General features: G+C 44.0%; 1 protein-coding gene across 1 annotated transcript; it reads right to left on the reverse strand.

Annotated features, from left to right (window-relative positions):
• Nucleotides 1-22,273: 22,273 nt before the first annotated feature.
• LOC117870603 (bone morphogenetic protein 2) lies at nt 22,274-32,254 on the reverse strand. Its single transcript, XM_034757805.1, has 3 exons — nt 30,994-32,254; nt 29,771-30,111; nt 22,274-26,796 (listed from the first exon to the last, which is right to left on the reverse strand). Exons 2-3 carry the CDS (start codon nt 30,102-30,104, stop codon nt 25,952-25,954), a joined length of 1,179 nt encoding a protein of 392 aa, XP_034613696.1. The 5' UTR covers nt 30,105-30,111; nt 30,994-32,254; the 3' UTR covers nt 22,274-25,951.
• Between the last annotated feature and the right edge of the window lie 39,835 nt (nt 32,255-72,089).

Below are 72,089 nucleotides of genomic sequence, written 5' to 3' on the forward strand. Positions count from 1 at the left end.
TGCACCTGTGTCAGTTTAAATTCACCTGTCTTGAACATGGTTAACCAGAATTGTACACAGCATTCCAGATGAAGTCATACCTTAGTCCAATATTCTGTCTCTGGACATGACCAGCACCAGACGTTGCAGAGAAAGGTTATAGATTTATGTAATCCTGCCTTCTATTTTATAGATTTCTTGGGTTGGAATTGTTAAACAGCTCCTCCAGCAAATTTTAGATGGCCATTATTTGCTGCAGTAACATTCAGGACTGAGGCTAGTAATTTAGGAGTCATCTACCAGGAACAAAGATACAACCTAAATACTTAGGCCAGGAAGGATTATTTAGCCATTATTGTCCTTTAGGAGTTGTCTGAAAAATATGACTAGATTGAGTCAGGTGTAATGAAACAACTAAACTCTGCCTTTGACCTAGGAGTATAGAATGTCAACAGATATTAATGATGGCAATTAATGCTGTATATCCTTGACACCTTACAGGGTTTTTTTCTGTATATGTAAATGATTTATTTAGTTAGAGCTGGTTGGAAAATGGTTTACTTTTTTCCACTGAAAATGTTGATGGAAGCCAAAACAATTATTTTCATCTAATTTTTTTTTTGAAAAACGGAGAACCTAAAAACCAAATATTTTTGGCCAGAACAGCTGAAAGATAATTTCCCCCCCCAGGCCCCACCCACACCAGAACCAGCAGAAAACTGAAAACATTTCTGACAAAAAAAATTAAAAATAAGAAAACCACCCTAGAAATGTTAAAGGAGAATAGACATTTTGTACAGAAAATTTTACATGGTCAAAAATCCAATTTTCAGTCAAAAATGTTCCAATGGCAAATTTTAACCAGCCTTAGATTTACTATTTCTGTCAACACCTCCATTATTTATTATCATCAGCACTGCCAAGATAGTCAGTGTTTAAGTGAAGCGACTTGAGATTTTCAGAAAGTGCTGTGCACCTGCCCTCTGGGGGGGAGGGAGGGGGAAATCTCAGCCCATTGAAACTGGCTCAGGTTAAGCATCCCCATATTGAGACATGCAAAAATCACTAGTCACTTTTGAAAATCTTGGCCAACCAAACCTGAAAGGATGTGGAACATGGGTAGCTTGGGGATCCCAGTAAGGAAATGCAAGCAGCCAGGTTTTGTGAGAAACACTTTCAAACTCAGAGGGGAAGCGTTTGGCTGGTCGTACAGGCAGTCATAGTTGCAAGTGTGAGTTTGGCGGTTTCAAAACCTCACTGGTTTAGTTTTCACCATATTTGGTTGTTGGTTTAGGTTTCTTCCAACAACTGCAGTCACCTGGTGTGACCCAGCCACTGCAAGATTCCCAACAATTTAGAAATGAACATTTCCCTTCAATGTCCCTGGAAGTCTGAGAGATTGCTTTGGTTACCTGCTGTCTTTTTCCCTTCCCCCTGTTCATTCTTCCTTTCTTTGCTATGTATGTTAATTTGGGGGGGGGGGGAAATCATAGCCTAGGGCAACACACCTGACTGCTTCCCACCCCAAGGTCATTTACCATTAAATGCATGGGTACATTCATTCTTCTGCTTTTATAGTTCCATAATGAGCTTGAACTGCAATTAACAAAACGATCATGTTCACTTTAACATGATACACCTGTGAAATAACACCAGGATCTGAAGCAATGTTTAAGGTGCACGCACCTCCCCCCCCCCATATTTCATCACAAACTGGATACCCTAGCATGAGTTTGAATTTTAATTGATTCAAATGCCTGTATGTGGGTATTTAAGTTCCCATCGGTTAAAGATTTCCTCGTGTCACTTTATCAGCATTGGCATAACATTTTTTGTAAGTAAGAACCCAAAACATTCTACATGTCTTCTATTGTGGTCATTTGCCATTCTGAAGGTAATGGATTTTTATTGTACGGTAGGATAGAAGTTAGCACTATATAGTCTCTTTTCCATATGAAGCTTTTTAAGTCCCCTGTTAGAAATCATTCATGTTTGAAACTTAAGAGGAAAAAAAAAATACCTGCCAGAGACAACACAGGAGGCAACTAATCCATTTCTTCAGATATTGGCTATATTGTTTTAATGAATAATTAGCTCTTTAATCTGCATAATGCAGCTAATTTTCTATATTTGTAGCCAAATATAACAGAGAGAAACGCAAAACACATGGCCAGATAATTAAGTGGAGAGCAAAAACAATTTAGTATGATATTAAGTACACAAGGACTCCGCTAAACTATCATTCTTCCTTAATTGCTTTTCTGATTGTCCCAATAGATGAGATTTCCTCTTAAAGGAGGTTTGTTCCATTGTCATTAAGTGCACGTACCTCTTGATAATGGGTACGTATTTATGGTGGAACAGCCTCACCCTGAATTCATCGGCAGGGCGACTAGTTTCATAAGCACAATTAGGATCTCAGTTAGAGCATTTGTTCTATAAGTGCAATAACAACTTGCAAGTCGCTTTGTAAAGGGTCTATTCAGACTAGAACTGCCAGCCTGACTGCACCACCTGTGGAGGAGGAACTGGGAGTATCCTCAGCTCTGCAGAAGTGGGTAATTCCCAGACCTGAAGTGCTTGCATAGAACTAATTTGGGGCTTTGTGATGAGATGCGTTGACCCATTTCAGGAGCTGGCAAGGAAAGGGTTAACGTTCACCTTCTAAAGGATGGAAAGACCAAAAGGTATAGAGCCTACATGCAATGACTGTCAAAATAGCAGGCAGGGGCACTGGAATGGATGGGGGCGGGAACTTTTCACTGGCCGAAAGGGCAAGCGACAAATGGGGGGGAAGAGGGAGTGAAGAGAAGTGAACAGGGAGCAGGGCCTCAGAGAAAGGGGTGGCAGGCGGGGCCATAGTTTGGGTGCCTGTAGGCCCTGCCCCCATTTTCAGGGTGCTTCCGTCACTCCTGGTAGCAGGGCTCACCCAGTTGTGGGTGAATGAAGAAATCTCCCAGCACATGATGGGCCTGATCCAAAACCCACTGAAGTCAGTGGGAGTCTTTCCATCAACTCCAATAGGCTTTGGAACAGATGCTATGAAAGTGTGCTCTGTGGAGGTGGAGCTTAAGAACATTAAGATATACTGTATATACTCGTTCATAAGCCGAATATTTTTGGTAAAAAAGTGATGCATCAAAGAGCAGGGGTCGGCTTATAAACGGGTCTACACCAAAATTTGATGATTTTAAACTCTATGGAATCATTGAATATCTAATACATTGTCCTTTTGTTTACCTGGAGAGTCTGCAGTCATGGAGCCCCTCAGCTCCCTGTGGCCGCAGTTCGCTGTTCCCAGCCAATGGGAGCTACGGGAAATGGCACGCCACTTCCCGCAGCTCCTATTGGCTGGGAACGGCGAACCACAGCCATTAGGAGCTGAGGGGCTCCGTGCCTGTGAACGCTCCACGTAAACAAAACGTCCAGGCCCATTAGCGGCTTACCCTAATGGGCCGGGAGCCAAAGTTTGCCAACCCCTGAAATATAGGGGCGGCTTATGAAAGGGTCATACAGTTTTTGCTATTTTTAACCTATCCACCTTGGGGGGTCGGCTTATAAACGAACAGGCTAATGAACGAGTATATACAGTAAATCTTCAAAGGTGTCACTTTTCAGTGGACAGCTGTTGATGCACAAAGCCCTTTTTGGGTTGTTGATTTAGAAAACAGGTAGCAGGGAGCCTTTTAGAACTCAGGCCAAATCCCCAGTTTCACTGCTTTCACCACATTGAAAGTCATGGCGTAACTGAGGGGAGAACTGGACCTTCAGTTTATGTCTGAAACGGTGGGAAGTTGCTCGAAGTGGGCTGTTGCAATATGGAAAGTGCTAGAGGACACTCGCAGGCAGCATATTGTTTCCTGGGTGGAAATGTTTGGAAACGACGCCTCCTGGGGAAGCGTCTCAGAAGACAGGAGGCTGAAGAAGCCATGTTGGAAGCAGCCATAACAAAGCTGGAGTTTATTAATTCACCCCACGTCTGACGTGAGATCTTATAGGGCAGAAGACGTCCCATAAAACACGATGGCAGTGGTAATAGAACCCTAGACAGCAGGAGAGAGCTGCACTGCAGAGATAAGGATACTTCTATCAGTACACAGTTTGTTTTACAAGACAATAACAGAAAATGGAGGGGCTGAAGTCTCCAGGCACATGAAACCTGCAGGCTAAGTGTGGAAGAGCTGGAAAGAGGAATTTAACCTCTAGTAGATATCGCTATGGTGGAGAAAGGAGATGCTGTGAAAATAAAACGGTTTTGGTACCCGACTGGAGAAAGGGGGAGCCTCTGTGCATAGAAGATAAGTGAGCCTCTGTGCATAGAAATTCCCCAAGCTCAATGCATCTTAGCAAATGGCCTGTTTTGATATTCACTGTAACCCCAGGAAGAATGAACTGGTGGAAAGATACAGTTTCTTTACTTGGGATCAAACAGCTGGGGAGAGTATAGCTCAGCAGAGCACCAACTTAAAAGCGCTAGCAGCCAGCTGCAATTTTGGAAATATTGAAGATAGGAGACTGGATAGCGTGTGGGATGTGAGATTTGCAAAGCCAAGAGTGGTTGCCGAGGGAAGCTGACTTCACTTTGGAGAAAAGCTTGGAGATATGTTTGGACAGCTCTGCAGGCCTGCAGAGGCCTAGACGTCTGGAAGGGAAGTCAGTGGAAACGGTCCATGCAATACATAAGAGAAATCAAAACCAGGTACAACATCAGTAGATGGCAACAATGCGGACACATGCAATTACTGTGGGAGAAGACATAAGATAGAAAGAGAAATGCCTGACTTATGGGGGAAAATGCCATATCTGTGACAAATTTAATCATTTTGCAGCCAAGTGTTTGTCCAGAAGGAAGAAAAACAAATCCAAGGTACACAGAGTAACCAAAGAGAGCAACAGTGAGTATGAGGACATTATGTGGGTGACTGAATAGTGGTAAACACAGCGCAAGAAGGCCCTAGTAAGCCCCAGAAACTGTTATATGCAGCCATGTTACTTGGGAAGAAAGTGATGCGATTTCAATTAGATTGTGGCGCAAGTTGTAACATTATCCCGATCAGTTCAGTGAACCCAGACATACGTTGGAAGAGACTAACCTGCTGTTAACAATGTAGAAGCTTACCGCTTTAACGACGCTGGGGGAAATGTAAAATTAAATTAAGAAATCCAAGGTATAGAAGAAATACAGACTGGACTTTGTGGTCATAGATGAGACAGCAGTCCCACTTCTGGACAGCAAGACTGCCCCAACCATGAACCAGATAGAAGTACAGTTCCAGAACATAATGAAAGTGGATAGCAAGGTGACTGAAGATACCTTGGATGGTATTACTTGAGATCAGGATATGATACAGAAGGAGTATAGAGATGTGTTCAGGGAGACAGACTGCTAGATGGTGTTTATAAAATAGAGATTGACACCCGTGTGAAGCCAGTTAAATTGCCAAAAAGAAAAAGCATTCATTGAATTACTACAGCCATTGAAAGATGAACTGCAGAGCCTACAGAATTGTGGAATTATACAGCCTATAGAGAAGATCACAGACTGGATAAGCAATCTTGCAGAGGTAAGAAAGCCATTCTGAAAACTGAAAATATGCATAGACTCAAAACTTTTAAATAAAGCTTTGAAATGGAACCATTTCCCTGTGCCTACAATTGAGGACATATTACCAGATTGGTCTAAAGCGAGACTCATTACAGTGTGTGATGTAAAACATGGATTCTGGCACAATCGAACTGGAGGAAGAATCCAGTTACTTGACAACCTTTGCAACTCCATATTGGAGATACCAATGGACCGTAAGGATGCCAGTGGGAATCAATCTGGCACCAGAAGTATTCCAGACCAGATTGACCCTGACGGGAATCTGGACAATAGCAGACTATGCACTGATGAGGGAGAGAATGATGACCCAGAACAAGCACAACAAGATCATGACTATAATTTTTACAGAGATGCAGAGAAAAGAATATTAAATTGCCCTTAGACAAGCTCAGGTTGAGAGTAACTGAGTACTATACATTGGACATTTGGTGACCTTCAAAGGGCTGAAAGTAGACTCAGAGAAAGTGAAGGCAATTAGGCAAAAGCCAAGACTCAGTGATATTAAAGGAGTCCAAAGATTTCTGTGATCGGTCAATTATTTAGAAAAGTTTTGCAGCCAACTGTCTGAGAGCTGCGAGATCCTAAGACAGCTGACAAGTCGAGACACCTTATGAGACTGAACAGACCAACACGTGCAAACATTCTGGAAAGGAAAAGAGATGATTGGGAAGTCTCCCATTTCAAAATATTACAATGCAGAGGAACCCCTGACCATCTGAGTCAACTACCATGCTGTAAAGGGGACAACCTGTTGCGATTGCAAGCCGAGCATTGTCCATGACAGAGAAGGTCTATGCTCAAATTGAAATAGAGTTGTTAGAAATACTTTTTGGAATGAAGAATGAGAGAAGGCACAAAGTTCATTAGTCACATATGGGAATTGCAGGTTGCTTAAGCAGGCACTTTCAGTCAGCTTACTGTTTCCTGGCGGGGAAGGGGGAAGAGTGTTTGGAGGCAATACCTCCGGGGAATGACCTGAGAAGCCATGAGGCTGAAGAAGCCATGTTGTAAGCAGCCACAATAAAGCTGGAGTTAGTTAATTAATCTTGTTGTCATTGTGAGATCTTATATGTCAGAAGACTCAGAACAACTAAGTATAAAACACTGGCTATGTCAGTCAGTTGGACTTGAGAAGAGGCAAGTCCTAATCCCTCTCTGTACCAAGATGCACTTGTCCTAGGAGAAGGCTGTTGTGATTGACCAGGGATAGTTTTGTAACTCTGCCTAATAAAAATATCGTATGCAGTGTAGTTGTCACCGTGTTAGTCCCAGGATATTAGAGAGATGAGGCGAATGAGGTAATATCTTTCATTGGCCCAACAGAAGTCACCTTGTTTTTCTAATAGCCAAAATATTGGCATTTGGGAATGAGGTCAGAATACGTTGGGTGCATCTCTTGGTCATCTACCATCTCCCTTTCTATCTATGGTACTTATATGGCTCTTGTTGCCACAGTATCTGAGCACCTATCGCCTCACAACACCCCTATGAGGTAGGGAAGAGCAATTATCCCTGTTTTACTGATGGGGAACACAGAGAGACTATCGGATGTTTAAAAGTATTTAGGTGCCTAAAGATGCAGATAGATGCTTAGTGGGATGTTCAAAAGTACCTAGGTGTCTAACTCCCACTGAAATCATTGGTCTGGGTTTTGTCCCAGTGATACCATAATTTCCACACTCCTGAATTGGTGCTAACACTAGTTCAGTCGTACTGGTTTTAGCAACATTAGCATGGGCAGCGGGTATCATAGGCCGGGGGAGGTTGTACCTCCCCAAACAGCCTGGCGTGGCCCTGCCCACGCTCCACCCCCAGGCTCCCGCCTGCTATTCCCAGTGTTCTGCAGCTGCATTGGCCCAGGCTGGCTGAGGCTGTTGCTGGCCGGCCTACCGCGAGGACCTTGGGCAGCTGGAGCTCGGGCCGCCCGGCTCTGAGGCCACGCCGCCCATTGAACCAGGGCTGGAGGCCCTGTTTAGAAGGGGGTGTAGAAGTCTCGGCCGAGGTTCGGCCCTCAGCGGGGCTGTGGGGTATCCCACCGCCTCGCTCTGGTCCGCCGTCAGTCCTGGTCCAGCGGTAGTGTGGGACAACAAACACATGGTTAGGGGCTCAGGCCCTTAAGCAGGGGCTGGGTCAATGAGCAAGAGGTCCCAGCCTCTCTAGGCCAGGGAAAAGGGGGAGTCTGCCACCCAAGGAGTGGGTGGCAGGGGGGACGCAGACCCTCCCACTCCACTGCGTCCCAGTCCGGGGCCCTAGCAGCGGCGGAAACTCGCTGCTGTCAGTGGGGATCCTGGCCGCAACACACAGACATAGGCTCTGGCAGTGCAGCAGCCAGACTGGGGTCGGCTGCCCCCGGGCTATTTCCACATTCCCCCTCGTACGGTACCTGGGCCGTACTAGTGTCCTCGGTGCTCTCCACCAGCATCGGCTCCTCCGGGTAGGTAGCGAAGGGTATGTTCGGCTCCTCCTCGGGGTAGCTGGAAAGGGGCAGGCTCGGCCAGTCCTCCTCGGGGTAACGGGCGAGGGGTAGGCTTGGCTGGCCTGGTGAGTCAGCAGGCCGGTCGCAGCCTGCTGCTGTCTCCCAAGCGGGAGCTCGGCCACAGATATCTGCTCTCTCCACTGGCTTGTTCTCCACTGAGCTCTGCAGGCGGGCTTTTATACTTCCAGGTAGGCACTGTGACCTCTGAGGAGCGGGCGCCAGACCCGGTGGCTCCGCCCACGTTGGTGTTAGGGGAGGTTCGGCCCTCAGCGGGGCTGTGGGGTATCCCACCACCTCGCTACAGGGGGGCAACTTCATGATTTTTGAACAGTTGGTGGTGGGCAATACTGCTAATGTAGACAGACACTGCAAACCCTAATAGCTGTAGTTCACATGGGTTTCAATGAACTTTTTCTTTGCTTCTGGTGTGGATGAGTTCGCAGCCCTGGTTTCACTTTGAGTTTTGGAGTTGTTAGGGCTGAAACCATGCAGAAGTGCCAAGTTTCACAGTCTTTTTCACATAAAACCATAAATCCCTCCCCAGAACCCAAGGCAAGAAAGTGGAGGAACAGGCATGCTCAGAAAGGTCACAAACTTTGGTAAACCTGGACAGCATTTGGGGTTTGTAACAAGATACGAAGTGAGGCAGGATGGTTTGTGGTTCTTTTACAAAAGTCTTGCCTAGGCCCCAATACAATTAGAGTTAAGCACACATGTAAGTCTTTGCAGGATCAGGGCCCCGGGCAAAAATTTTAAGGTCATTTTGATGGTGTTTGTTTGTTTTTCTACTGAAAGAAGAAATAAATAAAATCTTTTCTGGAAGATTAGGAGGCAAATATTTGTCATTCTAACCCTCTTTTGTAAATAAGTATTTAGACAGGATTCTTTCATATTGTATGTTTGCATAGAGGTTTAAACCACATATTTACCAGGCAGAGGCAAATAAGCAAATTTAGAGGTGTGAAAGTACATGAAAATACTTACATGGCCATTTAATAGAAATCCTTCTGAAATTTCTCTAGGGGAAATAGTTTTATGTACATGTTACGGAACGACCATATGTCAACGTTTAATATCTTGGTTTTGGGGGGAATAAAGATTATTCTAGAGTAATCAGAAAAATCTTATAAAATAATAGTCACTGTCCCAACTTCATTTTAAAACGCCAAGTGGTTTCAGTTTTCACAGATAACATTTGAGTAGAGCTGAAAGCATAGAGAGAGAGAGGCGCTCAGGGATTTGAACATGACACTGTAAAACTTTAGAGGAAAACGATAGTATCGGTGAAGTTCAACATACCTTTCAAAATAAAGAATGTACAAGGGAGACTGAAGAATCTGCTACACAAATCTTTGGTCCCTGGAAACAAATGCGTCAACAAATGAGGAAAGGACTTAGTTCATGTAAAACCTATAATGATATCATCAAAGATTAATTTGGGGCCATATTTGATACCCTTGCTCATGTTAAAAAGCAATTTACTCCATAAAGTAATCCCACTGACTTCAGTGGGATTACTCGTAGAGCAAGTTGCCACTCATCATCAGTAAAGGTGTCAGAGTCTGGTCTTCTGGCCACAAAGTGGTCATGTGATACACCAGTACACGCATTGGCGACAATGGGCCTGATTTTTTTTCCCGCCTAAGTTAAAGACACCATGACTTTAATGGAAGTTCTTTAGCACTGGGGCTAGGGCCTAGATCCTCAGAGGTACTTAGGCTCCAAACTGCTTTTGATTTCAATAGAAGTTAGGAGCCTAAATACTTTTGAGTATCTGGGCCTGTCCTCTTACTGTGTTTGTATAGTGAGGCCCTGTGTGGGCCTCCTAGGTATTATTGTCATATAAACAAGAAGGGTGATATGCAGCATCAGACCCACCAACAGCAGGCAACTGAAATGATCATGCCACCAGCCTCTTATCATCAGTAGATCTCAGAGCACTGTACAAAATAGGTCAGTATCATTATCCCCATTGTACACATGGGGAAACTGTGGCACGGAGCAGGAAAGTGACTTGCCTAAAGTCATCCCAGTCTCTTGAGTTCCTGTCCCGTGCTCTAGCCAATAGGAAACACTGCCTCCAAAACACTTTTCTGACCGAAGTCCTATTAAGAGTAGCAGCCCTGTGTTGAACAGATCTCTGACGACCAGTTTTGGGAGTAAGATTGGCAACATGTAAAAATTGATTATTGATAACTGCTCCCCTTTCCTTCCCGGCTGATACATGACTGAAGAGAGCAACAAAAATGTCAGTTCCGAAGGAGCCTTGAATCTCTGAAGTGAAATAGAGAAAAAACAAACCACTTATTAACGGAATGTTAAGATTGTGAATTAAGCCCACAAAAATCAAGGAACTCAGGAATTAAGGCTCCCTCGGCTCCTCTAACCCTTCCCTTTGCCCATGTGCATTATGGGGCTTTCATTGCATGATCACATAATGCTGGGCAACGGGACATACCGTAAGTTATGTTGAACGGGGTGTATGGCTTGTTATGAAGTCAGGCTGAATAAATGGAAATATTAATAAGTAGTCATTTTGTCTTGTAAAAGTTTAATGTTCACTGTAAAAAAAATGGCAGAACATTATGGAACTTAAATGAAATCTAAATTAAATGAGCTTTTCCCGCTAATAAATATTTTGTTTACAGGGTTTTTGCAATGGTGTTTGTCTCCCTGTGGGCCCAATTGTGTACTGTGAGTAACTATCCAGGCTTATGCCTAGGTGTAAACAAAATGTCTCCTTCAGAAGCCCTGACCAAACTCTTTGGTGTATTGAGGACTGTGCTGGAAGTGCAAACTATCGCTTTTAAGGGGTTTTCTGGCTCTGCTTGCAGGGCAGGGGGCTCTGTAGGGAAGTTTCTGGGAGCAGCAGCCAATCTACAGCCAGCCTAAGCGTAAGGTGGGCTCAGTTGTGCCTCTGTTTTAGGGAGAAACCTGCTTCGTCTTTCTCTGTGTTGGGGTTCTTGTGCACTACACTACAGGGGCGATAGTGGCTATATCAACCTAACCCCGTAGTGTAGACGAAGCCTACAGCAGAAGGGGTTTTTCTATCGCATTAGGCCCACCACCTTTCTAAGCAACAGAATCTGGGTCGACAGAAGCATTCTTCTATTGACCTAGCTGTGTCTACACAGGGGTTTATGCCAGCATAACTGTGGAGCTCAGAATATGAATTTTTCATTCCCTATAGTACCATAACTATATCATAAGATCTGCCATACTGGGTCAGAGCATGGTTCATTTTGCCCAGTATCCAGTCTCTGACAGAGGCCCACACCAGAACTTCAGAGGGAGTGCACAGAACAGAACAATTATGGCGTGATCCACCTCTATCTTCTGGTAGTCAGAAGTTTAGGTTCACCCCATGCATGGGGTTGCATCGTTGACCATCTGACTAATAGCCGTTGATGGACCTATCCTCCAGGAATTTATCTAGTTCTTTTTTTAATTCAATTAGCCTGTTGGCCATCACAGCATCCCATGGCAATGAGTTCCACAGGTTAGTTGTATGTTGTGTAAAACAACTACTTCCTCTGTTTGTATTAAACCCGGTGCCTATTAACTTAATTGGTTTTTGTATTATATGAAAAGGTAAATAACACTCCCCTATTCACTTTTTCCACACCATTTAGGATTTATAGACCTCTTTCATATCCCCCCTTAGTCTCTTTTCTAAGCTAAACAGCCCTAATCTTTTTAAACTCTCCTAGTACAGAAGCCATTCCAAACCCTTGATTATCTTTGTTGCCCTTCTCTTTTCCAGTTCATATTCTTTTTGAGATGAAACAACCAGAAATGGACACAATATTCCAGGTGTCGAGTATCAGGGGGTAGCCATATTAGTCTGTATCCACAAAAAACAACACAGAGTCTGGTGGCACCTTATAGACTAACAAACAGTTTTATTTGGGCATAAGCTTTCGTGGATAAAAAACCTCACTTCTTCAGATGCATCTGAAGAGGTGAGGTTTTTTATCCACGAAAGCTTATGCCCAAATAAATCTGTTAGTCTTTAATATTCCAGGTAAAAAGAACAGGAGTACTTGTGGCACCTTAGAGACTAACAAAGTGGCACACCATAGATTTATATAGTGGCATTATGATATGTTCTGTCTTATTTTCTATCCCTTTCCTATTAGTTGCTAACAGCCTTTTTGACTGCTATTGTGCACCGAGTGGAAGTTTTCAGAGAACAATCCACGGTGACTCCAAGATCTCTTCCTTGAGTGGCAATAGCTAATTTAGACACTGTATATGTCATTGTATATGTATAGTTGGGATTATTTTTTCCCCCCAATATGTATTACTTTGTACTTAACATTGAATTTCATCTACTATTTTGTTGCTCAGTCACCCAGTTTTGTGAGATCCTTTTGTAACTCCTCGCAGTCTGCTTTGGACTTAACTGTCTTGAACCATTTTGTATCATCTGCAGACTTTGCCAATTCACTGTTCCCCCCTTTTTCAGATCACTAATGAATATGTTAAACAGAACAGGTTCCAGTACAGATCCTTAGACCCAGCTGTTCACCTCCCTCCATTGTGAAAACTGACCATTTATTCCTACCCTTTGTTTCCTACCTTTCAAACTGTTGCTGATCAACGAGAGGATCTTCCCTTTTATCCCATGGGGACTTAGTTACCCTAAGACCCTTTGATGTAGGACCTTGTCAAAGACTTTCTGAAAATCCAAGTACATGATATTTATTTATCCCCCTACTTGCTGACTCCCTCAAAGCATTCTCAGATGGGAAGTCAAACCTCACCATTTACAAAAGCCGTGTTGAATCCTCTCCAACGAATCATGTTTACCTATGTGTTTGATAATTCTGTTCTTTACTATAGTTTCTACCAATTTAGCCAGTACTGATGTTAGGCTAACTGGCCTATTATTGTCAGGATCTCCTCTGGAGCCCTTTGTAAAAACTGGTGTTATGTTAACTACCTTCCAGTCATCTGGTACAGAAGCTGATTTAATTGATAGATATGAAATTGCAGAACTAATAACTGTAGTATGTAATGTAACCTGATTCCCTCAGAACTCTTGTGTGAATCTCACCTGGTCCTAATGACTTATTACTGTTTAGATTATCAGTTTGTTCTAAACCCAGTTCTATTGACACATCAATGCAGGACAGCACTTCAGATTTGGCACCACAAAAGAATAGCTTGGATGTGGGTATCTCCCCCACATCCTCTTCAGTGAAGACCGATGCAGAGAATTCATCCTCGTGATCCTTCAGTGTTCTTTTAACACCTTTGTTGTTTAGTAGCCCCACTGCCTAGTTGGAAGGCTTCCTGCTTCTGAAGTACTTTTACAAAAAAAATAGTTTTTGCATTTTTATCAAGTTGCTTCTCACATTCTTCCTTGGCCTGCCTTATATTTTTACATTTTACTTGCCAGAATCTGTGAACCTTCCTATTTTCCTCATTAAACATTACTGTGGTGGGTTTTTTCATATTCTGCCCCCCTACAAGGATGCTAAATTGAATTACATTATGGTCACTATGACGGAGTGGTTCAGCTATAGTTACCTCTTGGATCAGATTCTGGGTCCATTTAGGACTAAATCAAGTTGCCTCTCCCTTTGTGGGTTCCAGGACTAGCGGCTCCAGGAAGCATTCATTTATGGGGTCTAGAAATTTTCTCTCTGCACCATGCTCTGAGGTGATATGTACCCAGTCAATATGAGGATAGTTGAAATCCCCCATTATTATTATGTTTTCTGGTTGTGTAGCCTCTCTAACTCCCCTTAGCATTTCACCATCACTGTCACCACCCTGGTCAGGTGGTCAGTAGTATATTCCTACTGCTATACTCGTTATTCAAGCATGGAATTTCTGTCCAGAGAGACTCTACTACAGTTTGATTAATATTAGATTTTCATCTTATTTGACGCTATGCTTTTGTTTAACATATACGCCACTCCCCCCCAGCACCACCTACTATCATTCCATTATATTTTGTACCCTAGTATTACTACATCCCATTGATTATCCCCATTCCACCAAGTTTTTGCAATGCCTATTATATCAATATCCTCATTTAATGCCAGGCACTCTAGAGCATCTGTTTTAATATTTAGACTTCTAGCATTTGTATGTAAGTACTAGTACATTTTGTCAATATTTAGTTGCTTGCCTTCATGTGTATTGTTTACATGAGACTCTTACATTCAACTGATCCTCACTAGCTCCTAGCTCTACTTCACCAATTTCTTTCCTATCCTCTCTACTAAAATACAAGAGTTCCCCCATCTAATAAATTCACCCCTAAGGGATGTCTCTGCCCAAAACATGTGCTCCTCCACACCAGTCGGCTTTCCCCCAACCCTTACATTAAAAAATCCTCTACACTCTTTTTCATTTTATGTGCCAGAAGTCTGGTTCAACCTCAGTTTTAGGTGTAGACCAGGCCTAAGAAAGAAAGAAATGTTATATTGCAACTTTTCAGCAAGTGTATTTGTTTTTCTTTAACTTCTGTGTGTGTGTGTGTATACATATATACATGCTGTGAACGTAATCTCTATATCCCATGCCTAAAATGTGGCTAGATACATCGTTGGGGCCCAAGCCTACAAGGTGCTGAATACAATCTACTCTCATCAACCTGAGTGAAAGTCATCAGCACCTGTGTCTATGTAGATCTAGCTAGATACTTCTGTGGCCCTTCACAATCATTAATTAATGTATCCTCTTAATGTCCCTTTGAGGTAGGGAAATATTTCCCTCCTGTTTTACAGACTGGGAATTGCGGCACAGGGAAACTAAAGCTGTAATTTTTCAAAGCTTCCCAGTTAATTAAAATGGCTGGGAACCAGGTGTCCAAATTGTTTAGACAGCTTTGAAATCTCAGCCTAATTATCTTGCCAAGGTCACACGGGGAGTCTATGGCTGACCCCACATTCCCAGGCCAGTGGCCTAATCACTGGAAACATCTTTCCTTCCCAACCTAATACTGACCAGACCTTATTCACATCTAAACTAGTTACCAAAGAGTGAAAGCTGTAAGTATTGCCGCCTTGCAGAGCCGAGCCCTTGTGTATCTGGCTCTGGGAAGGCTTCTCCGGCAGGAGTAGAGGCATTTCGCACAGATCACCAGTCCCGGGCACTTCCTATCCTTATGTACAATTGGGTCATATTTCACAGTCACAATGAAGCGCTCTCTAAGCTGCATGGAGCTGAAGCAAATTGGCTAGTGCGCAGTTCCCTAGAAATGCCTTGTGGGTATCCAGGGTAAGTACAGCACCTCCTAGAAAGAGAAATCCATGGCCAAGAGTTTTGAGCACAACTCGCTACTTCAGGTGCTTCAATTCTTGGGGACACAACTTGAGAGGCCTGATTTTCCGAAAGTGCTAAGCCCCCACCCCCTGAATATCAGGCACCGTAAAGGCTCTTACTTGGGGCACTCGGGAAGTGAGGCACCCCAAATCACTAGTTGGTTCTGAAACTCTTGGCTGACATGCCTATGGGATTCAGCCCACAGAGGAACTGTGTAGCAGTCGCCCTCTGGTGTCAGAGGATGGTGCTGTGGGTGTCTTCACCTCAAATACCCTTGTGCAGCCACTTGGGTCCCGCGATTGCCTGTTTCTGTCCACAACTTAGCCCTCTAGCTAAGTCACATCTAGTCCAGATCCTTTCCAGGGTAAGGAAAGGACAACTAGAAGTCCAAACTTCCCAACAAGAAATCCTTTCACCCCTCTCAGGCTACCTCTCAACCCATCTTCTGGGCTATCCTCAGCTGCACCTGACTGGATATTTGTGTTGGAGCTTCTCTGCTTCTTCGTAGGGACTAGTAGAGGTACCCAGACCCACCCTCTGCTCTGGGTTCTGACCTAGAGACCCTGTTTTAAGCAGCTAAGCCTTGCTCCTGCTGCTGCTTTCCTGGGCCACTTCCCACCTCCAAGCCCCTTGTGCTGTTTCCCAGTAACCTGTGGTTAACACAGGCTCTTCTCTGATTCACAGGCTTCTTTCTGAGTCCCCACCTACTCCTCGTTCCTCCCCTGGAATGGTACCCCACAGCATTACCGCACTGGGCCATGCCCCTTTTCCAGAGACTAACTCCATCCCTAAGGCCCTTTTCAAACTACCTTCTCCAGACCCTTCCTAGGCAGAGAGACTCCTTACCTCCACTCTCCTGGATCTCCTTCCTGACTGAGTTCTCCTCTCTTGCACTGGAGTCTGCCCTGGACCTTTCACAGCTGTGCTCACTAATGGTACTTACGCCACCAGATCAGGATCAGCTGGGGGATAACTGCTATGTCCTAGGCCAGGCTGAGCCTGTCTCCCTTAAATCTCAAGGAGATTCCCTGTGCCTCACTAGTTTTATTGCTTACATTCAGTTTGCATAAACAATCATTAAAAATATCTTCTGCCATAACTGTTATGAATGAAATGTTTTCTCTAAACAGAATAATAACTCGCAAGGCTCCTCCTGGGCAGCATATTCAATGAACAACGACCAAAAGTTTTTTGGGGGGAATGACGATTCATATAGCCCATCACTTGGCTGGGAGAAGACCACCTGAGAAAAAGGAAGCTCAGAGCTACTTTAAAGAAGGCCAGATGGAGCAGGGATGAGGTAGCTAAGGAATGGGGCTAGAGTAGGGATAAAGAAGCTCAAAAGGCACAGAACTGCCAATCCACAAAGGTACTTAGGTGCCTAAACCTCAAACTTAGGTTCTTAAGTCTCAAATTCAGGTACTTACATCCCCATTTTAGTCTCCACTGCAATCCACAGAACTCCCGCTGAACCCTGTAGGCACCTAAGCAGTCTCTGAGCGCACCTACTGGATCGGGTCACATCAAAATCTGGCCGCCATCGCCCACCTTAAACCTCTTAGCCAGTGGGTAGATCTCTTACCTGGGAAGCCGGACACCCAGTTTCAATTCCTCGCTCTGCCTGAGGGGAGAAACAGTGTAAACAGGGATCTCTCACCTCTCAGGAGAGTGCACTAGTCACTGGGCTATGGGATATTCTGATGTGGGGCTCCCCTCAGTCTCTGTAGATAAATCATAAAAGGGGGGCAGGGCTGGATCTCCCAGGAGTGGGATTTCCAAGAGGAAACCTGCTCTGTCATGGGGAGGGAGACCAGAGATTGGAAAGTTCTCTTCAAACTAACCTGGAGTCTGGAGTGTGTCTGGCAGAGTTCCTGTGCTCACAGAGAAAGTGGGATTAAAAGCTCTGGTACCAGAGTAACTGGGGAGCTGTGCGGAAGGGGCTTGCATCCTGGAAGAGCAGGAGACGTCTTCAGGGAATGGGCCGGCTCCTGCAGGAAATCCAGACTCATGGGAAAGGACCTGGGAGGGGCCCCTCCACACCTGCCAGGTGGAAGACGTGGCTGGAGACACCTCTTGGATGGTCAGAGGCTTAAGCCTAGGAAGGAAGAGGCTTTAGGAAGGGCCTGGTTTATCTGCTTTATGTTGAACTCTTTCTGTTCAGAAAAATAAACCCATCTCTGAAGAAAGGGATAGAAATTTTAGTGCTTTGAGGAGTTTTATTCATGCACAGGCCAAAGTGTGGGGCCACTGGCTTATAGAGGGACACTCAAGCATGTATTATGCTTCTGTAGAGTTTCCTCTAACAAGACAACTATCTTACAGAGACAGATACAAAAGTTTGTCCAATCGACAGTCAGGAAAATAACCCATTTTCAAAGACAGAAGGCTCAATGGGCACAAACAGTTTCTCATCCCTTTGTGCCAATAGCCAAGTAACTATTGTAGTGGGCGCGAGACAACACCTTATTAACAGGTGTAGAAGTGAGCTGTATAACACTCTGCCCTATTTTCAAAGCTCAACATTTTCATTTCAGTCGGCCTTGAAAAACTGTTTGCCCCTAAACATCGAAACTTAAGAGTTAACACATTAACACTTGCAAGAAATAACCACAGAATATCTGAGGAAAAATATATTAATCTTTTATCCTGTTTTTATATTAAAAGCACCTACCATGTACACCATTGCCAAACCCGAGCATTCAAAAGTTGTGAGATGATTTTTAAGGCTAGGGAAGGTGGGTTGTTTTTTTTTTGTTTTTTTTAAAGTTGCGAGTTCATTTTCTTTATCATCTGCTTTCTGTGCCTATAGGGTGCACTTGGGTCACGTTTTCAAGTTTTCCTCTGCTGCAATCAGGAGGGCTAAAAAGTTCCTTTTAAAAAAACTGAAAGCTGAGATTCTGATGTTATCATTTGACTCCAGGAGCTGGAGCTTTAAGATAATCACCAGTTATTGCAAGACTCATGATACTATTGTGAGAGTTGCCCATGCTTCATATATTGAATATGGTATCAAAAAAATCTACATAGCCATTCCTATGTGATCTGTGTGATGAACAACAAGAAATGTATCAATAAAGGCAGCACCATTTTACCATAGAGGCCTTTGCACTTTCTTATTCCTCATCTAAAGTTATTGGGCCCCAATTATCATTGACTGTAAGATCCCTTTACCCTGCCAGTGCTATAAGGGGCATCTGTAAATTAGGGTCTAGCCCACTATCAGCAGTTTGCGACACTAAACTAACTTGCTGTGGATATCATAATGTCAGATGGAGGATTAGAATTTGTCGTGATGAAGAAAAGAGCAGGAGTGGATGAGTTCTTAAAGGATGATCCTGCTTTTAAGCAACGGGTCTTTTCATGCAAATGAAGGAAGGAGGGAAAAAAATAAGAACAGGAAAATGATATCTGAATTGTCCTTAAACAGAATGGGTTTTTTTAAAATATAAACATCAGCCCCACTGATGGAAACAAGAAATAGTATGTACCCTGTCCCAATTCCTAAAAAGTCAGTGACTCCTTTAGTCTATTAAGTCTCATATGAAATTATCAATAAGTCATGAGAAAAAATGCAAAAGTCAAGGTTATAATGAAATGAAGCATTGTTTCTGGCTGTAAAGAGCCGAAGCATTTTGCTCAGCATGCAGGCTTGGTGCAGCTGTAGTGAGATATTCTCCCCATCCCCCCTTGGCCTTGCAATTAAAGCTTCAATATGCCTGTATGTATATTACTGATGTGGGAAACAGCATCATACCACAGACATTCTATGCTTTTGAAGCCTGTGGTTACACCGTCATTATATCATAGAACACTTGCCCATCACTTGGCTGTAGCGAGTGCCATAAAAATGCTTTTGTGCACGTTCCAAGCTCCTGGAGTTATGGCCATAGCTACTTTAAATATAGATGGGCTTTCTGGCTTCCAAAGCTTTGTTTTAATACGATGGGCCAGATCTTCAACTGGTGATGTCAATGGATCTGTGCTGATTTTCCCCCCCACCAAGGATCCAGCCAAATATTTCAAAGTTCTGTTTACATGTTACTTCCAGAATAATAATTTTAAAAAATCCTGTGCTTTGAGTTAAGTGCTGCTGAAGTTGGATGCTTTCTGGTTTAATGAAAGACATTGAATGAAACAATATCCTGCAGTACAAGAAAGGCCTGACAACCCTCCCTGGCCTTAGAATTACTATTCAAACTGCAGTACAATCTTCAGAGGTTTCTTGGTGATCTCCCAGAAAGACCTTCTTAATTTAATCTCTAATGGGATTAACGGCCTCATTAAACTGTAAATCTGCCATCATCCAGCTGTTGTGGGAAACTGAACTTTTGGAATCTTATCAGTTTACTGCTGTGATCTTTCTACCTGAAGTAGTTTAGAAGCTTTAAGCACTTTCAACTTCAACTCTCTTCCTTGTTCCTTCCCCCCCCCCCCCAAAATCTCAGCCTGCACCTGTTGAAAACTACAAACGTGGGGGGGGGGGCGGGCAAGATTCACAGCTGCTGTAAATCAGCATAACTTCAGTGGAGTTCGGGGAATTATGCCAATTGACCCCAACTTGGGACCGGCCCCAGTACCTCAGCACAACGTCTAGTATAGTTTCTACACCAACGGCTAAGGATGTATTGGAGGGCTACCTCATATGGGATCTGTGGAGTCATAAAGCATACAACCCAGGGCCAGCCCTCCATGCAAGTTGAGGACCAAGCTGATCCACTGCAGGTTTTCTGTCTCTGTAAGTTGTCAGGAGTTCTCTAATCTCTATTCACCAAGGGCAATACAAGTCCCGACAAGTATCACAGCTGAGTGCATTCAGAGCAGTATGTAAATATATATGCAAAAGAGCTTTGGCCCTCAGACTTCTAGCACGTTACAAAGATGGCCCTTGGTCTTACAAAGCCTGTCTCCTTTGACATAGGATGTACAAAACAAAGACTGCAGAACCAGGACCAAGCCTTTTACTTGATATTCTGGGATCCAGGTGACCAGTATAGAAGAGTCATAGACAGCACTACCTGTTTGACTAGATTTCAGCATAGATGAAAACCCAGTGCTTGCTACAGGTAAGGTCGAGGTACAGGTAACAAAAGGTTAACACTGCAAGGGAAGCAAAGATCCAATCTACAATATTTCTCCCATCAACTTTGTCCCCAGATGCACTTGGGACACTAAGTCAAATGTGACAGATGTGTGAGAACCATTAAATTCTATTACATCTCTGGAATTTCTTAGAGAAACAGATGAGTGCTTTAAAGTACAGTCAAGTAAAATTAGGTTCTTAAAGTATGTTAAGCAAAGACCAGGGTATTTCTTTAAAAATAGTAGTTTTTTGTAAAAATCAGCCACAATTCTGACATACTGTGAAACTATGAAGGTTCTGCATTTAGCCCTTTTTGACCCCTGTGTAAACTAAAAAACAAACAAAGTGATTTGTGCCTGTAAGAACCATTTATTGCTTCTTTAAAAATACATCTTTAATACTTTTTGGCTTTTATTGGTATTTCAAGCAGCTTAAGTTGATGGGGAACAAGACTTGCGGTTCTCATGCACTCCTATATTGTAAGAATGCAACAAATCAAGTCTCATAGCAGCAGTCTGCCCTACCGAAAGGGAAAAGGTAGCCTTTATATTTAAAAAAAGGCATATTTCATATACATAATGAGATAAAATAATACTTCAGGCAAGATACGGCATCTTTACAAATGCCTTTTCAGGCTTCAGTTTTTCCTCTGCTTGTTACTACAGAAACCATCTAGCAACCAAAATCTAAGACAGACTCCACCCAAAACAGAGAAAAACAATATAGACAGAGAGTAGGCTTTTTTTTTTTTTTTTTGTTTTTTTTTTTTTGAGGGGTGGGTGGGTGCTAAGGAAAGTCTCTTACTGTGCAAAGGATAGGAGTATTTTGCATGTAGTTGAAACAGCAAAGCTCTGCTTACAGATGGTAGAAAGGAAAGCAGTGAATGAGTAATGAGCAATGAGAAATGCGTAATGCAGGATGAGAATATAATTTCCACACATCGGCTGAAGAAAGGTTTACACTCTTAAGCAATAAAAACAAGCCATTAAGCCAGACCTGCACTGTCAGGAAGTATAAAACAGTTCTTGAAACTCTGCAGTTACTATACAAAAGCTTTTCATAAACTTTGTTTCCTGATCTTCATTAAACATTCCCATCAAGCTGCCATATGGCAATTAGCTGCCTCCCGAAATCAAATTTAAAAAAAAACACACACACAACAATTTAGGAATAGTTGTACAGTAAAATAGTTCAATAATTATTCACTCCTAGTGGTGTGGCAAAGTGGATCGAATGTAAATGCAGTCCAGATGAGCTCCTACTTCATAGTCAAGAATACAATAAGCAAGTAGTTTTCATATCCAAGCCTCATAAAAATTGATTGCATAAAAGTGAAAGTCCACTAGAAGCTTAAGAGGGGTGAAAGCAAATAGTTCTTGGTGTAGGCATAAGCCTAACATACCAGCAATGAAGACCTCGCTGTATAAATAAGGTCATTTACATGGATCTCCCACATATGTTTTTATATGTTGCTGACCTCAGAACCAGACTGAATTCTATGCAAAAATGTTTAGGTTCACTAGGGCAGTGGTTCTCAACCAGGGGTACACGTACCCCTAGGGGTACGCAGAGGTCTTACAGGGGGTACATCAACTTATGCTAGTTTTACAAACAGGCTACACCAAAAGCACTAGCAAAGTCAGTGCCAACTAAAACTTCATACAATAACTTGTTTATAGTGCTCTATACAGTATACACTGACATGTAAGTACAATATTTATATTCCAATTGATTTATTTGATAATTGGATGGTAAAAGTGAGAAAGTCAGCAATTTTTCAGTAATAGTGGCTGTGACACTTTTTTGTATTTTTAGGTCTGATTTTGTAAGCAAGTAGTTTAAGTGAGGTGAAAGTTGTGGGTACTCAAGACAAATCAGACTCCTGAAAGGGGTCTAGTAGTCTGGAAAGGCTGAGAGCCACTGCATTAGGGTGTCCCGTGAAAAGGTCAGGGATACTAGGCAGAGATGCCGATCACTTCATAGTTGGAGAGATGCTTATTTGTAAGTTTCAAATAACAATAACATGCCTGTCTACCAGATTCACCACACATAGATCAGAGGCATGTCAAGTAATATGCTTGCTAATGGAAATTTAAGATTGTGTCTCAAACACTGGCAGATTAGAAAGGGCAAGGGTATGGCTTCTGTATCTTCTGAATTTTCTCTTATGAGAAAAAAAATAAAATAAAAGACAACTGTTTCTTCTTGTAGAAAAAGAATACTCTAAGGACTGTTATAATAGCACACTTTTAGTATTGAGGAGGCTGATTTAGCAATTGTCAATAGACCCAAAACTCCAATGGGACTATCAGAGACTATTTTCCGGAGTTTAGTCGTGGGTCCCAATTAACCTTCAAGACCAAATTCACTACAAATAGACGTACTCTATGCTATTCTTTTAAAGTCCCTGACCACCCCCTTCAACTCAATGACATTTTCAATCTAGAGAAATGGTTTTGGGGGTTACACTTTTTTCAAAAATATAAATATTGTAAGCCCAGTTCTGCAGACACCCCTCACTTGACGCACACAAGAAGCCTCTTTGTGCACGAGTCATTCACAGTTACAGAAGTGTTCCCAGGATCAGGGCCCTAATGGACTTACAGCTACTCATGGGCCTCACCATGTATTTTACTAAGGTACAGTCTTTAGTCAAGCCAAACCAATTGGTTTCCAATTGAAACCAAGCCAATTGGTTTCAGTATGAATTTTGCCTTTATAAAGGAATGCAGTGTCAGGCCCTGAGCCAGCTACAGCTCATGCTTGGACAAGTGCTGTAGCATCAATGTGTACTCATGCCTTAGAGGAGAAGTGAAACAGTCACTATTCTCTAAGCCTCTAAAATTAGTGTTTCATACAATGAGTTAGGAGCTGTGAACTTTAGTCAGGAGACACAAGAATTTAAGATCTAATTCAAAAGCGTAAATAGAAGACAATGGAAGGTTTCCTATTGATTTCAGTGGGTTTTGGATCGGACCCTTCACGCTAATAAAAGTGGTCTAATCCAAGGCATGACCTCTTGAATTTCTCTGCAGTTCAAGATCTGCTTCTGCAGCACGGAGGGGAGAAGGCTCCAGTATCGCTCTGACTGCAAAGACTATGCATTGCAACTGTTCACTACTGAACTCCCAGAGAATCTGTTAACTGCCCCATACTCCTGTGACTTGCAGCCTTCAGGATCCAATGGCCAGCGGCTTGTTCAACAAGTTCGAGTGCAGACCAAAACACGGTGCATATTTTTTTTAAGGGGGCAAGGAACTGAAAGTTAAAATCGGCGATTGTTATAATAGCCTAAGCAGATCTTCACAAAATGCCACGAGCACTTTAGAAACCAAGATGACTGGTCATCCAGCAAAAACATAGGCCACACTCTTGAATCAGCATTACAAATAAACGTTAGATGTTCCAAAACAAACAAAGCTATAGAATGGAAGATCTCTTTATAGAGGTGTTAAAAATCATATTGCTAGAATAAATTATGTATCTATTAAACTTATCCTGCCACAGAAGTTGACTATGAACCTAATAAATATTTTAGGCTCACAAAAAAAGGCAACCAACTGGTAATTACTCTAATTTTTCTCTCCTGTCCCCTCTAATGACGATTGCATTTGCAGCTTTATTTGGGGCAGAGGGAGAGGAATTATTCCTTAACAGGCCTTAAAGATATCGTCTATTTAGAAATCTTTTGACCCACAAGCCCAGTTAGTACATCCATTGTAGCATACTGGTATTTATTAGTAGTTCAAAAACGAACAAAAACAACCCCAAACGTTAAGCAAGTTAGTGACTGGCTGGCATCTGATATTATTTCAGAAGCTGACCTAAAAGGTCCATGGATGGAGAACTGCCCTCTTGGCTTTGAAGTGACACCTTCTGGCAAAGGCTTTGGTTGATTGGATTTAAAAACAAAAAAGCAACTTTCAAAGTTCCTGGAGGATATAATCACAGAATCATTATTCTATGGCCAATTCTACAGCTTTAAAGAGCTAGGAGTTCTGAATGTAAGAATGAACTTACCACCTGTAAGCTAATTTAACTTCATTCTGCACTTGGCTTCAGTCCAATTTACAATACATCAGCAAGAAGCCAATCTCAGGTATTTTTTAAGTCTAATATTTGGCAGGGCTTCCAATGCAACAAGAAACCCAGGCCTCTGTATCCTCTTCCCATCTTCTACAAGTTACTTGCAAATTACTACACCAACAGTCTTGTAAGTGTTCGGTAAGTATGAACTGCAATTAATGCCTTGCTTGCCAACTGCAAATCATGCTTTTGCCCTTTTTATATAATAAAATGAAGAATTTAAGAAGCAAGAAAACCCAGAAAACACAGTTTATCTTTGTGAATGAACCATTTGCTCTTACAGATGGGACTTTGCAGAATGAAATGTCAGAGCTCTATTATTTATTATCTGAAATCGGTTTAACATTTGGTGGGAAAATGCTTTCAAAACACAAGACCCTGGAAAGAAAGACAAAACTACTCCAAGAGTCAGCAAAACCAGCAGTTGAAAGTAGATAGAGCCCACAGATAACAATAGTTTGCTGTACTTAGGGTAAAGTTTGAAGATTAATTCTCTATAGTATTCCACATAAAAGGAGCTCTCATTTGAGGTAAGAAAAAAGTAATTGTATTCCCAACTGTTAGACAAGGGCCACTAGAAATAAAATTGTTGTTCCTTTTTTAGCATATATCACCACACACAAAAAAAAAGAAAAAGAAATCATATTTTATTATTTAATATTTGGCCAGGATAAGGATTTAAATGAGAGGACTAGTAAAGGAGAAGAATGACAAACATTCAACTTTTCTGTAGGTCTAAGAAGAGTTCAGCCTTTTTTCCTTAAGATTTCTATTGGCCCTGCTTGTATTCACTCTGCAAATGAGTTGGGAATAGCAGTATACTAGATCAGTAATGTCTGGTTCTTATCCAAAATGTTCCACCTAACGAGGATGCCAGTTCTCATGGATTGGACAGCCCACCCTGCAGCATTCCTGAGAATTGTACAATATAATAATCTTGAAAGTCAGCAGAGTGGATTATCCACTTTTTTCTGGACTTGAACTTGTGACCTTAACAGTAGCACAGCAGAAAGCAAATGTGCTATGCACTTTGCCATAGTAACCTTCCATGTATTCTTTTCAATTTAAATACACACAATTAAAACAGCTACAATTTTGGAAAATTATGTACAAACCCTATATTTTTTTTCTTTTGATTACATATAAATACAAATTAGCTATTCTTCTAAAAAGTGGTTATAATAGTAAATAAATACAAAATAAGATTCTGACCATTATACTTCATGTGCTGGGATTAAACCCATATAAAATGTACAACTAAAATACATTTAAAATCTTTAAAGGAATAATTCTCTGATTAAAATATTTGTTTTCCCAAACTTTTTGTGGACATAAATATAATTTTCAAAATAGTTGTATTTTTTTCTTTCCATTTCATTACATAAATAAAGTCTTCATTGGGAAATATTAAAGTGTCAGCTTTTTTTGTATTTGTCTAATATAGTTAGCGGCACCCACAACCCTCCACAACCATATCTTGATAGTTCTTTAATACAACTTTTTCGTTCTCGTCAAGGTAGAGCATGGAAATAGCGCTCAGTTCTGTCGGAACACAGCAAGCCTTAGGGATTTTGGAATTCACGGAATTGACCAAAGTCTGAACAATTGCATGATTTGTTGTGTTTAGGTGATCTGCCAATGGAAAAGGGCATTCCCCATGGCAGTAAAAGGCACCATATCCTGGTGGGGCAACAATCCAGTCATTCCACCCCACGTCATTGAAGTCCACATATAAAGGATGTCTTTTGCAACTGGATTTGTGGCGTTTGCGCTGTTTGTGTTTTGCTTGGCGTTTCTCTCTTTTATGGAGAGAGTGTCCCTTGCCATCATGGCCAAAAGTTACTAACAACGGCCGGAGCTGAGACCAGCTATCTTCATCCTGATGCAAAGACCTGCTAATCCTAACGTGCCTCTTCGAAACACTGCTCTCATTGTCCAAGTGAACCACCTCTACTATAAACCCATGATTAGGCTGTCTATGTGCAATCCACCTCATTACAGCTGGTGTTACATCAAAGCTTTCCCATTTACTTGCATTCTGATGCACCAACCTGGTGTCCAAAAGTCTTGCGGCAGGGTCCTTAGAAGTGGCTGTGGCTGGCTTTATAATTTCATAAATATTAATACGGTGATGGTAGCTGCTATTGTTCTCAAAGGTTTCCTGCACCTGCTCCCGAAAAATCTGAAGTTCAGCCGAGGTGAGAAACTCCTCGTTAGGGATGGAAGTTAAATTAAAGAAGAAGCGCCGCGCTGTTTTCCCACTTGCTTCTGGGAGCTCTTCCCAAGCTTCTAAGTTCATCAAAGAGGGAAAACAAAACAATCAGTAACAGACAAGCAATGAAAACGTGAATTACTCTTCTGCTGGAAGCTTTAAGCAGTGTAACACCACATGTGAGATTTGAAGCTTATTAAAAAAATACTGTTTCCCTTGTCTCTGTTTATTTATGCAAGCATGTATAGCATGAAGTTAAGAATACTTCATTCATTGTCAAGCCTTTTGATCTAATTCTGGTAGACTGTGCATTCCAGGTGGTTATAATAACGGGTAAGAAATGTGAAGCATTACTTTGGAATTCAAGGACATTAGCAAGAAAACTTTAGCACTGTAGTTAGTGGAGGTCTAATCAGAATAATTAAAACTGATTGAGGATTTAAGGTAGTTATTGCATTTCTGGTTTTTCCAAAAATATGGCTTTTATGTCAATCCCTTAAACTCCATTCCAAAAATATTACTCCACTATTTAGATTTGTAAATCTTAATATACAGATTTTGAGTCCTAATTGGAGACCAGGAACTCCACATCTGTGATGGTATTTTATGAAGCACACCCTACTATTTTACTCTGAATAGCCATAAAAGGTGGCATTTGTATTGAATTTTTTCTGCTGAAACTCAGGGGGTGGTACTCCGACAAGGAAACAGAGTTCATTCTAAACAATACAAATGAGAAATGGTTTCCTAAAATTTATTCTGTTCTCTCCCCCACCCCCAAATAATAAACATTTTGGGATATTTGAGGAGGGAAATGGATTTTTTTTGTTATTAAAAAAGAGTATGCATGTGACTCAGACCACGTCTGTAGCCTTATAAATTATAAACAAGAGTATTAACAAATAAGCCTTTCCAAAAGGGTTCTTTTTAACTTTGGTGATAAACATGCTAGAAGATAATGATTTCAGCTAATAAGATGAATGAATTACTTGGGTGAGTAATTCTTAATCAAGTGATTAATCCCATTGATTTTAATTTCGATTTCTTGTATGAGTAAGCATTATTCATAAACATTTCTGGATCCAGCCCAAATATATACAGCTGTATTGTATTTGTCTACCTCAAAACATGGACTCGTGTTTTTTCCATCAGTCAACAGGATTTCCAGGTAGCTAGAACTGACCAATGGTTTTAAGGCAAGTGGTGAGATTTTTTTTTTTTTAATTATTATTTGTTGCAGGATTACTTGAATTGCAGATTTTCTGACCTACATACCTATAAAATGTGCTCTTACTTTCCAACTTTTGTATAGTCCCCCCCTCCCTCCCATGTATAGTTTTACATTCAGAAATGTTTTAGCCTGAATGAAGCATACAGTACATTCTTCATAATGAATGGGGGGAAATCCACTTTCACACACAAGCACAAACCACAGTGCAAGGTTAGATTTCACCATTAATCTCCTTCCTCATTATAAGGCTTCCCATCAGACAGTATAACCACTGATCTTAGGCCACTTCCTTTGTATACCAACTTAATTAAATCCTAATAAAATTTCTTTCATCACAGCTCCATGTTATAACATGTGGAGTCTGTATTTTCATTAGCTTTACAGTGAGACTATAGCATACCACCACTGAAGACTAATAGCTAGAAGTTATTTACAAGTTCTGGAAACTTTTTTTTTTTTTTTTGGCAAAGAGCAGATGGGCAACATGCAAGCCACTCACTCTACAAGTCTACCTGTGTCAGATTAGATACCCCAGTTCAGCTATGTTATGTGAGTTTATTAGTCAGTCCATGGACATACAACTGGTAAGCCAATTAACTACAAAATGGACAAATTTAAAAAGGAAGAAACTCGTCCAGGAAGTCAAAATCATCATCTCTGTGTGCATTTAGTAGGCATCAAAGATAGGAGTGTTAGACAGCTGAATATAACAGCTAAATGCAACTAGTTTTTGAAACGGACATGTAAGACTCTAGTTATACAGTACTGATCTAGTTAATTAGATTCAAACTCACAGAACTTGGAAAGCTTTCAACAAATAGATTTATGCGCACACTTAAAGCTGAGAGAGGATGGGTACTAAACGTTTGTTGAACAACTGAATAGCTTTACTTTACGCTATAGACACTCCAGTTCTTGTGAGTACCCATTTTACCTTCTTTTAAAATGCATTCAGCATCTTAATTAAGAGATGACCATGTTACCTGATGGCTCAGGTGCACATGAAGTCCAATGACCAGCTGTGGCAATGCTTTTATCAACCTGTTTTTTGAAGGCTTACCTTAGATCTACACTAAATCTATCCTAGATTCAAACACAAGACAAGAAAGTCATTGTGCAAACAATACAATTGATTGTTGCATTGATCTCTCCCAGGGATTAGAAACCTTCTAAAAAACTAACCCAGATCAACTATAAGCCAAGGAGACTTTTCTGGTATTTAGCTTTTATTTTTGAAGGCTATTTGTAGGAATTCTTAATTTGAACCCAAGCTGTAAAAATAAAACGAAAACTTCACATGGGCTGAAGGGGACAAGGGGGAGACAAGAGGGAGGAAATTTTTAGAATAAATGCCTCAGAACATTACATTGAGAAAGACTGCTTTGACGAAGGCTTTTAGAACAAAACAAAAATCCTGACTACACCGTTCTGGTGAGTTTAAGAAGAGTTATTAGCAGCCAAAACTTAGTCACTATTTGGAAAGATTTCCCCACACACTTTTTTTTTTTTTTTGGTCCAATGCTGATGGCACACACACAAAAACACAAGACCCCCCCCACACACACACTCATTCATATACACAATACTCTTGACAACCGAACACAGGCTTTGAGACCCATAGCAGGTGACCACCTACCAACCACCCCCCCAGTTCACACACACACACACACTCCCCCAAACCGAACCCCGTCTCCTCCCAGGCTCCCACCTCCCCTCGCTCCTGTAGGGGAAGGGGCAGCACCGAGGGCTCCCAAGAACCGCTAGGGGGGAGATCCCGAGGGGGCAGCGCAGACACACACACACACACCCCCGGCCCGTACCTTCGTGGTGGAAGCTCCGGACCGTGTTGGCGCGGCTGGCGGCTCTCTCCAGCGGGTAGCCCGGGGCGGAGTGGCCCAGCTGCTGGCCGGCCTGCAGGCGGTAGAGGTCCAGCATGTAGGGCGGGATGACGGCGTTCTTGCTGGGGCTCGGCCGCCGCTTCAGCCCGAACATGTTGAGCAGACGCAGCTCGAACTCGCTCAGCAGCTCCTGCGGGGCGGCGCGGCCCGAGTCGCTGAAGCGCCGCCGGCCCACCTCCGGGATGAGCCCGGCCGAGCCGCCCAGCAGCACCTGGTACAGCAGCAGCGCTAGCAGGGAGCGGATGGCGGCCACCATGGTCAACCTGCGCGGACAGGGGAGGGACGGGGGGCAAGTCAGGAGGGCCGGCTCGGGGCGCCCACCCCGGCATGACCCTCGCGGCCCCGATCCGGAGCGGGCTGCCCTAGGAGTGGGGGGGGGACCCCACCCCACCCTCCGCCCCCGTGGGCCTGATCCTGCCCATCACCTATTGCTCCCCCTGCAGAGGGAGGGGGAAAGCCACGGCTAGTGGCCGTGGGAACGGATCTGAGCTCGACTGCCCCGTCCACACCGGGTCACGTCCTGCTCTCGGTTACACCTGGAGCAGCTCCACCGCCTCCCGAAGTGACTCCTGATTCCAGGCCTGATCCAAACCCCCGCCATGGACCAGGCCCCTTTGCACAGCAGAGCTGAGCCTGGTCGATGTCGAGATACGGGGCACCTCTGTGCAGGTGGCAGCTATGCGACCACACGGCTATCGACTGTGGGCAGGAACCGGTCTGGCCATCGCCAGGGCTAGGTAGGATCATACTAGGGCCATGGCCAGCTGTTGCCAGAGGTGTTCGTTTGGTGGTTGCGGGGTGCTACAGAAAGATGGGGGGGGTACAAAACAAAGAAGATGGGGGGGTCAAGGGCTGAGCCAGCCTGGACCTGGATGACCAGCCTAGCGGCACCACTAGAAAGAGCCCCCCGCATGGTGCGAACAGCCACCATAAAGTAGCCCCAATGCGGGCTGCACTGAGGCGGAGTGGGGGGAGGCTATACGTGTGGACTGCAGTGTGTTGATCCGCCGTGGGGAGAAGGGGGAGTAGCGGCGCCCGGTCGGAGCCAGGCAGGACAGGTGTGCAAAAGCTAGAGGCTCGCGGGGCCAGCCCAGGTGCCCGGCCGCCGCCTGTCACCCAGCCCGGGCGCCCTCCGCCGCGCTTACCTTTAGGAGCCCGCCGATCGCCTAAGCGGCAGCAGCGGCGCACTGGGGCACGTCCATTGAAACGGGCTCCACATAGAAAGGGTCTGGCCCGGGAAGAGCGAAGGGGGTTCCCGGCCGGTTAGGGGATTTGTATCCGCTACAAGCACCTCCCCAGTGGCGTGCGGGGTTTGCGATGAGGTACCCCCGTGGGTAGGGAAGTGGGGGCGAGATTCCCAGCAGACAGAGCCGGGGAGGGAAGTTATTTTCTCCGGGCAAGTTTCAGCAGCCCGGGGGGAAGCTCTCCGAGCAAGAGGGAAATAGTCCTGCTACGTCCTTAGCCAAAGCCACCGGCTTCCCTCTCCTGGGAGAGGCTGGGCGGCTGCTGGGCTCGTCGCCCTCTTCCTTTGGGCGCCCTAACGCCTCCGCTGCAGCCCATCGCTCCTCCGGGGAGTCATCTCCGGGCAGAGGGCTCCCGCCGCTCCGCGACGGCCCGGGCGCTACCTGCGAGCAGCAGCGGGGTCGTGTCTGCAGGAGGGACTCCGGTGCGTTTCTGCGGCATCCCTGGCTGTCACTCCGCCGCGGCTCCGCTGACAGCGGCGGGGCAAGACGCAGAAGCGCCCCGGAGCGCAGTCCGCCCCTGAAACATACTTGGAGCCAGCGGGTTGAGAAGGAGGAGGCGGCAGAGGGCAAGTCTCAGCCAGGGACGGGGCTCTCCCTTTGCAAAGCAGCGAGCCACAAGCGTTGTTGCTTCCTCTGGGTGTGTGTGTGTGTGTGTGTGTAGAGAGAGAGAGATCTATATGCAATACAGTTAACAGCCTCCTTGGAAAAAATATGCCCTTAGCATCAGCAGCGAGACAAGTCCAGCAGCAGCCAGATGAAGTTTGACTCTATTTTTTCTTCTTCTTCCCTCCGCTCCCTTTGCAAGTCGCCTGGCAGGAGGAAGCAGCGGTAGGGGGACCCCCTCTCTTCGCACGCGCTCCTCCCGCGGCGCACTGGGGGAGGCGGGGGGGTGCCCGGGCCCTTCCCTTCGCTTGCAAATTGATTGAGGTGGTTGGATGCCTCCTTGGCTTTTTGTGGCGCTGCTGATGTCACGACCCCGGGGGCTTGAGGCTCCTCGCCAATCACAAGGCGGGGAGCGAGCGGTTGCCGCGCCGCGCTCGCTGCTTTTAAAGGGGACGCCGCCTCCTCGGACCAGTCCCGGCTCATTCACCTCTTCCCTCCCCGCTGCTGCTGCTGCTTCCCCGGCCTTTCCGGATTGGGGAAGGAGGAGAAGGGTGTGGGGGAAGCGAGGACGAGGCTCGGCTGCCAGATGCAACCCGCAAGCACTTTATTTTAAAACTTCTGGGAGGAAGCGGGGGGTATTTGCAGTAGTCACGCGACCCAGCAGCCCTGGCCCACTCGCCTGCAGCATTATCTCCCTCCAGGTGGTTTGTTTCGGAGGATGGTGATTTAAATACTCCAATAACCTGGTCGCTAAAGTTAAACCAAGATCAAGGATCCGGACATTTAAATTGCTTTTTTTTAGGGGATTTACCTTCCCTGCATTGAAAATAAAATCTATATTGTCTCTCCCTCCATTCACCCCCTTTTTCCTCTCCCATCAATACGTCCCCCCTGTCGCGGTTTGATTGCGGCAGACACTATTGCCGGTTAACGCAGTAAATAAATAAATGCATCGCACGGTGCCATGCCCGCCGGTATCCGATCTAGTCCCACCGATGAGAGACAACGGACGTGCAGCGTGATTTTTGCAAATAAGGCGCCTCCGATGGGAAGCGGATAATTCTGCTCCAATAGGAGTTGGATCAGGCTGTCACCCGGTAGCTGTTAAGTTTCGCATCAAGTTTAATAAATCTAGTCCTAGGGATCTCCCGTGCCACAAGCTCTAGCCCTCCACGGAATAGTTTCTTCTCCCGAGACCCGGGAATCGGGATCAATCCATGCATCGGCTAAACCGTCCAGCAGAGCACAACCTTGGAGTTAGGGAATGACAATTGCATTAGCTAAAGCCTGCAAGTGGAAAGGCAGAGGAAAATCAGAGATGTATATTGAACAATGATCCATTCATTATACGTTCCCTCTGGACGAGAAGAGTGAAATAAGTCTCGGGCTCTGCTTATACAAATCGGATTAGTTTCGTGTAGTGGGATTTAGGTGTTTGCTGACTTCTAAGGTGTGAAGGTCAAATAAGGTTTGGGGAGAGTGGGAGTGTTTTAAAATAAACTAGGCCTATAGAAAAAGTAAAAATGATCCAGGCACGCCAGCTTTTCAGTGGGTGAACACAAAGCATTCAGAGTTAATGACATAAACAACAGACCCCGGGTCCTCAGTTGGTGTCAATGGCCTCGCCCCATGTCTGTGGATGTGGTTCAAAGACGTCAGGGTCTTAGAAACAGCATCAGAATGGTTAATCTAAAGCAGTGGGTCTCAAACTTTTGTACTGGTGACTCCTTTCACATAGCAAGCCTCTGAGTGTGACCCCCCTTATACATTAAAAACACTTTTAAATATATTTAACACCATTATAAATGCTGGAGGCAAAGCGGGGTTTGGGGTGAAGGCTGACACCTCGCGACCCCCCCATGGAATAACCTCGTGACCCCCTGAGGGGTCCCGACCCCAGTTTGAGAACCCCTGATCTAAAGGTACTGTGTCTAATGCATCTACATAGACTCTGTCTAATGTTAAAATGGCTAACACAATATAGTAGCCCTGGTCAAATCTAAAGCAAACCTCAACCATTGTTTGAACTTTGCACAGATAACAGAAAGCTCATTTCTCACTTTTTAAAACCTGTTTAGATTGCAGTGGATGTGTTTGGCTCTTGGAGAGGACAACTAACTGCTACTGTCATGCCAGCAACAAAAAATAGGTTGAGTTCCCATAAGCACCCCTGAAATGAAGGAGGTGCATATCGCCAGCTTGTAGAATCTCCCAGGGGTACGACCTTTCATATTCAAAAGATTTCAGAGGAATGACTCCACAACCAAGAATATATTGTTTGGTTTTTTTTAGTAGGTATCAAGTTCATTGTGCTGCTTTCTTGTAGTGGGAGCACCTCTAGAAATGTTCCCCTGGACTCAGATCAGTTCCTTTTCCTAAGGCACCTTGTCTTCTTCATTCCTTCAAAGAACACTGCCTGAAATGGCATCTTACAGGCCAACCTTGGCCGCTTCTCTGACACTGTGTCCCCAGGCCTGAGCAGAGATACGAGACTCAGAGTGACATAGCCCCCTCTTTGTTAAACTCTAGCATCTAGTTTGATAAGTAGTGGCAGAAGGGAAGTGGAGCTCCCTGCTAAAACGTTTGCCACCTACACCTTGCATTTCACACAGCCCATAAGTCACACGGGGAGCTGGAAATCATGTGCTGCCCCGATTGAAAGAAAAGCATCAGATTCCCGAGAAAGTTCCTTTTATCCTTTGGGAAGCATCATTTTAAATGCATTTGACTTTCTAGGTTCAGCCCCCTAGTTCTTGGGAGTTCAGGGCTGCTTTGCTGAGAGCCCTGAATGTTTTTAAGATATGCCTGCCCTCCAGTGGTGGAAATGTGTCAGAACTCTCTGGATGTGCAGCTCCCCATTAGAAAACCTTTTGGGATTGGCTTTACCACTGAGCCGCTCTCTGTGTCCTACTCAGCAGACGCAGGGCGCCGGTCTATAGGTTTCATGGCCTGATTGCCCATTTCCACGACTAGTCCCCGTCTATCCTAGAGCTGGTGCTGGAGTGTGATGCTGTGAAACCCCTGTGTGACAGTAGGCAAGTCTTTAGGCTCCTAACTTTTGGGCCTTAATCTCTTTGTGACGTGGTTCCCTGTAGAATAGGGTTACTACTAATACTTCCTTTCCCCCACCCTTTGTCCTACTTGGATCATGAACTCTTCCTTGCAGAGACTGTCCCTTATTACATGTATATACAGTGCCTAGCACAATGGGGCCCTGGTCAAAGTTGATGCCTGTAGGTACTAATGCAATAGAAACAATGATACAAAGGATCAACTGTCTACTCTAGATCCTACCATAGATGCACTTGAACTGCCCAGAATCCCTTGCCATGTTGCTCCTCTTCCTCGGAGCACTGCCCAGGAGGGGCGGGGGAAGGGCCTTGCAAAAGACTGATGGGATTTGACAGATCAAATCAATGTGTGGAGAATGTAAAGCACCAGGAGACAGTTCCATGGTCATTTCCACCATTCTGAGTGGCCTGTTTTGCACAATTTAGGGCTTGTCTATATAGGAAAGTTATACCCGTATAAGCTAAGGTGTGAATTTAAATGGCTCTAGTTACACGGGTATCATTCCCCATGGAGACACTGGTAAAAGAGCAGCCTTTTTGGGTTTAGTTTTTGTTGCTTTGGAAAGGCGTTAAGCCAACCCCGAGAAAGCCACTCTTATTCCGGAGCAAGAGTGTCCAAACGAGGAGTTATACCAGTATAACTATAGCACTTTAACTATACCGAGATAATGATGTCACTGATAAACGTTTCCTATGAAGAATACAAGTCCTGAGACTCGCCAAGCTCTGATTTCTACCATGGGCAGGAGCCGTGGCCCAGGCTGAAATTCAAGCCCTAGAGAGGGTGATAGCTTAGGAACTTTTCCTTCAGCATTCCATCCCAGATCATGTTTAATTTTATGACTTCCTGGAGCTCTTTAGCATGAATTTAAGGTGCATGCAGTGTGACTTCAGGGCACTCCAATTATGTAAATCAGCACTAAAATAACAATAGCAATGTAGTTTACACATCACTGACATTAAATGAGCACTTCAACGTCTAATTGCCAATTCCAGTTCAATCTGCAGTGGGCCACGCCAGGAAAAAGTCATTTCTTGCCTTAACACTTAGTCCCTGCGCCTGGAGCATGGGTTGTACTGAATGCCCAGTTTCACTTTATCTACATACGGTTGCTATATTAGGAAGATGAGCCATAGCAGGGAGAAATGTGTCTACAGTTGTTCCAAAGGCCTGGATAAACTCTGACCTGATTTAACATGTCAAACGGTTCCTATAGGTTTGCTGCCTATTTCTGATTTTAAATATAAATAGGTCCGTGGATCCTTCGGATGTTAAAGCCATAAAAGCCTTGGACTTAATGGAGTAAAAGGAGAGATGTTTCCCTTCCCCTCCTTTGTCGCTTGTCTGTGCAGAATGTAAAGCCCAGATCCTCAAAGGTATTGATTTCAATGGGAGTGAGGTACCTAAATACCTTTGGGCATCTGGCCACAAAGCTCTTGGGGGCAGGGACTCTCTCCTATTATTTGTTTGTTCAAGTGCCTAGCTGTGGAAGGGAAGTTCATTATACCCTCCCCACCAATTGCTCCCACATGAAATCCAGCCCTGAATGCCTAGTCCGCCTCTTCCTTCAAAAGACTTCTACATTGGAAGTGGGAATCTGAACAGACTGGCATATCAGAACTGAAGCAGAGAGACCTGTATCAGTTCAGATTTCTCATATGAAACAGGTAAGGCATACAGGACGGTGCCTATTTTCCTGCCCCATAGCAGATCCTCCGCTGAGCAATTTTAATAGATGTAGGATGTTCTAGTCGGTGTGCACCACCTTTTGAGGGTGCTAATGAGAGATTCAGAAATGCACTGATTTGAAGCTCGTAAAGAATTTGCCCACAAAGGTGCCTGTATCCCTGCAGCTTACAAAGGCCCACAAAGGTGCCTTTATCAAAGGAGGACTCAGCTAGCGAAGTTCTGGCTATATCCTTCAGCCCCAAATAGAGCTCTGTGTGGTGCATTGGGTCTACAATCCTTTCCCCTTCATGCCTCATCAGCATAACCATTAACCAGGTGTGACTTGCAGGGACACCTGTACAACCCAACCGTCCTCAAATTACGCCTTCACAGTTGCCAGTGGAGAGAAAGAGTTGCATAGCATTTGGCCTGCTGAATCTTTAGCCTGGTGATGATGCACATGCCAGAAAGAAGCCATCTGGATTTTAAGTTCCCAGGCTGAGCTGTCACAACCGTGCTCCCCCAAACCCATCAGTTTCAAAATCAGGAAAAAAATCTATGCTAAAATATGGAAAATATAAGTGATCTCACATAAGGGAGGGGGCTGTTTCAGAAAACGATTGAAAGGTGTTAGTGCCAGTGCCGTTTTGGCTTCATAATTAGTCAAGACCATCCTGAACTCGCTCTCTCTTTCTAAACTGGTCTTCCTGTTTGCATCAATGTGCATTTGATGGGTGGACATTTCCTACAATCTCACTTAATAGGAGCCTAAAAGTTATGTTTGCTCTTGATGGTTTGTTTTTTTAAGGTCTACCAATTGTATGTTCTGGCCCGCCTTTCTTCCGTTCCCTTAAAGAAAGAGGATGGATTCCCACTCAGGAGGCTACTTACAAGATGAGTTGTTTTCAATGACAGTCATTCCATTTAATTCTTTTCCACCTTGCCTGATGTCTGGCATCTCTTCAAAGTTGTTGCTTTCTTTAACAGCATCTCTCAATTCCATTAATCAAATCTTGACTTCCTTTCCATCATAGCTGTAAGGAAATCAGAATTGTATTAAGAAACACAGGCCCAGTGTTTTGCACATTTCCATAATGCCTACATTGCTTGGGACAGAGAACAGAACAGCGACAATATTATCACATGAACCTTTCTCTCTCTCTTTGCACTGCAAAACTTACAAGCATCAAAGAGCAAAAATGACATGTAAAATTGTATTCAGTGTTTTTATAAGCAATAGTACTTTAATTTCTGTATTCCTGGGGTGGAATGGAGATTTCAAGCTCATTTACCGTCAAAGTTTTTCCTTGTAGGTATTGCCTTAGACCGGCAAATGACCTTGAAATCACCAATCCATTTACATTTGCAGCATTTATTGAGGCTGTGGGTTCAAGAAGAGCCCCTTTCTATGCTTAGTGAGGCTACAGGTGGAATGCAGAGCAACGACTTCCATCCAATTCATCAAAGCATTTAAGCATGTGCTTAAATCCATCCCTATTCATTAAGGCAGTTACATCAGTGGGACTTTAGCACATGCCTAAAAGAAGAAGACAGGTAGCAGGTTTAAAACAAATAAAAGGAAGTATTTCTTCACACAATGCACAGTGAACCTGTGGAACTCCTTGCCACAGGATGTTGTGAAGGCCAAGACCATAACAGGGTTCAAAAAAGAACTAGATAAATTCATGGAGGATAGGTCCATCAATGGCTATTAGCCAGGATGGGCAGGAATGGTGTCCCTAGCCTCTGTTTGCCAGAAGCTGTGAATGAGCGACAGGGGATGGATCACCTGACGATTACCTGTTCTGTTCATCCCCTCTGGGGCACCTGGCATTGGCCACTATCGGAAGACAGGATACTAGACTAGATGGACCTTTGGTCTGACCCAATAGGGCTATTCTTATGTTCTAAGACAGGGCCCAGCCATTGTGGAACTGCAGTTAATACAAAGGTACATGGGTGAAATTTAAGAGTTTCCAATATACAGGACGTCAGACTAGATGATCTAATGGTTCCTTCTGGTTTTAAACTCTATGAATGACTCCACAGTGGGCCACCTCCTCAGCTGGTGTAAATCGGCATAGCTTCATTGTACTAGCTGAGGATTTGAACCAATAAGCAGTCAGAGGCAATACTGTAATGTTGCATTGTGAGGTTTGTTCTGCAGTGTTGCATCTCTGTAATGGTTGTTGTGACTATGCAAAATTAAGAAGTATGTATCACCATAAATTAACTGGGGTGTGATATCCTGCTGTTGTGACTGGGTGTGACTCCATTCGGTGTTCTTTGTCTTTTCCACGTTGATATCTCTGCTCTTTCTGTTGTTTTTAATTGATCATTTCAACAAGGAAGTATCGAAAAGGAGCCCATGCTGCACACAAGAACAAATCTGTAACTAGAATAGGCCTCACGTATGGGGCAAACAAGCCTTTCAGATGAAAATGATGTTGTTAGAGAAACTGATTCGGTGATTGTGTAGTACTGCAAAATGGCAAAGTGAATAAAGTAAAATGTAACTAGGGAACTGAGAAGTGCATTGGTGTAAAACTCCAGACCTTGTTGTCTTCTGTCCTAATCTTACGTTTCCAGGAATATTCACACATATGGCTTTGAAATTTGTTTTCTGCAACCATTTGTGCTAGTAAAATTCAACTGCACAAGTGTTTCCGGAAAGCAAACAGAAATTGATTTAACAATTGGAATGAACATTTGCAGCATTACCCTCAACCCCAAGGTTCATTGAGCTCCAGATCACACTAAAGGCCATATTTGTTTTATGGATTTATTACTTCACTGTCTCCAGAGCCATATGTTGCTCTCAATCCAAGGGAAGTACCATTAATATCAATTGACTTTCATCTGCAAAGGATCTAGAATATGGTGATCAGTTCACATGTTTGTGAGGCATTAATGCTAAGAGACATATTAAATGTCTGTGATTATCATTTATAGGGCTGCTCAGAAAACAAAACAAAACTCTCACGCACACACACACCAAAAAGGCCAGTAGGGGAAGGAGGAAACAAACATTTTCACATCATTTGCCACCCTCCCCAATATTTTCCTCCTGAAATTTCAAAATTTTGAAATTTGCAACAAAAAAAGTGTGTTTCCAGCTCTTTTATATATTTGTACAGCCCCTAGCACCATGGAGCCATGATCTGGCTGATTTTTAGGCATAAAAATATGTTACATGAATAATGAATATCATTTATTGTGGAGGCAATATGGCTCATTGGATAGTGCGCTGGCTTGGAGACCGGAGTTCTACTCCCAGCTGCACCAGTGGCCTGTTGAAAGACATGGGGCAAATCACTACCCTTCTCTGTTCTTTGGTTTCCCCATCTGTAAAATGGGGATAATCAGACTGACCTCTTTCGTAAAGTGGTCCTATGCATCCGAAGAAGTGAGGTTTTTACTCATGAAAGCTTATGCCCAAATAAATCTGTTAGTCTTTAAGGTGCCACCAGACTCCTTGTTGTTTTTGATAAAAAGTAGTATACCAGAGGTAGGCATTATTTGGGGCCAACTTCTCGCTTTATCCCAATACTATTCAGCTTTACCCTGTGATCATTTAAGTCAATGGCAAAACTTCCACCGACTTCAATGGTGTAAAATTGGATATTTGAACAATACTGTTATGGAGAGGTAGCGGATTCAAACAGGAAGGTCAAGAACAAGCAGGGTTTTTCAATTATATAATTCTTAATGGTTAAAAAATTAGGGGTGGGCGTTATCCTGCATAAAAGAGACGGCTGCATCACAGCTATGCCACTTCAGTAGCTTATAACTTCGTCACTGCCGAGATATTGACGTCCAATAAAATGGAGGCTAATATGGAGCTATGCATATTGCCTTAAGAGCTGCGTATTTGAGCAGTGAAACTGGATAGCGTTTTGCAATTAAAATAAAATAAAGGCAAGTATGACGTTCAGTTTAAGCAGATTGTCTCTATGAAGGCTTTATTGTAGCTGCAGATTTAGAGCCTATGAAAAGGTTTTCTGTGCTCAGTGTCAGATGAAAAACATTGCATCATCAGGCATTCTTGTTCTCGAACACTTATTTGCCAATATTCCCTTGATAATGAACACTTGCGATTTTATTTTCTGGTCTAGAGTCATGTTTTCTCAGCTCATTATCATTCCAGTTTTTTAAAATATCCGATTAGAATAGAAATATCCTCTTAGAACTTGACAGGACTGCAAAAAAAAAAAAAATACAGTTTTGTGGCTGCTGTATGGTATGTACTCTGCACAAGCGCTAACGCAGGACATTTGTTTTACGTTGGAAGTAAAGCTGTTTTCAGGTTTGGTTTTGATCACTTTGTTTCAATTACTTGCTTTGGTCCCAGCTCTGCCTAGTTTTCAGCGGAGCTTTAGCTATGATTTGTCTTAGTTCATACATAGTCTATCATCTTGAATGTTGCTCTTAATGTAGCTTTTGGTGGATGAAATTTTTTTTTTTACATCCACTGTAAGATGAGAACAGGATCGAGGTGTTCAAAATAGCCTAAGTGATTTAGGAGCATGGGTCCCGTCGCTAAGTCCCTCAGGGGCTTTTGAAAGTTCTGCCTACAGCATATTGGGGAGCGTTGTTATAATACAGAGACCAGACATTAGCAGCAATACCCTGCCGTGCTCCCCCAACTTATAGTGGCTTTCTATCTATCTGCAGTACTTATATGGCCTCCATTACTCTAATAGCTGAACATCTAACAATTAGAAATAAATGGAGATATCCCATCTCCTAGAGCTGGAAGGGACCTTGAAAGGTCATCGAGTCCAGCCCCCTGCCTCCACTAGCAGGACCAAGTACTGATTTTGCCCCAGATCCTCAAGTGGCCCCCTCAAGGATTGAACTCACAACCCTGGGTTTAGCAGGCCAAGGCTCAAACCACTGAGCTATCCCTCCCTCCATCCCTCCCTTTCTTTGTATACCCCTCACACTACTCCTGTGAAGTAGGGCAGTGTTATTATGCTTATTGGGCACAGAGAGGCTAAAGGGTGCGTCTACACTCGAAACCCTAAATCAGCACAGCTGCAGCTGTAGTGTAGACACTTACTACAGCACCGGAAGGGGTTCTTCCCTCACTGTAGTAAATCCACCTAAGAGGCAGCTGGTAGGTTGAGGGACAAATTCTAGTGGCATCTAGTGCTACAAATTAGGTCGTCTTAACTACATTGCACAGGGTGTGAAATTTTTCACAGCCTTGAGCGATGTAGTTAAGCCAACCTAATTTGTACTGTAGACCATCCCTAAGGAACAGATCCACAAAGGGAGTTAAACATTTCAACCCCTAACTTTTAGGCACCCTGCTGCCCAGTGAAATTCATGGTTAGGTGACCAGATTCCCTTTACTATGCAGGAGGAGTTTGGTACCTAAGGATGGGACTCACAGAGGCCAGCAACCTCAGTAGGGAGCCCCTAAGCTAGCCAGTAAGAAATGTCAAGGAGAGGTCCCACCACTGAAATGTAGTTAGGCATCTATCTCCCATCAGTTTTCTCAGCCGTGAGCCCTCTCCTGGGCTTAGGTGACTAAGCTAGGTCAGCCAGAGGCCCAGTGGTTAGGGCCCTCCCCTGGGATGCGAGAGACTCATTTTCAAATCCCTGCTCTGTCTGGTTTGGAGCAGAGATTTTCACTTTGGTCTCTCCTGTTCCACATCAGAGCCCCAATCCCCAGGCTCTTGGTTATCATGGAATGAGTCTCTCAGTATCTCCTGGTGAAGCTGTTCCACTTTGTATAAATAAAACATTCCTCAGCAGAGACTTGAACTGAGGTCTCCTACCTGAGGCCCTAACCACTGAGCTATCCAGTCAGTCTCACCCAGGAATATGTAGTTCATACAAAGAAAAAACAGTTTCCGCAGGAGAGACTGAGATCCCACTCCAGAATAGCCAATCGCTCCAAGGTGAGGGCACTCCTGGGATGTAGGAGACTCAAGTGTAAGTCCTTGCTGTGAATCAGGTGGAGTGGTGGGGATCTGAAAGCAGGTTTCTCACTCCCAGATGAGGGCCCTGGCAATTAGGTATGCTGGGGTGGGCACACCCCCTGACTCCCATCCTGGTCAACCCCGGTTGTCTTTTGTGGAAGGCCTAAGAACATCTACCAGACCAAGCCCCTCAAGTGAGATAGGCAGGGGGATGCCCAGCTGAAGAATCCTGCCAGGATTTAGGCATGAGCATCAGCATCAGGACTTAGGTGGTTTTGCACATGCCCAACAGCAGAAACATAGGCAGGGGCTCTCAGCCTTTCCAAACTACATGTTCTTCTTTCAGGAGTCTGATCTGTCTTGAATATCTTACGTTTCATGTCACTTAAAAACTACTTGCTTACAAAATCAGGACCTAAAAATACAAAAGTGTCACAGCACACTATTAGTGAAAAAATGCTGACTTTCTCCTTTTTACCATATAATTATCAAATAAATCAATTTGAATATAAATATGGTACTTACGTTTCAGTGTATAGTATATAGAGCAGTATAAACAAGTCATTGTCTGTATGAACTTTTAGTTTGTACTGACTTCGTTAGTGCTTTTTCTGTAGCCTGTTGTAAAACTAGGCAGATAGCTAGATGAGTTGATATACTCCCTGGAAGACCTCTGCGTGCACCCAGGGGTATACATACCCCTGGTTGAGAACCACTGACACATGGGTCTTTCCTAGCAGAAACCTAGGTACCCACAGAGCAAGGCAGCATCCAAGCAGAGGTTTTGGGACTCTCGATAGCACATATGTGTTGGATTTAAGTAATTAAGTCCCTTTGTAGATTTAGCCCTAACTGACTTGCCTAAAGTCACACAGGAAGCCTGTGCCTCTAACCCCTGGAACATCCCTCCTCTGCCACCTGCTTTGTCAACTCACGTCACATTAGTTGAAAAAACTAATAGTTAACGAGGCTCTTATAAGAGATAGTCTTAGAGGCCTCGCTGCTGAAATCAGATTGGCATGCGATCTTCAGAGCCCTGTTGACTACAGTAGGGACTGGAACAGGGTCAGCCCACGCAGATCCAGTTACAGGAGTGGAACCTTACAGTGGCTGCTCTTGGAGTAGGGAATATGTCTTAGTATGGTGCCTAGCATGATGGGGCCCTGATCTTGATTGGGCTTCCCGAGTGCTCCTCCCCTGGAAATAGAATAGAAACAAGTAAAGATCAGACAAGGGTAACATGGCGCCCATTGCTGTAGTATTGGAGCCCATCATGATCTTGCAATGTTTATCCTCACAACTCTCCTGGGACATGGGGAAGTGCTATTATGCCATGTCACAGATGGGGAACTGAGGCACAGAGAGACAAAGTCAATGGGAGTTAGGCACCTAAATAAATACCTTTGAGGATCTGGGCTTATGTAGCTTGCCCCTGGTCACATAGGAAGACTGTGCAGGGCAGGGAATTGAACGCTATCTTCCCAAATACCAGGCCAACAGCCTAACCCCTGGATTATCCCTCCTGCATCAGAACTCAGTGAAGTAGTAGGGTCCAGTAGATAGGGCACTGATTTGGGACTCAGGGGACCTGGACCCTTTTCCTGACACTAGCCTGTTGGGTAATCCCAGGTAAATCACTTCACCTTTCTGTGCCTGTTTACCCTCCTACCATGTGTCTGTCTTGATTTAGTTTGCAAGCTCTTTGGAACAGAGACTGTCCTCTGTGTTTGTAAGTGTTCAGCACACTACCATTCTGAGCCTGGCTGGGCCTCCGGCCATGACCAATACAAATAGCTTACATTAAATCACTGCAATTCAGAACATAGGTCAGAAGTTTGTTTTTACTCAACCTGATTGTGGCTAATTGCATAGAAGCCAACAGAAGATAATGTAGCCTGTGGGCGGGATGGTCCACAGGAGACTGAGATAGACAACTCCAACTAACAGTGTTTGCCTTTCTCCCCTCCCACCCCTGCGCCCCAAAAAAGCCACCCAAAGTTTGTATTTGACATGAGTACAGAACGGAAGAAATGAGAACTGTAAAATAAAGCCCTGCAAAGCACCCCCTGCAAAAAAACCCATCCTACCCTAAACAATCTGTATCAAATTGGAGAAAGCATCCACAGTTATACCACAAAAGAGAGCGTATGTTGAACCATTTTTTCCTATTGTAACAGGCATTGAGCCCTTTTGTCATGCTGAATAGGAGCAAGTGGCAACACATTTAAGATCAAAGGTACCTAAAGATGCAAATGGGCACTATTGGAAAATCCCAGTAGGTGCCTTCCTGCATCTTTAGGTGCCTAAATACCTTTGAAAGTCTGGCCCTAATCCTTGGGGGGTGGCTGATGACTGTTCCTATTGTATCCTTCAAGGCTCAACAGGAATATGAGCATCTTGCAGTAGAGACATCTCTGGGTCTATAACGTATCATGCTCACTGTCGGTGGAAGCTCATTTAGTACAAATGGGCTCCAACACAGCTGTCTGACCTGTGTTACAACAGACACTATTCAGGATGTCTACACAGCAGATTTAACTTAGAGAATTTTTTCACTTCAAGGTCCCAGAAACAAAGGCAAGGTTTTCATCTCGAGGCCAAAAGACCAAAAACATCAAGACACTTGATCACGGCCTTGGATAGACCAAGAGACTACCTACACTTGACCAGAGCTCAAAGAGCCGGGAAGTACCACTACAGCAGTCAGTCAAGCCTGGGTGTGTCTGTCCACATCTTCATGTCAGTGTACTCTGAAAGAATCCAGGCAGCTATCCTACACATAGTCTCCTATAGTGCTGCTGGCCTAGAGGATTTGTGGGAGATTTTCAAGAAGGTCCCCCTGGCTTTTCTTGAACATTGAGAGCTGTTTGGTGGCTCCGTGTCCTGCATCCTCTGGCTGTCCCATTTCTATGTGTGATTGCTTAGAAGGTGAGCATGCAGAAATGCTCCTGAAAGATGAGGCAATATAAGAAGAAGCCATATCCAGGTTCAAGTCTTTACTGTGCTTGGTTCAGCTTGGCCAGGTAGGACTCCAGACCAAGTCCAGTCTTGCCCTTTGGGAGAACACTGCTGGGGTACATGAGAGTGACAATATGTGTCTGACCAGGCGTGTGTTTGATTTTCTCTGCATGGGTCTTCACAAATCCTTGCCACCCCCCAAGGATTAGGGCCAGACTTTCAAAGGTATTTAGGCACCTAAAGATGCAGGAAGGCACCTACTGGGATTTTCCAATAGTGCCCATTTGCATCTTTAGGTACCTTTGATCTTGAAGGGAGAACAGCAAAATAGAGACAATGGATTTCAGGAAGGCAGATTTTGGGAAGCTCAGAGAGCTGATAGGTAAGGTCCCATGGGAATCAAGACTGAGGGGAAAAACAACTGAGGAGAGTTGGCAGTTTTTCAAAGGGACAATATTAAGGGCCCAAAAGCAAGCTATTCCACTGGTTAGGAAAGATAGAAAATGTGGCAAAAGACCACCTTGGCTTAACCACGAGATCTTGCACGATCTAAAAAATAAAAAGGAGTCATATAAAAAATGGAAACTAGGACAGATTACAAAGGATGAATATAGGCAAACAACACAGGAATGCAGGGGCAAGATTAGAAAGGCAAAGGCACAAAATGAGCTCAAACTAGCTACGGGAATAAAAGGAAACAAGAAGACTTTTTATCAATACATTGGAAGCAAGAGGAAGACCAAAGACAGGGTAGGCCCACTGCTTAGTGAAGAGGGAGAAACAGTAACAGGAAACTTGGAAATGGCAGAGATGCTTAATGACTTCTTTGTTTCGGTCTTCACCGAGAAGTCTGAAGGAATGCCTAACATAGTGAATGCTAATGGGAAGGGGGTAGGTTTAGCAGATAAAATAAAAAAAGAACAAGTTAAAAATCACTTAGAAAAGTTAGATGCCTGCAAGTCACCCGGGCCTGATGAAATGCATCCTAGAATACTCAAGGAGCTAATAGAGGAGGTATCTGAGCCTCTAGCTATTATCTTTGGAAAGTCATGGGAGACGGGAGAGATTCCAGAAGACTGGAAAAGGGCAAATATAGTGAAATAAAAACAACAAAAGGGAAATAAAAACAACCCAGGTAACTACAGACCAGTTAGTTTAACTTCTGTGCCAGGGAAGATAATGGAGCAAGTAATTAAGGAAATCATCTGCAAACACTTGGAAGGTGGTAAGGTGATAGGGAACAGCCAGCATGGATTTGTGAAGAACAAATCATGTCAAACCAATCTGATAGCTTTCTTTGATAGGATAACGAGCCTTGTGGATAAGGGTGAAGCGGTGGATGTGGTATACCTAGACTTTAGTAAGGCATTTGATACGGTCTCGCATGATATTCTTATCGATAAACTAGGCAAATACAAATTAGATGGGGCTACTATAAGGTGGGTGCATAACTGGCTGGATAACCGTACTCAGAGAGTTGTTATTAATGGTTCCCAATCCTGCTGGAAAGGCGTAACGAGTGGGGTACCGCAGGGGTCTGTTTTGGGACCGGCTCTGTTCAATATCTTCATCAACGACTTAGATATTGGCATAGAAAGTACGCTTATTAAGTTTGCAGATGATACCAAACTGGGAGGGATTGCAACTACTTTGGAGGACAGGGTCATAATTCAAAATGATCTGGACAAATTGGAGAAATGGTCTGTGTTAAACAGGATGAAGTTTAACAAAGACAAATGCAAAGTGCTCCACTTAGGAAGGAAAAATCAATTTCACACATACAGAATGGGAAAAGACTGTCTAGGAAGGAGTACGGCAGAAAGGGATCTAGGGGTTATAGTGGACCACAAGCTAAATATGAGTCAACAGTGTGATGCTGTTGCAAAAAAAGCAAACATGATTCTGGGATGCATTAACAGGTGTGTTGTGAGCAAGACACGAGAAGTCATTCTTCCGCTCTACTCTGCTCTGGTTAGGCCTCAGCTGGAGTATTGTGTCCAGTTCTGGGCGCCGCATTTTAAAAAAGATGTGGAGAAATTGGAAAGGGTCCAAAGAAGAGCAACAAGAATGATTAAAGGTCTTGAGAACATGACCTATGAAGGAAGGCTGAAAGAATTGGGTTTGTTTAGTTTGGAAAAGAGAAGACTGAGAGGGGACATGATAGCAGTTTTCAGGTATCTAAAAGGGTGTCATAAGGAGGAGGGAGAGAACTTGTTCACCTTAGCCTCTAAGGATAGAACCAGAAACAATGGGTTTAAACTGCAGCAAGGGAGGTCTAGGTTGGACATTAGGAAAAAATTCCTAACTGTCAGGGTGGTTAAACACTGGAACAAATTGCCTAGGGAGGTTGTGGAATCTCCGTCTCTGGAGATATTTAAGAGTAGGTTAGATAAATGTCTATCAGGGATGGTCTAGACAGTATTTGGTCCTGCCATGCGGGCAGGGGACTGGACTCGATGACCTCTCGAGGTCCCTTCCAGTCCTAGAATCTATGAATCTATGAATCTATATTGGAGCAGCAGTCTAATACATTCCAGCAGCACCAGGACATCATTGGGGGCTTTGGAGGGATGTTGATGCATCAGGTCTTTGTCAGCTAAACCAGAGGTGTTGCTGCTAAATCTCAATCATAGAAGCAAATATGCATGACTGTTCTCCCCTCTGCATCTCTCTCCTCCATCCTTCCTCAGCGTCCTTCTGCTTTTCCTGTCTTCCCTCCTCGTCTCTCCATCTTTCCTCAGCAATTGTGCAGTCTTCCAGGGAGCATGGGGCAATCTGCCATCCTTCAAGTCCAGGACTTCAGGTGGATTGCTCATGAGAACCTCCTCCTGGGTTCTCTCTCTTCTTCCAGCCACTGTTAAGAGCAGTCAGCCGCCACGGTTTTCATTTTCCTGGAATTTGTTTGGCACAGACTGCTCCAAAATTAGCAACCAGGCTGTCACTGGAATCTTCCTCTTGTTGTGAAGATTGTAGATCCAAGGGCATAAGAAGAGGGTGATGTGACACATTCATAATTCATTGTAACTTTCCAAAGTTCAGCAGCATCACTCAGTTAGTAGGTGGGCGTTGGTATCTGTTGGCTGTGCAAGGGAGCATTTATGTCCCAGACCCTTCTCTTCCCTTCCCCACCCCCTTAAAATATAACCCCCCTAGAAAATTAAAAGCAAACGACTGTGGAATTTTAGGGTTGCAGTGTCAGTAAATATAAAAATTACATCTCCTACAACAACTTTAACCAGCCCATGATGCACAGAAGGATAGAAAAGTTACCTGCATTTCTTCTTAAATGTGTATTTGAGCAGATTACAGTATTTAACAACTTGAGTTTCCACTCTTGCATAGAGTGACTTATCCATTTAATTTGACACATTTACTCATTTCAATACATGCTGCAAATAGCCCTAAAGTCAGGCATGTCCTTAAGTTTTTCCGGGAATCAGGATCTTAAGACATTATACAGCATAAAACATACAGGATGCACAGTGTATTTTGGTTAACATTCCTGTTGGTGCCTTAAACTTTGCATTTTCTAATTTGAATGGTGCAGTTAGAATAGCATTACTATGGGGGTGTTTGATTTTTGCCTTTTATATTGTTTTGAGTCATATTTATATACAATATATATATTTTACACACATACACTCAGTACACACTCCCATGTGGTGGGTGGGTATGACAAACATTGAATAAATGCCTTTACTCAGCCATGGGATAAACTCATTTTAAATCAATCAAAACACTCAATAAACAAACAAGCTGTGGAACCATGGAATAAATTCCATTTATTTTGCATGTTTGACCTTCTCACCTCCTCTCTGCTCCCTGATCTGTCTCCGTGGGGACTGGGACTAACATTCCAAACCTCTGAGTAGATTTCCAAACAGTCACTTTTTAAAACAAAAACAAAACAGCCCACCAAATATTATTCTTCACCCTCCCCCCCCATCCCCCAAAGATGTCAGGAACCTGAATCAGGTAAGCCCATGGATTACTGGTCTGATACCCAACAATTGCTAGTCAAATTCATCTTATACTAGCAAGCCATCCAGAATACAAACCACAGATTCTGCTCCTGCAAACATTTACTCACATGCTTACAAGGGCAGTCCCATAGAAGGCATAACTGTTAAGCTCATGCATAAGTGTTTGGAGAAACAAGGCCACAGTCTTTATATTAGTGGAAAACTGAAATTCCACGTTGCCCAGTGAAATGCAATGTTCATTGCTACAGCTGGTGGGGAATTTTTTTCCCCCCCGAAGAGATTAAAAAATAGTGATGTAAATAAAGACTCTGTTCTGGTGGGGGGTCTTTTTTATCTTGTCATTTTTGCTGAAAGTTTTCTATGACATTGTTCATGTTTTTATCTTAACCCCTTAGTGACTGTGGCAGGTTGGGGTTTATACACCCCATCACAATGTGGTAGTAGGAAGATTTCATTATCACTAGCTCAGGATGAACTGTATCACTCTCAGTAATGCAGCCATCCTAAATGAATGCCAGTAAAACCATCTATGTTAGCACATGGTACCACACACCAACATGCCCCAGAAACACACAGACATGCATGAAGTTTAGTTCTCAATGGAAAACTGAAAAGTACAAAATTCCTCTGCACCAGATGGTAGTGAAGATTTCTAGGTAAAACATATATCCCACTTTTAACAGGCCTGTAAATTACAGCAGTGAAATTCACTCCTGGGCAAAGGGCCAGTGCAACTCATATGCATCATGTATGGTGCATCAAAGCCCTCAAACTATGACTTAAGTTGTACATAGGCCTCGTGTTGGTCCACTGCGTGGGTAGGAATTTCACCCACAGCGCACCCCAGACACATTGTGGTCAACCTCTGAAGTTGCACAGAGTGTGCATGAGAACAGGCCAGCGACAAAAAGTTGTTGCTTGACTTAATGTCCCCATAGCAAGAACAAAAGGCAAGAGCTGAAAGGTTTATTTAAGTGTTCAGAGTTATGGCGTATGCGGGAAGTTGTACTAGTGTATTAAGCTGCCCAGCCCATCCACCCTGCTGGTAAGTTGTGCATACAAATTCCCCCAGTAGTAACTCAAACGGTTGCAGAAAATACCATTCTGTATTTTCAATCCCAACCACATGGGTTTCAGTTACTGAAATATTTAGATTTGGGGCCTGATCCAAAGTCCATTGAAGCCAAGGAAAGACCTTTCAGCTTTTCTAAAGAATCCTGTCAATGTAGAGGTTGCTGGATTGTCAGGTGTAAACTGGCCAAATGAAGCTCTTTAATGTCAGCAATAAATTAGCAAAGAGAATATCCCGGTTGTGTTAGGAGATGTAACTCAATTTTGATGCCCCTCAAGATTGCCAGCTAGAACTTTGCAACAATCTCCTAGTCAGCCCTGCCATTGACAAAGGAATTTTTAATATTGCTATTTTTAAACAAACAATGGGGTAATAGCAAGAAAGGATAAATAACCCATTAGAATCAGGCAGCTTTATGGTGCAGTAGGTTATAGGCCAGGCAATTTGCTGTCAGTCAGGGCCAGCTGGCAAACAGTGGCATGTGTTATATGTATAAAAAACACATTTTTAAATGGCTTTGAGCCATTAAAATGCTCTTTTACCCAACTTAAACAGCTGGAAGCATCATGCCACAGAACTCCAACAGCTATAGATGCTTTAATCAGTGTGTTTCTTCTTCAGGTTGTTTCCTTGCAGCTGATTATGATCTTTTAGGGATAATTAAAACTGTTCCAAAGGACCAATAAAAAAGCTGAATAGTTGTACAAAAATCAGAGGGCAAAATTTGGGAGAACACCAGGTTGGGGAGAAGTGTTTAAAGGGCTTTTCAAAAAGCAATGGATTTAAGGCTGAAGACGTACCCTAAGAGGAGCTCAATCCTATATTCCCTCCCCCCACACACACACCCCAAAATAGCTGGGCCTTATTTACACAGCACAGGAAAAATCTCAAGCGTGATGGAAAAAAATCAGATCGGGGTGTGAATATTCCATCCCCGAATGACATAAATTACGCCAGCATAAGCGCTAGTGTGCGCGGCGCTGTCGACGGGAAAAACTCTCCTGCCGACATAGCTTGTGCTGCTTGCGGGGGTGGGTTTTTTATGCCAATGGGAGAGCTCTCTCCCATTGGCATAGAGCAACTCCACCACATGCCCTAAGTTTCTGGGGCCGACACGGCTACAACAACGCTGCATACCACAGAGGGCCTGACGGTTGCATGGGTCACAGTTGGTTTTAGACAGTGGAATATTCAGAAGCACCCAACATTGACCCAACTCTGCTCCCACTGCTGTCCACGGGAGTTTTATCATTGACTTGAATGGAGGCAGAACTAGGCCAACGCTGAGTGCTTTTGAAAACCCCGTCCATGCTGGAAAGTGAGCTAGCAGCCTTAACTATGGACCTGCTACCACGGCTCTGTCTTACATTCAAACCGCCTCACTCACTGCAGTGGGAGCTGTGCAGCACTCAGCACTTTTGAAAATCGGACCAGTTATATTCAGGCACCTAAAGAAGGATTTAAGGGCCAATTTTTCAAAGGTATTTGAAAAATACCTACGTACCCGCAACCGAAAGATGTAGACACCTAGTGGGATTTTCAAAAACCCCTAAGTGAGTTAGGTGCCCCACTTCCCTTGACTAAGAAGTTTAGACATCTACTTCTTTTAGATGCCTAAGTAGCTTTGTAAATCTGGCCCTCAGAGGATAATGTTAGGCAGCCATTTTTGAAAATTCTGGCTTCCATCTTTCAGAGCAGGGCACAATGTCCATAGGTTTCAAAGCTCCAGATACTGGTGTGATTTTCAGAACGCTGGTGCTCGGGGCACTGGGGCTAGTTGGGGGAGTAAGCACTGTCAGAGGTAATAGTTCTGCTCGCCTTACGTATGCTGCAAAGTTTAGATTTGGATTTCCTAGTCCCACAAAGAGAATGGGTTTTCAGATCCAGGGCTTTGGACATGCTCTAGTGCAGAAAAATCATGGCTTGATCTTTCCCTCATTTGTGTCCGACACATTGTTTATAACACTGCTACTTCATCAAACCAGAAATCTGGAGTCAACTGCTTTTGAGTGCCCTGTCACACCACTCCCTCAGCCACCGCTCAGAAGTTCTTGGAGAAATTCGAGGCACTCCATACCCCCCGGCATTAACTATCATCATCATGGTATTACTGCCTAGGAGTCCCAAACCTATTGGCACTTTCCATCCTTTCTGCAGTAAATTTCTCAGGGCTCTTTCTGGGCTCCATTTTAAAGGGCCAATCCCACTCCTATCAAAGTCAATGGCAAAATTCCATTAGGAGCTGAGTCGACGCCTAGTTAGGAACACTGCAATTTCCTACATACACGTGATCTTTACAGATTAAGTGGCCCTTTCACTACTAAAGAACCTTTCTTCGGCTCCAGTTTCTTGGCTAACCCCTTTCTGCTACTCAGCATTAGGTCTGATAAGGTTAGATTATTTTAACACATGAATAGCTGTTCCCTTATAGTTCCGTTGCATTCAAGGGGAAAAAACTTCCATTGACTTCAGTAGAGCCAGGATTTTAACCTTTATCCCTGGGTCAGACTAGTCTTTTAATCATAATTCCCTGGCCATTTGATGTAGCAGCTTCCAAATTCCCTGTGTTTACCTCCTCCCCTGAGGATGTTGTCTGGCTTCCCTTTCCTAAGCCTCACCTGGGGACTTGCTTACCTCCCAGGACCCAATCAGGATCTCATCAGTTAAGCAAACTGAGAGCAGGTTTGGAAAGTTTTCTAATCATGATTGCAAACACTTGGTTAGAGCAAACCTTTAAAGAAAACCAGGTTCTTGATACAAGAGCTTTTAAGGCAGCCTGAAAGCTAACACACCTTAAAAAGGAGATGGCCTTTCAGTGATGCAGACAGCACCTTGTCATGCAAGACTGATTATAAAATGGAATGAAATCCTTCGAATAACGCCAAGTCAGAGAAAGGCAGGAATGCCCATGTAGACTCCAGGAGGGCGTGGGGGCACATCCTCAGCTGGTACAAATAGAGCTCCTTTGGGGAGCTAGACAACTGCCCATAATGACAAACTTGCCCATAATGGCAACACTGCCCCGCAGCTCGAATGGGAACGGGCAAAACTGCTGACAGCAGCCAATCAGGATTCCATATGGGTTTGAGACAAAAGTAAAAATTGGGTCAACCAGGTGCCAAGCTCACTGGCATTGTGGCTGACCTCGTCTGAGTTTTGGGTTTGTCACACGGCAAGTTTCACTTTGGTTCATATTTCATTTCCAACATTTCACACATTTTTATCCAGTAGGCCAGCAAAATTCCTGTACATTGGAGACAAAGGGTTAAGTTGACCCCCAGTTAGTGTTTTATTCTACTGCAGTCAAGCAGGAAGGCTGGGATTGGGGTTAAGCACTGGCATAGGACTCGGGCAATCTGCGCTCATATCCTACCTCTGCCAGTGGCTTCATGTGCAACACCGAGGCAGGGTCCCATGGCAGTCAATGGGTTTGTGTGTGGGTGCAGGGCTCTGATCACATTGTAGGATCAGGACCTTAATATTTCTTTGCCCCATCTGTAAAAATGGGGAAAACAACCCTTCCTTTCTCCACCCTTATCCATGTTGCCAATTTAGTATGTAAACTGTCTGAGACAGGCATTGCCTCTGAGGCCTGGTCCACACCTAAAAACTTAGGTCAACTTAACTACATTGCTCAGGACTGTGGAAAGTTTCATGCCCTGTGTGGCATTAGTTAGGTCAATTCAACCCTCACTGTTGACACAGCTAGGTCAATGGAAGAATTCTTCTGTCAACCTAGCTACCGGGATTTACTATAGTAATGAAAAACCTTCCGCACTGTAGTAAGGCCATGTCTACACTACAAAATTAAGTCAACCTATCTTACGTCAACGTACAGCCACCGCAGCACTTAAATCGCTTTTGCACATTCACTCTATGGTCTTTGTGTCGGCGGTGCGCATCTTCACCAGGATCGCTTGCACGGATTTACCTGGCATTGTGAGGGATTGCAGGATGGCTTCTGAAAGGCAGCCACAGTTGATGTAAGCCACGCAATGTCTACACTGACACTGCGTCGACCTAACTACATTGACCTACCTGTTACGGAGGTGGAGTTATTAAGTCGGTGTAGTGGGCGAGTTACATAGATGGGAGCAACATTGTAGTGTAGACGCTTACAGAGTTAGATCAACATTACATCAGTCTAACTTTGTAGTGTTGATCAGGGCTATGTGTCTACACTAGTGTAGTGTAGCTGCTGCTGTGCCACTGTAGCACTTATAGTGTAGACATACCCTTACTATGTATATATGTAGAGGGCCAATCTCAGTGGAGGCCTCTACATGCTACCGCAATACAAACAAACAATAATACGCTGACAGATGTTAGTTAAATTCTTCCGTCTGTACCTGATTTCAAATGTAGACGGCTACATTCATGTTCTTATCACGGTTCAAATCTACAAGCGCTAGCTCAGAATTGAATACGGTATGTATTATGTACAAAAGGGAAAGCCTAACTCAGGAGAGCTGGCTTACATGACTACAGAGCCTTGAGTAATCAAAATATGTTGCAAGTTCATTTATTATTGAGATCAAGCAATGAGTCTGGAGCGACACAAAATGGATTCAATTAAATTCGAGTAATTGCCATTTTCAGTGAACATAAGCTTTTGGGGATAAAAAAGGCAATAAAAGCTCAAGTAAGCCCCCATCTGAGATTTAAGCCTTCAAAGCTTAAAGAGAGAGAGAGAGAGACACACACACAAGGGGAGGAGGGAAAAGGATGCCTGAAAAAGGAGCAGTGGTTTTCCCTAGCTGCTTTTTCTTACTGGGTGACCCATTCTCTATCGGAATATTACCCATGTGATCTGCACAGACTGTTTCAGCAGCACCGCAAGAATGAGGAGCGTCTGCAGCATCATTAAAATAATTGGCCAAAAGAGTTAAGCTCTACAAGTAAATCACAAGCTTAGTAAGCGTGTTGAAACCTTGCACTTTTGTAACATTTCCCTGCTCTTCCTCTCCCTGGCCCCCGTGCATTTTAAAGATAGCGTGTCTGTTGGTGTAAAAGGAATCAAATGGGGAGATGGAATAAAGCCTTTGTTTTGAGCAGTGCGTGTCGCACCACTTACAACTGGCTGCTGCCATGAGAGTGTCAGTCCAAATGAGGGAACCTGTTTCTGCTTTTGGACACGGCCGTTAGCTGCCCACAGTAATGTAACATGCTGCGATCCAGGAAAGCAGTAAAAAAACGCATGGGAAAGGAGGAAAAGACATCTGTTAATAGGCCTTCAGCCATCGTAAGTTGGGTGAGCAAGAGGCATCTTCCCCTATTGCAGCAGCCGCTTTCAGAGAAAGTGTTTGAGCATGTAGTAGAGGAAGCCAATTCCAGACCAGTGCCAGCTGGATCACTGCGGCAGCTGGATTAAAGTCAGGAAGAAAGAGCTGTAGCAAGCGGTTTCAGCTGCCTATAAAAGCCACCTTTGAACTCTCTTCTGACACTCACCCAGGAGGTTCTCAGGGAGAAGAAAGCGTGCTTCTGCTTACCCTAGACCACTCTACTGGCTTGGCCTCACCCTGCCTACGCTCTACTGAGCATGATACAAAGATACAGGCCAGATCTAGAGCCCGCTGAAGTCAATGGGAAAGACTCCCATACTCAGTGGTGTTTCTGGATCATACCCCTAGTCTCTAGTTTTCTGGGTGGGAGTCCATTCTTTGCTCAGCGGATGAGAGTAGCTCCAGTTAGCCCCATGGGATTAATGCATGGAGAGAATGGGGAAAGCCCCTTCCACAGTAGCATGCAAAGATCCTTCCCTGGGTGGGTCAGGCTCTGGCAACCCCACTAGTGCAAGATTTTGTGAGGATTCAAGACAGACCCAGTTAGTTAACCTCAAAAGTAGGGAGGGTCCTCACTGAGATCTGAGTCCCATGGAGGAGAGAGGAAGGAAGCATCCTCCAGTGTTGTGGGTTGATAGCATGCTCCTCAAAGGTACAGCAACTCAAAGCACGGGATCAGGGCAAGACAAGTCAGTTATCCCTTCCTGGGCTGGGCTTGGATAAACAGCAGTGTACTGGGGAAAGAAGGATCTGGCTAAAGTTAACTGAGCCAGAGACTAAATCTCAGCTGAGGAAGAAAGGCATCAGTATTTGTACATGGAAGGGTTTGGGCTTCTTTTTCAAGCTGCATGCCACGTGAGGAGAAGGATGGGCCAGTGGTTAGGTCACTATCCTGGATACAGGAGACCTGTTTTCAATTTCCTGCTCTACCACAAACTTCATGCATGACCTTGTGCTTCTCTTTCTCTGCCTCAATCCTGCAGCTGTCAAATGGTTAAAATAGCCCTTCCCTAACTCCTAGGGGTGATGTGAGGCAGAGTGCACCACAGATCAGAAAGTGTGAGCTGTGGTGGGAACAGAGGCCATGTAAGTTAGATTTTGCCTGTTAAAATGTAGAGGAAAATTTGAAAACTCTAGGCAATGTTGAGCATTGGAATGACCAAATAAACGTTTTTGGGCTCTCCCAAGGTGAGGGCATAGCAAAGAATGGACTTAAATTTGTATCCTGCATGAAGAAACCACCACAACCTAGTTCAGCATTGTCAGAAACGACAGCACCAGGAAGATTTACATGCAGGGCGCAACTGAAAGACAAACACGCCCAAGTTCAAATGCAGAGAGAGAACTTTTCCTAGCGGATCCCGTATATCATTTAACTATCTTCCACTACAGACATTCTCCTCAAGCCGATATTTGCCCAGGAGGAACAGAAAGTTAGTGCCCAACAGAATGTACCAAAGGGACAGAGAGAGTGTGTTAATTCTGGTTCTTCTGTGCACTCCCCTTTCTTCCATTTCTTGTCCTGATGAGTCTACTCAGGTTTCTCAGTTTCACTTTCTGTCAAGATCCTGTTACATGCATTTCCCAACACATGTAAGTATATTATGGTGCTTAGAGGACTTCAGCTCTCTGGGAAACACCGGTGGCGGTGGGTTAATAGGACACAACTGAAATTACAGCGTTAGTATTCCATGCTCCATCTTGAGGCTTTGATGCTACTGTTCTGTCTTTCTCTATGCATGCCTTGGTATATCATGTGCATGTCAATGGAACTTGAAGTTAAAATGTCACCCTTATCTTCCATTCAATTTACCGTGCCCAGCCCACATTGCAGATTGTACAGGTTCAACAAGGGACGGTTATCCTTGACAGTAATGTCCGTATGGATGTGTCACAGGGAGACTCATCAGCTCACTCCAACTGGGCTTAGAAGAGGCACCTATGCCCTGGAGGGTGAGAGACCTGATGAGTCAGGGTTGCCAGTGACCAGACAGCAAATGTGAAAAATCGGGATGGGGGTGAGGGGTAATAGGAGCCTATATAAGAAAAAGACCCCAAAATTGGGACTGTCCCTATAAAATCAGGACATCTGGTCACCCTATTACCAGGTTTCAGTCAGGAAGGGCAGGTGAGAGCCATCAGAGAATGGGAGAGTCAGGAGATCGGCAGGCGAGGGCTGCCAGAAACCAGAAGGATGTCCCTGAAGGAAGCTGTAGGTGGTTCCTGGGTAGGCTGAAGGCAGGAGAGCAGCAAGACCTCCCTAAAGCCAGAGAGCCAGGGTTGGAGAGCACTGAAGGTTAGAGAGCAGCAGAGGGAGTTACCTGCTGACTTCTAAACCAGAGAGCTGGAGCCAGGCGAAATGGTGAATGCTTCTCTGGTGAGGGTGATCTCCCAGCAGAGAAGCTGTGGGGGTTCCCCTGGGAAGCATGGGGTTGCCCTCCAGGTGGAAGTGCTGGGGTGGTCGTTATGATTGAGGGTCAGACGAGGCCTGACAAAGAGTCATGCTACCCTGCAAAAAACTAGGAGACTTTTGATTCTATAAAATTAAGTTTCATCCTTGCTTAAAAAGAGGCTGAACTGAAAGTATCCGTAAGTTGTGACCATCTCTCCAATAGCTCTATGGTAATACAGATAAATAAATAAAATGATAATAGTCTGCCTGAGTAATGTTTAGTGGATCAGACCAGGTGTGTGCACACAGACACAAATCAATGTGTTTTTTTTTTTATTACTATCTTGTGTATAACTATCAGACTCTGAACACTGATTGGTAAGTCTCTCCACAATCTTGCATAATGGATAATGAGTTCGAGAAGACTACAGGAAAGTACCTGGGCAGCCCTATGTAGGATAATATGTATTGTACTAAAAACAAGGGGAAAGTACAAATCATTCTTGGTATTGCTGTAGCACTAAGAGGACCCCATCGTTGTCCTGTGTTGAAACACAGAGTAAGAGACAGCCTCTGCTGCAAAGAAGCAAGACAGCCTAAGGGTGAGAGAACAGGAGGATGGGAACTGAGGCACGGCGAGATCAAGTGACTTACCCAAGGTCACACAGGAAGGCGGTTGCTCCGCTGAGAATTGAAGCCACTCTCCTGAGTCCCACCCTATTGTCTTAACTGCAAGCTCAAAATTCCTGATTATTTGTTGGTTAAAATGTAACCTAGTATAAAATCAGCCCCTACTTTACCCGAGATAGCCTAATCTAAAAGAATGCGAGGTACTATCTCAAGTGTTGCTGTTCCTCTTATATTATCTCCCAGTTTAGTTATGTACATAGAACCCACAGGAGAGACTAATTGTTTTGCTGTTGGTTGTAAAGATTTGAATCTCAAATGACAAGACCAGCCATTGCGGTAGGGCATACGTACCTTTTTGAGGTTTATAAGCAGGTGCCATCATTCCACAAACAATCCAATATTGCTGCACTAGGTATTTCTGTTGCCATATATAAACTTTTCCAGATGTTTTGGTGCCTTTAGTGGAGACGATCCAGCCTCGTCAACCCCTGTATCATTGGTCTCATGGAACCGTGGGGGCTAGATCATCAGCGGGTGTAAATCGGCATAGCTCCATTGACTTCAGTGGAGGTATACGGATCTACACCAGTTGAGGCTCTGGCCCACGAACTTCAACTCCAGAAAAACAGTATCAGTGATGCTGCCCAGGAATAGGAGAGCGGTGAACTATCAGAGATATGCTGCACACTAAACAGTTCTCTTTCTAGCTCTTTAAAACCCAAGGTAGAAACTTAGATACTAGCCATCCAATGGTTTCCATAGGGCCAGCTTAAAATTGTCCCATAATGCCAATCTTGTGTGTCTCTTGGATTTGCAACACTGCTCTCCACTGAAACAGTAAGTCTACCCATGGAACATCTGAGTTCTCTATTGAAGTCAATGTGAAGCTTGCAAGTTGCTATCCCAGACTGTTACGCTTTTAACAGGAAAACCTGGTTACACAGCTTGAACTCCATGTGTTAAGCCAATCTCTGGGCCATGAGGCAGCCCAAGAGAGGTATGCATGTGTGCTGTGATCAGAGCTGTATAGAGGCATGCCCTAGCGCTCCCAGCCCGTCTCTATAAATGCCATCACTGACACGTGAGCAGGAGAGGAAATCTGTATTGATGTAAACAACAATACAGATGTGAGACCTGGAGGGTTCTTCCTCGGAACATGTGGAATCTCTCAGTTTCCTGCATTTCAGAAGTCAGATCTGATGCAAAATCTATTATGTATTTGAATGTCTCCTTTCCTCTCTCCACCACTATGGCCTCCCCACATGACACAGCAGCACAAAGGAGTCAGAACAGAATCAAGTCCAGAAACTCCAGATTAGCCAGGTCATGCCTTTTGCTTGTAACACTCTAGGGCTCTTAGCAGACAGTTCCTTCTGGCTGGGTTAGATGTGATTGCTAATGAGGATGTCCTCGGTTTCCTGGTCTACCACCACCTGCAGTTCCAGTGCTGACCATCCTGGCTTCTTAAAGCTAGTGGGACACAATGCAGTTAATAGCAGACTTTATCAATAGACTGATGAGTGAGGGGAGGGAGCCAATTGCTCTAAAACATACAGAGATCTTCTCTCTCCTCCTCCTCTGGCTCAAGACATCATCCATTGATGTTGGAGCACTTGCCATTCACCACTATGTCACAAACCTCTTTCTTAAGGAATATGAATGAATGGCGTTTCTTCTTCAGGTGCACCTCACCACCACTCATGTCCTGGTTTGATTCTAATCCGGGTTCAACTCTTGTTTTGAGTTTGCAGCTACACTTGAATGATTCGTGGTGGCTCTAAATTGGATTCAAAGTTGTCCATTTTGGACAGGTCTCTTGCCAGCTAAAACTGATGATGGTTTGGTGCTTTGGCAACTAACAGACCAGTTTGTGAGAAGCAGGGCACTCTAATGAATACAGCACTGAACTGTGCCTCAAGATGCCCCAGTTCTATTCCTCGGTCTGCCACTGATCTGCTGTATTATGACCTAAGGCAAGTTGCTTCATCGCTCTGTGCTTCTGTTTCCCCTCCCACATGTTGTCTTTTTAGATTTTAAGCAATGTGGGGCAGCGATTGTCTCAATATGTGTTTTTACAGTGCCTAGTACAATGAGGCCTTGACCTCAGATGGAGCCTTTAGGCACTGCTAAAATACCAATAATAAGTGATGATGGATGTAGTATTTGGCATGACCCTCCTGCAGTTCTAGTCATATCCAGAAGATAATAGTCAGCTGTTGATGGAGAAATTATATATCTTCACTGCATGATTTGAAATGCCATGTCCTTCGAGGTATCAGCCTATCTTCCATGGTTTCTTGGCAAAACTGTTTGAATGTAAAATTCAAAGCAGAACATGGTGGGGGCAGGGGGAACGGGGGGGTTAGGAAGAAGAGTATAGATGCCAACCCAGATTAACAGCAAATGAAGAAGACATTCGTATGAAACCCTTGCTAAACAAAACTGCCAAGCTTCACGCAACTCAAGAGGGAACCACTTTCAAGACTAGCATCCTCATCAGCCAGATTCAAACATGGCTCTATAAAATGGTTTAGAAATGACTATTATGGACGCAAACAATGCCACTCGCCTTCAGACAGAGTTAAGCTGCTTAACGTGATATAACGTCGAGAGTGCAGACAGGGCTAACTCATGGACACTACGTTTATTTCATTGTCGGAGCTGAATGAGTATTAAAACTCAGAACTGGGCAGAGCTGCTTAAGGAATATTTTACTGCACGCCCAACTGTAGCGTAGTGAAGTTCTGCATGGGCACCAGGCTGGGACAGTGGTGTATATTTAACTAACATCACGTATCAGTATCCCGGGAACCAGCTCACACTTGATGAAAGAGCCATTCTAAATTATTTACTGTACATCATACTTCAGGTTTTAATTTCAATATACATATAATGCATAATTTAGAAGCGGGACAAATTACAATGCAGGTTCTAATCCACCTGGCATTTCCCCCCCACGTCAGCTGTAATTTCCACTCTGTGGTTTAGAGTCTAATTCCCCTCGATGATTTGCTGTTCATTTTTTTTCTGTAATGCTTTTCTCTCTCTCTTTCACTCACACACACTTTACTTTCCAATGCTGCAAATCACCTCTGGCTTGAATCATTTAATAGTCCATGCTCCTTCCGATGTGTTACTGAAACACGGCTTGGCTAAGAGGCTCAAATGCGCTTGCCGGAGGTTAGCCCAAGAGGCTTTGCTTTCTTTGTCTCTTTTATCCTGGGATCTGCAGCAGTGTGGTAGCTTATTCCCCTCCATTAAACTAGTTTCTGTGCGTCAAAATTCCCCTTAATGGAATTACATTTTATTTTACCTTTTAATTCCTCCTTTTCCCTTTCTAATTTTTGTTAGTCCCTGAGGATCCTAGAAGCTTAACATGTTAACTAACACGTCTGAACTAATGTGACTGTAAATTCCTGCACAAAATGTTGTTCTGAGTTACATTTAATCATCCCCTATAGTCAGGGCGGGCTCCAGACACCAGCTTAACAAGCAGGTGCTTGGGGCGGCCAAGGGAGAGGGGCGGCACGTGCGGCAATTCGGGGGCGGCAGGTCTCTCACTCCCTCCAGGAGCGAAGGACCTGCCGCTGAACTGCTGCCGCCGAGCGCGGCTTTTTTTTTTTTTTTCCCCAATTGCTGCCGCCGATCGCGTTTTTTTTTTTTTGCTTCGGGCAGAAATGCTGGAGCCGGCCCTGCCTACAGTCTAGGTTTAAATGAGACTAGCAACAAAAGTTTGTGTCCTGCCTATGCTACAATCACACTTTACAGCTGCATTGAGGAACACGTGTGAAAACACAACTACAAACTCAAGTGTAGACATGGAGGGGCAGCTCTGGGGTCTCCCCATAAATGCTGCTCTGCTTGGAGCCAGATTGTGAGCCCCCGGCGAGCAGATACTCGCACTAGTAATTCCAATGACTTCATAATAGTAGTGCCACTGATTTCACATATGTGCTCATGCAAGTAATTGCGCGCCTGTATGAGGTTCACCATCTGGCCTTTCGGCATTCAGAATAGTTGATGATTTTTAAAAGTCCATTACAATGCAGATTTGGCTCTGTGTGCTGCAATGTCTATGCAGTTATTGGCCCACTGGCATTTTCTCCTAATGTGTCAGCCTTTGTTTACCATCATATGGTGTTCCTCTTTCCTACCTCTCCTAAATGGTGTAGTGATGTTATGTTCTGATGTGTGTTGCTGCTTTCATGTTCCACCCCAGGGTTGGCTGCATCTCAGTGAAAGATGAAGGGATCCTTCCCTGCAAATACTTTGGGATGAAAGACACCGGGTCTGGATATATGATTTTTGGGGCCCCAATTTACCAGGGCAAATTTACCAGTGGGAAATCAAGTGGTGAACAATCTCCCTATCCAGAGGAAAACCTCCTCTTCCAATGCAAATCTACACAAGACCCACTGCAGCACATGCAGACTCAAGGATTCACTTCTGTGGCTTGTATTTCAAGGCTGGCTTTGAAGGCTTCTGTAGACATGTGAGATATTTAATTACACAAAAGATTAATTAGACCTTGGTACTGGGGCAGTTTCCAATCCCACTGAAACAGGCCATGTATAACCCATGTGATATTTGTATTTTATACAGCACCTTTCTTTCTGCAGGACTGGCAAAGCATTTTACAAATCACACAGGAGACTGCTTCTGTTCTGTCTGCGTGTACCCCAATAAAGCTCAGACACTGCTGTTTTTAATGCCAGTCTCTCACAGATATTGCCTCAAGTGCTTCAGGGGATTGGACAGAACGTGCAAGTAAATACCCATCTGGTGTCATCTTAAATTGAATCTGAGGTTTGTAACTTGAGCTCATCTCTAACGGGAACTCAGCCCAATGCAAAGTGACCCACCCGTCCCCCAGTGCATGACAAACACTCAGGAATGTGACCTACCTCTAGGGACCTCACCATACTTCCTTCTACGATGTTGTTACTAATGAGGGCAACCCGGAGAAGGTTCCAATCACTGCACTAACCCACCAGTAGCATCTGGCTTGTCTCTCTGATCAGGCATTAACTTGGGTTTCATTTTATGGATCTGAGCAATGCCAGTTTAATTTTCAGTCTTAGCTAACCTTGTTCCTGCTAATTAGGCATCACCCAGTGTTTTGTTTTGGTCTCACACTCTTTAGTACTGGCCTCTATAGGCTTCCGTTCTATTTTTAGGCACCACCGTACACATTTTCATGGCGATGCTCACAAGACTCAGTGCCGTTTTACTTTCCTCTGAGGCTATTTATTGAATCGGGCTCTTGCTGTAGGATGCCTGCATTCTAGTTCCAGCCCTGCCACTGGCCTTCTGCATGGCCTTCGGCATGTCATTTTATAACCCGCCGGTGAGTGTCTGTGACAGGTCCCCCTCTGCGCCTGATCTGACGAGGCTACGTATGTGTCACAGCTCCACCTACACAGAGTGGGCCCCTTAGTTCCAGTTGTAGCAGCTCTGGAGTTGCCTGGGTCATTCCCCAGTGCATTGGCCAATCACCCTTTCACCTCTCTTTGTTTCCTTGTGTGTAAAATGGGGATAATGATAGTTAGCTTTGAGATTTCCAGCAGCTCTAGAAGTGGGGGGGTATTATTATTATACTATATGCTTTCTGCTCTCACCGTGTTCAGCAGAAGAGCAAAGATCAGTAGCAAATGCCTGTAAAAACTGTTCTAATAATAAAAATGTTGAAAATGGACGACTCTGCCTGACTAAAATTTGCCCCCGACTTGAAAGGGTTTCTATTCTGAAGTAATCAGATGGCTATTTGGTAGAGTTATTCTATTCAGTGTTATCACTTGAAGCTCCCATTCATCACACTGGTTATTTCACCATTGTGCCATCCACAAAATATTTCTTTCCAGGCACTTGAATTCCATAATGCAGTATGATAAGAGTCATGTGATTTCCACCATGGACTACTGTAGTTTTCTGTTCTCTCGCCTCCCTAATAAACATCTGGTTATCTTGACATTTCACACCCACTTAGTATTCAGTCACTCCAGCCAAATTCTGCCTTCAGATGTAGGCACATAGCTCCCATTGAAAGCAAGGGGAATTCTTTGTATCTGAAGGGGAGAATGTGTTTCTCCCTTTCTTGGTGTTCTGAGAAGTAACATATGGATTAGAGAAATGCTAGTTCTCCTGTGATTCATTTTTGTAAAAAAAATCTGCTTGTTCCTTTTTTCCATTGTATTTTAATCCTCATGCTTGCAAAGGGGTGGGCAAGTAGATTTTTGAGACTCCATCCATCCATGGAGAGCTCTTTGGACATGACCTCAACTGATGGTGTTTCAAGCTTTGCCCCCTAAGTGGGGAACTTCTCTTCAATGCCCTGAGCTGCATACTGGGTAATATTCAGTCCTGCAAAAAATGACAGGTTTAAGGTCCAATATTTCATGATTCAGGAGGATTCAAAGTGGAAGCTTCGGACCATTTGAAAGGGGGAAATTCAAGCTTTCCGTTGGGACATGCAAACTTGCTTCTGTCTGGAAGGCTGTGCAATAACAGACCTTTACAAATGATGACATGGTTATGAACAGAAAAAACTATTTTAGGGCATTTAAAGACGTTTCTAAAAAAGACAGATCAGTGTTCTCACCTGCACAGCTGGACTGGTGTTTTGAGTTCATTAAGGGGAAACTAAATATTGTAACAAGAATATTAGATCTGCCATACTGGATCAGAACATGGTTCATCTTGCTCAGTGTCCTCTCTTCAACCCATACCCGAGATTCAGGGGAAGTCTATAGAACAGGGCAATTATGGACTGATGCACCCTGCCTCCCATGGCTGGCTTCTGGTAGTCAGAGGTTTAGGACTGCCTCAAACACAGAGTTGTACCATCTTGGCTAATAGCCATTGATGGACCTAACCTCCAGGAACTTACCCAGTTCTTTTTTTAACCAAGTAATACTTTTGGCCACCACAACATCCCATTGCAATGAGTTCCACAGGTTAATTGTGTGTTGTCTGAAAAAGTATTGCCTTTTTGTTTGTATTAAACCTGGTGCCTACTAATTTTATTGAATGACCCCTGATTTTTTGAGTTTGAACACTTTTCAAACTCCCTAATGCATATCTAAAATAGTTTTTCTATAGAAAACATATGGCACATACAGAATGCATGATAATGTGGTTTGGTAGAAAGGGTTTGTGGTGTTAGTTATTTGGGAGGTCCTTTCTATTTCACTCATGACTTCACCCCTCTTGAGTAATGGGACCACTCCAAACAATAAAAACCCCACACCCCATAGCATCACTCTCTATGGATATATTAAGAAAATGATATGCCTCCAAAGATCTGGAACTCTTGCTGAGATGTGCAATGTCCATTTGATATTGCTCCTTAAATATAAGCTATAAGCCATTCGAATTTTGCCTAGAAAGTAGGAAGATGGTCTTCCAGTTCAGGCCCTGGACTGGGATCCAGGAGATACAGGTTTAATTCCTGACACTGCCACAGGCTCTGTGTGTGAGACCGTGGGCAAATCTATAACTCAGTTCCCTCATCCGAAAAATGGAGTTAAATAAGAATACATCCCAACCTCAAAGGGGTATTGTAGGGCTAAATCTATAAATACTTGGGAGGCATTCAGATACTACAGTCATAAGTACATCGATAGACAGAAAATATAAATGAACGCAAACCAAGATGAGTATACTGCCATGTAGTACAAGGAGAATCCAGAAGTTCTCTTTTTTAAAATTTCACATTTATTATCCCAAGATAATACCTCATTCTTTAATGAGCTATAATGGCTTACGGTCATTGTGGCAGCCACACTCTCATTAAAGGTGTCAGTTCTATAATTTACCTAGGGCCTGGTCTACACTAGGAAATTAGGTTGGTGTAGCTTCATTGCTCAGGGGTGTGAAAAATCCAGCCCTCCACGGGGGTGGGGGTGGGGGCTCAGGAGAGCAGCCTGTTGCAGGGGGACGGAAGGGCTTGAGTCAGCCCTGTGTGGTGTGCAGTTTTCCCTTTGGGAAATATGGTCGCCCTAAGCATAAACAGATCTAAGCCCAGACCCTCGTCGTGGCCTCTCCATGTCTCAGCCCATCTCCGCCCCACATGATTATATGTGGCTTTCACCTCTAAGGCAGAGGATTTCACCTCTAACCCCAAATGGGCTGGTTCTGCTGTAGAACCGGTCTGAGGAATAAAAGTGGCGGGGAATGGAAAGAAAACGCTGAAGCAGGCCAAGTAACCGTGTTAGAGAGGAAGATAGCAATTAGGAGTGGTCCTGGGATCTAAAAATTCCACCTTGAGCCCTCCTGTAGCTACAGCCCTCATCTGTTTTACTCGGCTATTTTGAGTTTATGACTCACATTCTAAACATTGATTCTATTTTTTCTATTAGCATTGGGATTTTTGCCTCCATATTGACCTACGGTTGATATTAAGCCTGTCAGGCCAAAACATTTTTATAGCCATTAGCTACCTAACCCAAACCAAGCAGAAGCTAGCACTACAGAGCAGTAGCTCAGCACAAGATTATGGAGAATTATTCCTCGGCCTAAACCTTTGCCTTTTATTCACGCTGATACATTAATGTGAACCATGCTGCAAATATGTTACAAAGGGAGAGCAATCGGGATTGTAGATTTGGGGAGCAACAGCTCTCATGCAAATTAGTCTGGAATCTCCCCACAGGCAGATTGGAGTTAAATAGGACACAATCCAGTGAAGTCAATGGAGTTACATCATTAAAAAAATATGATGTGAGGGCAGTCAGGCCCAGAGTGTGTGCTTATATGATGCTTGGAAAGAGCTATGCTACATTTAGTGTGTGTGCGTGTTCACACACACACACACACCCTAGCTCTTTGCAAAGCAATATATACCCCAAATATTAATGGTCTACTCTTTGTAATATATTTGCAACATGTTTTCTCTATCTTACACACACAAAACCTACTTTAAAAGAACATTAAGATTGCATAGTCAAGCACTCAAAAGTTAGGTAATGCCAGGATTAAGGTTGCTTGTGCAACCTTTATTCAGCCCCCCCCTTTGGATATGCATTCTGATACAGTCTTTCACTATATGATCACACACTATTTCCCCCCACACACACACACACACAACCAGTGAAAATCTTGGTGAGTTCATCTCTTTTTTTTTTTTACAGTATTCTGTGATGTTTTCCTACACAATCTAACCTAGCACTGGAAAATTAAATACAAGTTTACTGGTAAGTAGCAACCAAGTTACTAGCACATTCAACTGGCACCCTCACTGAAGACAATGCCTTATTGTTTTGCACAATGTAATCTTATTTAAGTTTTTGACACGTCTGTGGTGGCAGCCAATGGAGCACTAGCCAGTGTTTCTGAAAGTGTTGGGTGTACCTTGCTGTGTGTGGCATGGACAGGATTCTCAGTTGTTCTCCAGATTCTCAGCTTTCATTTTAAACTAAAATTAAGTCTCCAGCTGTTATGGTTGGGAAGAAACCGTCAAAACGTGAAGCATGTGTAACTGGGGCAGCGACATCTGCCTGAGTTTGCAGAGAGCCTGGATCTGTAGCTCTGCAGTGTGAACTGCCCCACACGGAGGGGCCAAAGGTGCAGCTAACCCTGAATTGTGTCTGTGATACATGCTTTACTAATATAGAGCAAGATTGTGACCTGTGTTGGAAGAGATGCATTGTAACATTCAGGCAGAGGGGGAGGTGTGCACTGCTACATCCCTTAATGGAATGCAGTTTACTTTCCTCACGCAGCCAGCTCTGCCTCCTCTCCATGCTCCCTTTGGGGAACCATGCCCCTGGTGGAGGAGCTGAGAGCAGCTCCTGTGCTCCCCTTAGTGTAGGAACTACAATTATGTCCAGCCTTTGCACAAGGGGATAATGGGATTCGTTCTCTCCTTGCCCTCCTCCCACTGTGCACCCACGTAAGAGCCAGGCAAAAACCGGCCCATATTGCCCTTTCGTTTTCATTCCATGACATGTTCAGATGAATACTTAAATAAAGTGGCTCTCACTGACTAAATGATTAGGGGATTGATAAGCTCCGGATGATTTATTCATGCAGGACTTTCAGCCCCTCACCAGTTCATTGGCTCTTGTACTCAGGGGCAGATCCAGTTCTGCAAGCGCTGATTAACCTCCCAGCCGGCCTTTCTCAAACAAAGACTGCTGCATGAATGCAACATTGCCCGGTAGTTGTCTGCTCTTCACAATCTTGCTTAACAGGGAGCTTAAATGCCTGCCTGCTGAAAAGAAAGTCTGTTGACCAACATGTGTGTGATTTAACTAGTATTGATTATAATTGATAATCATAAAAGATTAGGATTGGAAGAGACCTCAGGAGGTCATCTAGTCCAACCCCTTGCTCAAAGCAGGACAAACCCCAACTAAATCGTTATATTAGGGAAGTACCTAGATGCCCCAGCTGAGATTAAGGCCCCACTGTGCTACGTGCTATATAGAGAGGACTGGCAGGGACTGATGTAAATTTGTCGGTTTCCCTATGCTGAGATATACTGTACACGTTTCAGCTTCTTTCCCCAGTTATCTTAAGCAAAACGCTAGCTGTCTGGTTAGCTATAGCCAGCATTTGGCCTGCCTTTAACAGACACTCCATTGCCTTCGTGTTCCGTATTCACCGAGGCGGGGGGAGTGTTTACAAAAAAGCCTTCGCGAGCTACCTGCTCCCCTTGTCCTTCCCCAATGACCCAGCTCTGTTCAGCAAATGTTATACGCTCCACGTGTGTTTGCTGAAGGGCCTGCCCTTACCACCGTCACTCCACACTTGGGAGACTATCCCCTAGATACCCTCATCAAGAGCACGGGCCTCAATTATTAACCGCCTTTAGCAGGGACATTATTAAACCTGACTCTCTCCTCCCAGTTGAGCTATCATGTGTCTCTCTCTAACTCAGCAGGAACCTTTTTCTCACCCCGTGCCCTTCCTATTACCCTGTTTAATGGCCTGATGCCTCCCGAACAACCCCATCCATGGACGGGGTTCTCATTTCTCCAGAGGAAAAGTGAAAGTGGACCCATTTCTGGTGATTTCTCCCCATCAGCTTCTAAACATCTTTCCTATGCCTGTCCCTAAACAATCCTATTTCTTCTGTATCATCAGGCTCTCGTCAGGAGTGGCTTCAGGCACCAGCGCACCAAGCGCGTGCCTGGGGCGGCAAGCCGCAGGGGGCAGCCGCCCGGTCACCATGAGGGCAGCAGTCAGGCTGCCTTCGGCGGCATGCCTGCGGGAGGTCTGTCGGTCCCGCGATTTCGGCGGCAATTCGGCAGCGGGGACGCCAAAGGCACGGGACCAGCGGACCTCCTGCAGGCATGCTGCCAAATCCACAGGACCGGGGACCTCCCGCAGGCATGCCACTGAAAGCCGCTTGACTGCCGTGCTTGGGATGGCAAAATACATAGAGCCGCCCTGCCTCTCGTGAGAAGTTCTGATCATTAACAGGCCTCTTGGTTCATAGGAAATTGGAAGATAGGTGCACCATCTGGTATTGTAGAAGGCATGGCTTCTTTTTACGTGTGGAAATGATTGCTATTGTCTATTACAACTAAAAGGGAAGTACACGTTAATAACAAAATACTAATTAGCTTATATTTTTATAGCACCTTTTATCCCAAACACAAACAGGCGTGCCACTCGTTCACTAAAACATAATGCAAAACATCTATCCTTCTCCACTTGGCAAATCCAGCATGTAGCAATGTTCATGACATCAGCAGCTAAAAAGCATTGGGCAATAAACTGTGTTCCTCCCAAGGTTTGCTCAGCACAGGAACAACTCTGTGCCTCCTTGTATTCTGGACATGACCTCTATTGTACATTAGAGCAGCCTGGGGGCAGCTCTGATTTACGCTCTGCTGCCATGGCCCCCTACCGTCCACTCCAGCAGCTGAGACTAGCCAGAGTGCAGTACCTTCCAACCATGCTTGCCTACTCCCAGGAACATCTCCTAAACTGGAGGCTGGTGTGCAGAGATGTTCTGAACTGCTTAGGGAACTCCCTTGTATACCATCCCAATATATTATGCCCTGGAAACTGCCTTACATTGGGGGGTATGGAACAGCTTCCATATGAGGAGAGATTAAAAAGACTGAGATTGTTCATTTTGGAAAAAAGAGTCGGCTAAGGTGGGGGGATAAGATAGAGGGCTATAAAGTCATGAATGGTGTGGAAAAAGTGAATAGGGAAATGTTATTTACCCCCTCACATAACACAAGAACTAGGGGTCACCTGATGAAATTAATAGGCAGCACGTTTAAAACAAACAAGAGAAAGTACTTCACACAGTGCACAGTCACCTGTGGAACTCATTGCCATAGGATGTTGTGAAGGCCAAAATTATAAATACGTTCACGAAGAATTAGATAAGTTCATGGAGGATAAGTCCATTGATAGCCATTGTCCCAGATGGTCCGGGACACCATCCCATGCTCTGGGTGTCCCTAAACCTTCAGAAGCTGGGACTGGACAACAGGAGATGGATCATTTGAAATTGCCCTGTTCTGTTCATTCCCTCTCAAGCATCTGCCACTGGCTTCAATCAGAAGACAGGTTACTGGACTAGATGGACCATCTGACCCAGTATGGCCATTCTTATGTTTTTATGGCATATATTCTGGATTTGACAGATATACAGACAGCCTTATATACAGAATACAGAATTTGGTCTAGCATGTGGTCCCATCATCTGTAGAATTAAAATGTAATTTAATCTATATTCTGTGGTAGCTCATGCAGATGTGAGCCTCTGATCAAAGCTTTCGGAGGGACTTTCAGCCATTAGTTAAAACCCCTTTTGCCCTTATTCATGTGTCAGCCTTACTCACATGAGTAGCCACGTTGAAGTCAATGAGGTTACACAGGAGTAAGGACTGTTTTTCACAGGACATTTCTGAATACATTTGATCATTTTTTTCAAAATTTCCCATGAACATTTTTCATTTTTTCAACTAACAAAAAACGGATTTTCAAAAACTATTTAAAATTAAATTTCAGCTTTCAATAACGGATTTTTTTTTCCACTGAAAACCATTTTGATTGGGGAAAAAGTCAGTTTTTTATTTCTTCCAACAACAAGAAGTGGAACATTTCAATCCAAATGAAATTTTCCCATGACGGTTTTCAGTTTGTTGAAAATCCACGTGTCACCCAAAAAAGTGTTGCAAAGTGTTTGCAGTTCTAGGGCCAAATCCCGTACAATGTCGGAGGACACTCTGTGGGTCTTCCGAGTCCACTGAGTAGCACTGAGCAGGCGAGGCGGAATCCCAGGGGGAAGCTAGTGGGAGGAGCCCAGATGCTGCAGTCATTACTACATGATGCTAGTATGATATTCTACTGCAACTTGCAAGTCTGCACAGCTTCACTTACTGCCGGTGAAAGAGTCATTTACTCAGCAGTGATCACGGATGCCAGGAAACCAGGAGATCT

The sequence above is a fragment of the Trachemys scripta genome, unplaced genomic scaffold (assembly GCF_013100865.1).
Source record: "Trachemys scripta elegans isolate TJP31775 unplaced genomic scaffold, CAS_Tse_1.0 scaffold_58, whole genome shotgun sequence".
Taxonomy (NCBI): Eukaryota; Metazoa; Chordata; order Testudines; family Emydidae; genus Trachemys; species Trachemys scripta.

Bases quoted from the DNA above. Each gene is read 5' to 3' on its own strand.
- LOC117870603 (XM_034757805.1), bottom strand. From the start codon at position 30,104: ATGGTGGCCGCCATCCGCTCCCTGCTAGCGCTGCTGCTGTACCAGGTG. The intron at 26,797-29,770 runs GTACGGGCCGGG...TGATGAACTTAG, and splicing joins CCGGAGCTTCCACCACGAAG to AAGCTTGGGAAGAGCTCCCA.